Source organism: Anopheles coluzzii, chromosome 3 (assembly GCF_943734685.1).
Source record: "Anopheles coluzzii chromosome 3, AcolN3, whole genome shotgun sequence".
Classification (NCBI taxonomy): domain Eukaryota; kingdom Metazoa; phylum Arthropoda; class Insecta; order Diptera; family Culicidae; genus Anopheles; species Anopheles coluzzii.
In genome coordinates, this window is record NC_064671.1 from 12,632,216 (window position 1) to 12,704,304 (window position 72,089).

The 72,089-nt window shown below is 43.3% G+C and overlaps 1 protein-coding gene across 1 annotated transcript; it reads left to right on the top strand.

Annotated features, from left to right (window-relative positions):
• The first annotated feature begins 881 nt into the window (after window positions 1–881).
• Window positions 882–58,020, top strand: LOC120955928 (T-box protein H15-like). Its single transcript, XM_040377167.2, has 6 exons — window positions 882–1,963; window positions 9,769–9,959; window positions 10,044–10,174; window positions 41,670–41,955; window positions 46,365–46,609; window positions 56,934–58,020. The coding sequence occupies exons 1-6, from the start codon at window positions 1,738–1,740 to the stop codon at window positions 57,544–57,546; spliced, it is 1,692 nt and encodes a 563-aa protein (XP_040233101.2). The 5' UTR covers window positions 882–1,737; the 3' UTR covers window positions 57,547–58,020.
• The last annotated feature ends 14,069 nt before the right edge of the window (window positions 58,021–72,089 follow it).

Below are 72,089 nucleotides of genomic sequence, written 5' to 3' on the forward strand. Positions count from 1 at the left end.
ATTTTATCCTTGTAAATACGAAAGGCAACTGTTAAAAAAATAACAAAAAATGTTCTTGCATAGAAACTAGACATTTTGCAGCTGGTTCCATAACGAAGTATTAGGGTAAAGTTTATTTTGATGTTCATTTCTTTAGACCAGATTTGTGTGCAATCTTTATTTCTGTATTTTTATAAACTGTGATGGTTGAGTATAGAGTGCATGTACTTAAGATATACTTTATTAAAGTATTTTATTGAAAAAAATCAAACAAATGAACCTGACGCGTTTTTGTTTATGTTTAAAATAAACAGAGTTAAACAGCAGCACAAAAGCTGTATAATTCACCCAGAAGCTATACGTCAGTCCAGTAAACTCCTTCGAGAGCAGTACGCGGGAAAAAAAACTATTGATATGATACTGTCAACATGATGCAAAAGCCTCAACCCCTAAAATAAAGCGGAAGAACAACCAGAGACAGTGAGAGACAAACAAGGGTGAAAGCAGTGTGTCTCACCCTCACCCCGTCTCATCGTCTGTTACTCACATTCCAGTGAGCAACCCTCCTGCTTCCAGTGAGGAAAACCTCTGAGCGCCACAGTTTTCCCTCCCCTATTTGCACGCACACAGTCCGGCACTCAGTCGGGCGGAAGAGAGCGAATGAGCACCCCGAAAGAGGGAGAAAACAAAATGGATGACACCCCGCCAGTAGGCGGAGCTGCGTTTCGGGTTTTTCCCCCACCCCTTACATGGCAAACCAGTTTACGTGCTGCATTTTCCCCTACGCTTGCTGCTACTGACGGTGTTGGTGTTGGTGCAGTTTGCGTTGCATTTTCTGCACGCCTGCGTGTCGGTGTTTGCGTGTGTGTGCGTGTGTTCGAGCGCACGGCACCGGATACGAAGCGCGCGCGCCAGTTGGGTTCGAAAGCTCATTCCGAGAACTCGTTGCTGAGCAGCGCGCTGTCCATCATCATCCCACCGGGTACGCACGCGTTGAAACGAGCCGTTGTAGCCGCCTGGGGGGGGCTAGTGCGTTTCCTTGCTCTGAAAGCGATAGCCGCGATAAAAATACGCCCCACCAACCCGAAACCCTCCCACCCACTCACTACCACCACCCCCCACCTTCTCTCCCTCTCTTCATCCTGGTCGCGTGTGAACTCAGGCTGTATGAAACACGGCAGGGACACCGTTTTCGGCAGCATTTCGAAGCTTGCCTTGCCTTCGCGTTAGTGCATGGAGCGACTGAAGTAGTGCAATAGGAAATTATTAATTTAACTGAACGAAAGCAAGTTGTGGTACAGTTTTACCGACAAAGTGTGGTGACCATCGAGTGCGTGCGAAATCTCCCATTCCGGTAGTGAAAGTGCAGCCCAATCTGTGTGTAACACGAGTACATTGCAATTGCCGTCGGTGTTTGAAACGTGTCGAATTTTTCCTCATAATACCAAGCCCACCGAAAACAAAGCCCCCATCGATGAGGCTGTTATAATACGTGCCGTGCCGTCGTCCTCGTCGTCACTCCCCGTAACACCTCCCAAACTGTCCACGGTGACCGGGCGCCCCAGGCTGAGCGACAAAATTGAGAGACACAAACGCAAACGTGACCTCGCGAGCGAGCGGACGGCAAGGGAGGTCAAAAGTGCGGCACGGCGGCGGGGTGAAGGTGGATCGCAAGTGGCCAGCAGTGGACGAGCCCGGGCCCATTCTCCAGCGGCTCGGGAGCAACAGCAGCAGCAGCAGAGGCGCAGCGCCAATCGAATGCTGCTGGACACCCAGGGGACAGCAGGCGGCGATGGACCGGCAGTGGGACCACCGGGTATGGGGTCAGGGACCGTCCCGAGTACAGCTGCTGCTGCTGCGGCGGCAGCGGCCGCTGCGGCAGCCCTGTCCGCGGCCAAGGGTGCGACGGATTTCTCGATAGCGGCGATCATGGCACTGCGGGAGGGCTCCAGCAGGAGCCCTCTGGAAGCAGTTTTCGTAAGTGGCAAGTTTGTTTTCGATTTTTCTACTATCCATTTGTTCGTTTGCTGCCTTACCCGATGTAGCCGTTTAGTGTATAAGGTGGGAAAAAAGGGTAGTGATAGAATTCCGATTTGAGTTGATTAATTTTGCTCATATCGAGTGGAACGGTGATAAAGAGAGGTAAAGACAAAGGGAAGCATGAATCGTATAGGTGAGCGTTTTAAACGTGTTGATAGGTGGTTTAATGATACAAAATGTTTATTTTGTGACAAAAAATTGTCTCAAAGCATTTCATAACACTTAGGTGATCAAAACCGATAAGCTAAGTTTCTTAAACTTAACGTCAGAAAAAACGGATGAATCATTATAAAATTAATAAAATAAAAAAAGCAAATTCAATTTAAATTTAAACGAGTTATCTTATCAAACACGAACTAAATCTAGTAGGATGTCTCTCATTCAAATAGGAATGTAATATTCAAATGTGTTTTAACTGTAACAAATAAGACATTTAAAGTCTATCAAAGAAGTCAGATTCAGACCAATTATTCTGAGTACAATTCGTTATCAAATACAAAAGAAATACAGTTCATTGTTAAACTTGACTTGTTTAATGCCTAAGCAACAAATCATGGCTTCAATATGGCCATTTCTTCTTCCACTAAACGGAACAGAAATAAATAAAAAAATACACAAAAAAGGAAAAAAAAACTCCCATAAATAATCCTAACGATTTCACACTAAGAAGCAAACAACAAGCGGCCGCCATTGAACGATCGCCATTACGGTTAATCGTTCGAGATAAGCCCGTCCGCCTGATAACGGCACACAAACAGCCCCGCATGACAGATGCACAGATCATTTACTTAAGCCCAAAGTCTCAATTATCAAACCGCAACAGTGGAAACGAAATACTAATTACTATCACATCTCTAATTGGCGTTGACGGGAACGTTTTGACATATTGCCGTTCCGTCCTTCCATCCATCGCTCCCACCCAGTTGCAGCTTTGCCAAGCTGATCTAATTTTACAGCTAAATTAGATGCTGCCCGGGAACAACAGTCGGCACAAAACCGTACTCTTGGACTGTTTTTTGTTGTTGTTGTTGAGGCGATCGTTTCCATCCCACCATATTGGTTACGTATAATAAGTGGAATTCAATTAGTTTTCTTGGTGATTTTTTGCAAACTTATATGCACCATAAGTTAATGTATCTGCAATATGTGGGGGGGTGTTTTAGACACCGCACACAGTAGGTGGTCGGGCGTTTGGCGCACTTATAATCAGCACCAAGCTACACAAACTGTCATCGTGCGCGACACGGGACATAAACAGTGTTTGCCGCCCCATGTTGACACGGTGGCACAACCGCGCTCTCCCTGACCGGCTCTGACTGACGTAGGCGCGAGTGGCCGGTGTCCGCGCGAGCAACAACCTGGGGAATTTTAACCGTTACCGTTGCATAATAAAGCACTCCTTGTGTGTGTGTGTGTGGTCGTGGGTTTGTGTATGCGCTTATGTTGCAATGGCCACTTAATTGAATTGCGTCAGGTTTCGCCCTGGCAGACCACCCACCCAACACCACCCGAGGTAGCCCGGTTTTAATCGTGCCGATAATCTATTTAAAATTGATTTATTCCACTAACGGAATTTGCACCAATCGCAGGGATGGGGATGTAGCGCTGGTGGGAGGGACATTCAGTCCGGTCAGGTGCCGGTCGACGGGACGACAGCAGGAACACGGGGCGACAGAGTGATATGCAAACAAACCCGGACAGTAGCCTGTCATAATTCAGGCTGCAATCAGCGGTCTAACCGAAGCGCTAATGCCTCTGCACTTGCGGATTGCCGCAGCAAGCAAGGGACGGCGCCGGGGCGGGACACAAGCGGCACACTCTAATGAACTCAGCGGGTATGAATTGGTGTGCGATCAGTATGGTAGCGGTTTGGGGAGCTGGATCTGTGGTACGGTTTTGGGGCCGTGGGGGTTATTTTTTCGATGGAACGGGTCATGTCCTATGCCGTGAGGTGATTTGAATGACCCTTTCTCCGGTAGTTGAGAAGTGAAGGTTGGAAGTGCTAAAGCGGTAGTGCTTATTTAAAGCAATTAAAATATTTGAGGTATTTAGTATGCCACACAAATCATATGCGGCGGACTGGTTCATTTCGACATTAAAATATCTGAGGTATCAAATGGAACATTTTAACTTTGTTTTAATAAATCTTTTTTTTTAGTATTAAGCTGGAAAACCCTTTCAAGGAGTAGTAACAGTCAGCAGAACGTCGTTAATTCGGTTGTCTTATTTATCTGTGCTGTTCGGAAATGACAGTTCAATAATAAGATAGCATGATGTGTTTTGTTGGAGGTTAAGAACAAACTCCATTATTAGAAAAAAAAATATCATGATAACAACTACTTCGATTTACTACTTATTCAATATATTTTCAATGTAAATTATGAAATCTTATTACGAATAAGTTAGAGTCCTTTGGGTGCATTATCCGATGTACCCGTAAAAAGGACCCTCTAGTCTTCATGAATTCCTTAAGGGATGTCAGTGAAGGCTTGACCGCTTACATCACATTCTCTTAGTCTTTTGCTCTCTCTCCCTTGCTCATAAAAATGTATTCTAATAAATGTGTAACATTGCTTACTTAACTGTAAAGATGCATTAATTCTAACTAACAAAGTATAATGAAGCTGTCTATCCCACAAGGTTGGCTGTTTTCTTTTGTAGCACTCGTAGATTTGACTTGCAAAGTCATGGGTTCAAAGCTAGTCAAAATGTCCTTCTCAGTAAATTCCATCAAAAATAGAAGAGAATAAAGAAAAAAGAGAAGAAATTTCAATGTACGCTCAAACAAAAATGACTTAGGAAAAATAAAAATACTGTACCACGAGAATGCGTGACACAAATATCGCTTCTTTACACATTTCAGATGTTATATTAGAGTGCAAAATAAGATACTTACAGATGTTCAAAATGTTATGAAAGCATTAAAACATGAATATTTAAAAGCGTTGCTTATGAAGTGCTCGATTTTAAGGTAATACTTACTTGGGTCATATATAATGTTTATTAAATTAGAAGGATTGAGTGAATTAGTTTAAATGATTATCATCCTTAATCTTAGAATTATTAAAAGATTTCATTGTTTATTCAAATATTGCAACTAAAAAGAAGAACTAATAACTGATTAACTAGGGCCTGAAATATTAAACGATTTGCTCATTTGTTTGTCAGTAATTTAAATTTATAAATAATTATGACAAACACGATCACCAGCAAAAGGTTAAATGAACGCACCAACTCTATACAGGTGCGAAAAAAACTTCTAATAAAAACCTAACGCATGCGTTCATACACCAACACACTCTCCGCTCTTAATTAACTTTGCCATTTGTTCGCGTGTGTCATGATGGGTTTTGCAGGATTTTATTAGAATTCTCACACCTTCAGCCCACCTTCCCTCCGCAGTGCGCTTCCCAAAAGTCCCAATCAAACAAAAGGTAAAACGAATAAAAAAACGGAACCACCTTCAAGCAGTGGCGGTGTGCTTGATGCGTCTGCATGTTTTCGACCCATTTTCCAGCCCAATGGTGGCGGTGCGAACAATTCGCACTTTACCGCACGGGGCTCCCTCCATCATTATCATTATCGTAAATCGGTGCGCCTCCCGAATGACGAAAGTATTCTCATGCTGCGTTCGCAAGTAATGCTAAATACTTCAAGTAAAGAGACACACACACACAACAAAGGGCCATGTAAAGTCACTCTTATGCTAGATAGAGCGTAGCAAAAACCAGTTAAAATAAACAAAATAAAGCCCTCTTTGCATGAGGGTGAAACTAGGTGAAGAAAATCAAACGACTTCGATTTTCCCCGCTAGCCCAAAAAGAAGGAAAAACCGGAAAAAGGGTTAGTAAAAGTTACAACACAAAGCCACCCCGTTGAAAGCCCCTCCGGGGGGTGCGAGGCCCAAGCAGAGCTCGTGCGTATATCGATGCGTACGATGGTGCGTGAGCGATTGCGTGTGTGGGGAATTTTCGCCGGGTAAAGCAAATCCCACCCATTTCTTTGGGCAAAGGGTTTTTGGACCTAGCCGGAAGTGGCCACCCACCTTTGCTTCTCGCTGCCAGTAACCACCTGTTTTCTGGGACTGGGATTGTGGACCACATTTCAGTGCTCGGCAAGTAATAAAGTGTTGAAAAACTTTACTCACACACAGGAAAGGTAATTTCTCAACACGTTAGAACGTGCTTGCAAAGCGAAAGATTGCAAGTATTTCGACCCAAAATACGCGGTGTTGAAGCATTGTTGGTGCAAAGTGTTACATTGTTTGCTTAGGCCAGAGTGTTGCGTGTGGATAAGTTACGCACCGCAACATGCGTCCCCGTGTACAGTGACCTTGCGCGTGGCGGGTTGATAATTCCTGGCTTGTCAATTAAAAATGAGTTGTGTTGGCGGGTGAACATACACAACAGAAGAAGAAAGAAAGAAAAAAACGCAACCAGACGCTTTAATCGATTTATGAACGTCCGATATGGATCATTGATTGTATAGATTCTGTTTTGTTCGATTGTTTTGTTTTATTTTATTTTCAAGCTCACTCAACAATCGAAATGAGCCACGTAACGAGCGAAAGTGTGATGCACTAAAAGCTCACTCACTCACTCACCCGCCTTCTTTTGCTGCTGTCGCTCCTGCGGGTGATAAATGTTGTCGCTTCGTCGATGTTGGCATTGGGAGTGAAACTCTTCACCGGTATCTAGCCGACACCAATTGTTGCCGATTTACAGTTGATTGGGTTTTATGGGGGAGCTCTTCGGCTGCTTCGGTTACCGGATCCATAAAAATCAAAATGACAGTAAAACATACGTGTTTGTATGGGAATACCCAGAGAGAAATTATCACTTTTAATCGAAAAAACAAAACGGATACACTGATTATATAAACAAGATTCACGCGATATATTGCACTTTCATAAGTTTCGCTCTCTTGCATTCGTTTATTTGTTGGGAAACTGTACATTTCTTGGTACATAGTGCCAAAATAATACATTTTAGATGCAAAATTATTAACCAAATGTAAAAGAAAAAGATTTTACTATATAAGAGGATTGAGAAGATGGGAGCTGGTGGTTGATTTTAATGCTAAAAATCAACCCTTAAGCTTATTCGATTCGGTGTAACGTCTTAACTCCGACATGCCGGCCTATAACATGGTATTGAGGCATATTCAGTACCATGCATCCAGATATTCAAGCTCATCGTCAGCCGTATGAGTTGACAACTGTACTGCCTAACCGCCTCAGAGAGAACCTATTCTATTCGAATTTACTTGAAATAAGGTAACTGAAAAGGAACAAATGTGTTGCAAGGACTTCTGGGATTTGAAGAGACAAGTAAAACCACTAGGCTCGTTTCCATTATTAACCCTAAACACACAACAAGTTGATTAAGCTATTAAAGTCAATCCGTGAAACCTAAAATAATAAAACTATAAATCTTTGTTCTTTAATTAAATTACCACAACAAATTGGCAGAATCGCAACAAACATTCTTTTTCCTTAAGCAATTCTTCTATTTGGCGTAACGTTAAGCAATTGTAGGTGTTAAATCAATCAATTTTGCAGATTAGATCAGAAGCTTATTATAACATTTACTATGTTAATTTAAGAAGAAAAAAAGAAGAACTTATAGGATAAAATAGGACCAATTGTGAGTCATTTGTATCACAAAAATTATGTTCAAGTTAAGGTAACAGCATGTAACTTATGTTAATCAAATTGCTAGAAAATACTTTACTATAAAACAGGCTAAAATTAAATTCACAATATGAAGAGCAAATGTTAGAAATAACTTTTATTAAAAGCCGAACATGGTACAACATTTAATGAGTGGAAAAGATAATGTAAGAACACTTATGTAGAAGGTTATTTAATTTCAACATACAACATTAGGCAACATGAAGTTAGCGATTATGGGAAAAAGTAATCAAATTTCAAATCGGATTAAACCTCTTCATGTGAGGTTGCATCTTTCTTTTTAGTACAATTTGATTTATTCTCCTATTGGAAAGGTAAAACGATTGATTAAATCAATTAATTAAACAAATTATATCAAAAAACATGATTGTTATACGCCATCATAGCTAAAAGGGACACATTTTTTTAAGATTTGTGATACTTCAACTTTGATTTAATACTGTAATTGTCCTTCTCATTGGATTATTTCCATTAAAAAAACAAAAAACAAACTTTTGCATAGTGATGTTAATCTTTCATCATTTTAACCACTGTATCTGTTTGATATTATTCGTTAGCTTCCTTTTCATCACAATCCTACATCTTTTTCTGTAGATGATACCACCATTCCCCTTGATTAAATGCTTGCCTAATCTAATAGAAACTTGTACCTACTGTAATTATTTACCATATAAATTAATGAGCTAAACCTGTACCATTACAAATAAAGGAACTATAAATCTCATAAAACATGCTCCTCGCCAACGCTTTATTGCTCAACAGCAAACAGCTGATCGTCAACGCCATCATCATCACACGCATCGTCAAAACCCGGTGGGCCATTCTTTTCCATGTTGCAACGCAGAACATTGTATTTTATTGTGCCGAAGAAAGGGTTACCATCCATGTGGGGCTCTCTTGTTTTATTCAATTACGAGATGACATGGAGCTTTTGGCAATAACCGACCAAAACAACAACAACAAAAAGTAGCTGCTGTTATCATCGTCAGCAAATGGGTCGACAAAAACAAAAAACAAAAATCTCTCCTCAAGCATGAAACGTTTGCATAAATATTTTACTCAAAACATACAACGCCACACACACATATTCATACACACTGGCTCCATGGGAGGGGGGATGCTGGCAGCGGGAATGGTTGAATGGGTGGCGATGAATATTTTGAGGCAGCAAAAAGGGAACCAAACCGGTTCGGCAGTGTGGCAGAAGGAAGAGTGAAACTTTCAGCTTGTTAAGCGCATGTTGATTTTGTTTATGCTTTGGCATTTTTCTGCCTCCCCCCCCTCCCGTCTGTATGCACATATTCTTAGCCCGATGTTTGCTAAATGTCTCTATTGTTAGCTGGGTACCAACCGTACCGGTCCTTCAAACGGAGCAGGCGAAAAAGTAGGTGGGAAAATTAATATCAAAAGCTGCATTTATAACAACTACAACAACAAAAAAGCAGGGGGTAATGATGGCAATGAGATCAAACCACAGGACCCGCCCCACAGTGGGTGGGAAGGGGGGAGGGATTCACCCAATTGTTGGTGGGGAAATTCAAACGCCCAAAACCGCAAACGCTCGGCCCGTGGTGGGCTGTACTTTGTTTTTTATTGTTTCACGCCTAATTTAATGTATTTCATTTCCACGGTGAGCGTTTCAATTGCATATGGCCGTTTCGGTAGGGGGAGAGGAGAAGAGTTTGGCAGAGCTGGGTGTATCCTTTCCAACCTCCCGCAGACCTCCTGTTTCACCAGTGCCGAAGCGTAATTGGAATTAATTTATGCGTATTAATGTTTGATTTATTAAACAAGCCGTAATCGCGGTGTTAATGGAATATTTAATTAGCTCCAGACATAGAACACTACCACCATCCCACCCATCCGACCCTGGAACCCTTTGGAGTGCCGCTAGTGCGCAGTTGCGCTGTGCGTAACCGATGCATGAACGTACGCTTTGTGATAATTTAAAATAATGTGCTTTAATAATTTGTGTAATGTTTTAATCCATGGTGTTCACGTTTTTTTAATGTTTTTTCTCTCTATATCTCTATATCTCTTTCTCTCTCTGTGAACAGGTTCACAAAACTCATCCGTGGATCGACTCTCCGAGGTGGACGATGAGGTAGACGTGGATGTGGAGGAGTGCAGCGATTCCGAGGAACCCAAATCCTCGGACAGTGGCCGGGTGACCCACTCGCGCACAACCGAAACTCCCAACAGTGTGTCCGTGTCGGATGAGGAGCGGCTTTCACCGGAACCGGCACAAGTAAGTCAAACGATTTGCTTGTCTTTAAACCGCCGAGTTCTATTGCTTACCTTTATTTCGTCTTTTCCCAACCCACCCGGACAGAAGCGACCAACCATCGTCGGGTCCTGCAATTCGGACGACTTGCGGCCGGTCCAGTGTCACCTGGAAACGAAGGAGCTGTGGGACAAGTTCAACGAGCTCGGCACGGAAATGATCATCACCAAGACGGGAAGGTAGGCGAAAATGATAGCTTTTTTTAGTTGTTGTTGTTGTTGGCAGTATCACCGAGTCACCGAGACACAGATCGTTATCTGTGTCGCCGGGGGAAAAGGAAGTGTCAGAATTAGGAGTCATTTTCCGGGTGGGATTACGGGCAATAAATCATTCTGCTCAATTTTGACTTCACCTTTTTTTTAAGTTCTGTAGCTCTCCCGAGTCCAGCTGGAAATCAACTCAGAAATGCATTTTTGGGGTGTTTTTCCGGTCGAAAACACATTTAGTCGCGGGAGGAAACGGGAGGAAAGAATGAAGGTGGAATCGGAAGTGAGCCCAAGACCCTTAAGCCTCTGTAAAAAGCTACAGCTATGAATTGGTCATTAGACAGCATTATTAGGAGTGGGAATTAGCTGCATAATGCCGATGGTCGGATTATGTCGCGGAGCGTGTGCTGCAGATGGTTGTTGAGCTCCGGTCTTGCAAGTCCGGTCCCAGGTATACTATCATCTGACGTGTGTGTGAGTGCACACTCCCGCGCAGATCACGGATGCGATTACAGTAATTATTGAAAGTGGTACGAGGTGTAATTTAGACTTTTGACGAATTAATACACTTCTTGGGAGGTTTTAAGAGTGGATGATGTGGAATTGAATGATAGTAAAGACGACAAACATCTACGATGCAAGCAAAGATGTGTGATGAATTCATGGTTTACGAATTGCTTTTTTCAGTATATCGTGTTCTTAAAGCATGAATGCTGTTGTGTATAACATTTTGAGATATGTTGAAAGCAGTATAAGAAACTTCTTTTAAATAATCCTCATGTAATATGATATTAAATATGCTCCGAAAGTCTGATAATTGGTTTTTAGCATTCACTTTTTGAGCAAGTTAGATAAGATTAAGTATATGCTTTACATTTGCGATGCGTTTGTGTTCCAATTCAACAAGCTCTTAGATCGAAAGAATCAAACAGCAGTGAACCTCTGCTACAAGTTCTCAAAACATTTTTGTTTCTTGTATTAGATTCAATTCATGTATTAGATTCAAAAATGGCATTTATGTTTACTTTACTTGACTAGAGTTGATTTATATCTATGACAATATAATACTTGTAATTGTACCAGTTGATTGATAAAATAATGTATTTTTTAGTTACATGTTTGCATTTTAGTGGATCAAGACATTTAATGTTCCTCACTGTACCTTATGTAAAAAAGGCACTATTTTGTAGGAACAAGAGAAATGATTACACTTAGAGCTATTGCTAATCTTGCTCACAATCTCAAGAATAGATGCCGTTAAGTGGTTAAAAACCCGAGAGCATTATGTTATGCGTAAGTTTTATAAACCGTTGGAATTATATTGAAGACACCGGATCACTTAACACTGATCTGTGTTGATAATTTATCTGTAATTTAAGCCCTTTTAGTAAATACATACAAAAAGTGTAACTATAACGGATTTATCTCCAAAAAAGTGGTAGAAATATTTCGCAAATTCTCAAATTTATTTATCTTCCAATCGATGTAATCCACCTATTTTGATGCCTACGTTGTTCTTTATTGAATTAAACTATAAAGTAGTCTGGCTTTGGAATACGCTTCTCTGATACTATGCACACAAACAAAAACGCAACGAAACACCATTCAAACTCTGCTGTCGCTCGTATGCTTTCGTTGCTAATTTATTGCCAAAATGATAGCAGCTGCATCGCGGCTAGCCCAAAAGAGGTCCCGAGCGCAGCCCCCAAAAGCCGGAAGACTAATGACTGACAATTGTCTGGCGTTGGGGTTTGCTGGCCGCGCCCCACGGACGGGGCAATTTGTTTTCAATTTGAAAATTTAATGCCTTGTTTTTCAGCTTGATTTTCAATTACACAAACGGCGACCACGGCGTCCCGTGCCTCTTTAATAGACCGATCCGCTCCCTGGGAATGGTTCCAGATGGTGCGGGCCACCAGTTACACTGCCATCCGTGATGAGTGTGTGGGAGAGGTTCATTCGCGTTGCATTGGCAACCCGGTACCGTTCCGTATTGGATGATTTAGCTCCCGGTTCGTTTTGTGTCTTTTTCGATGGATGGCGCTGCATCGAAAATGGTTCACATAAACACACACCCACACATACTCCAATGAAAGTCAATGAAGCGGTTTCTCCCCCTCGGGTTTTGTGTTTGAGTTGCATTCGTTTTTTTCCTGGTTGTTTTAGTACCACGAAAGAAAAATGACACCACCAAAACAAGGCAATGAGAATTTCCTTCAATTATCCCAACCAAAAAAAAAGAAAGGGAAGCGAGCAAAAAGGGAAAATAGACAAAAATGTCACCAGTTTTCGAAACGCAGCTCCTGTCAACTGGCAGTGCTCGATGTGTGCTCTTGTTACTGAGGGATGGGGAGTGTGCTCACCCGTTGGAAACCGTCCAATCCAATATGTCGTTTGTCAGTTTGAATAACTCAATAAGGAACCAACAGAAAACAACTACAACGGGGAAAGAACCCATCATTGGGGTTGACTGAATGGTGGCCGAATGTGTCTGTGTGCGAGTGTTACTCCTACGTACTTGGAAAGGAAGATCATTCATCATCGAATGTAACGCGAGGAAATGTAACGCAAGGGATGGAAGTCCTACCCGAAAAAGCATGGCATTATTTCGCCTTTCCCTCTGTCTTCCCCGGGTCTGTGTGATACATTGTTTCAAACTGACACAACATTCGGCCGCCCGCACCGTGCGCCGTAGTTGATTGGATGGAATAGAAAATGGAGGGTGGCGGCTCTAGATGCAGGAGATAAAGGGCCCGGCCCCGTCACCGTCTAACACATCGGACGTGATAATTTATGAAAAAAGGAAGCCTAAGCCTCGCAACACACACATAACACACGCGTGGAGACACTGGATGGAAAATGGGGAAGCTCCTGTTTGCCAGGCTCGATTGAATTTCTTCGTTGCGTTCCGTCGCCAATGATTGGAGCTGCCTTGATTTGAGTGACATTAATGCTTAATGAGAATCGCACCACCACCACCACCGGCAGCAATGATTGCGATTACAACGAAGCGTTTTACGGTTTTCAATTTACGGCATCAACGCGAACGCGCCCGTGCAATTACTGCCCAAACGGAACGGGCTCTCGATAAAGGTGAGGTGTGCAATTAAACTGCCAGAGCCCTTTCGATTAAGCTGCCTGCCCATGTAAAGGCCTTCTTTCGATTGGCCTTCTGACCCATAAATTGTTCGCTCGAAAAGTAAAACTGCAGCACGGTTGCAGCTAGCTAATCAATAGACAGCTTTACAGCTGCTCGACTTCTTCCTAATAAAACTGAATTATTAATTCACACACACAGACGCGGAAGAGACGCGCGAAGGTGAAACTTACACCGATGAAACAAACAAGTCCACACTGGCAGCACCATACGGTTCCATTCTCAGACCTGTCGACATGTTAACGTGGTGCAAGGGGCATTAAACGTCAAACGGCTTTGGAGTTGGAGCAAAACTAAAAAAAAGAACTGGAGCTCACCCCCTCTGCAAAGCAGTAACCATTCATCAGTCCAACGACACTAAAAACAGCTAAAAGAAGCCTAGTGGGTACAATAACAATAAACTCTCCACCCGACTCCGGCGCTGGTGTGCCCACCCGTGGTGCACTTTTAGGCTCGGGGTCCTTAATTAGGCAAAAGGTGTTTATAATCGAACGCGCGAGAACCCGGGTTGGGAGGCTAGTGCCGCCCGCTCGCCCGTTGCTGCTGCCGCTGCTACATGTCCACGGTGCAACTGGGACGGATTTGGCTCTTTTTTTTTTAATTTACGCCCTGCCAGTCCGTGATTGTTTCACTCGCTTCGCGTCTCGTCCCTCCCAACGGGTCACACGAGGGACACTTTCTTAACCATACACCGGTCGGGTCCTGGTGGTGCAATAAAAAATTAATAAGATTACATTTATAACGCGTTTGCGTCGCCTCTTGGGAGCCCAACAGCCGTAGGTGAGGAAGTAGGAAGGCGCGCTCTATGGTTTTGTCACCTGAAATTGCTGATAAGCTTTACGGATTTTTATGAGCGCTGGGTAGTAAATTTAAATTTAATTAAACCCATCCACCCATCTCACATACCCGCCCCTTGCTGGCTGGCTGGCTGGCAGACAATCGTAACGAGGCTGCCATTTAAAAACACGTGTTCTTTCCTGATTATGTGTATTTTTTTTTCTTCTCTTCTTCGCGCGGTCTGATATCTCTCGTACTCTCTGCGCTGCATGCTCCATTAGCCACCGAACGAAAGCATGCGATTGCGTAGCCGATCGGGCGATCGCGGGATTAGGTTTTATCGAATAATTTATGGCTCTAACAAGAATTAAAATCAAAACCTGTCCGCGTTTGACCGTAGGTAAGCGCATTTAAATTAGTCAACAGAAAAAGATGATGAAGAAGAAGAAGAAGAAAACCAGGGATAATTCGATTTTTCGATACAGGCACAGGTATTTCCTTCCTTTTTTATCATCCAATCAGCTACCTTTGGTGGCTTTGCATGTGGGGATGGTGATTGTTTTGTTTTGTTTGTTTTTTTTTACTTTTACCCTTGTTTGATTAGAGTAAGGTGTGATGTTAGCGATAATAGAGTTTTAATAGGTGTGACTCATCAACTGCACGCTGGTAATCTATTACAGCAATGAATAGATAGTTGTTTAAAGCGGGAACTGTGGTACATTTTTATGTTGCTTTGATGTATTGGGTAAACAAGTTAATTTAATGCCCGTCGATGGTAAAATAATTGAGATTGATCAAGGGAAGAGAACCTTTAGAAACAAACAAAAGCATTGACATTTTAATTAGTACATTGAAGTACAAAAATAAATTACCTCGAATATAGTTTGGCTTTGGAGAGCATTATAGTTTCGTTAATGGTACATACAGTACATAATATTGGAAGCTTTTACGATATAAGTAGCATTTTTATATAATTTATAATTTTATATAATTTTGACACTTGGTGGCTGAAATGTTGTCAACACTCCACATACAAAATCGTACCCAAAACAAGCCTCAGTATTTCATCCTAATAAGTAAGTAAACGGTCGCCAGACATGGATACAATCCGGATGATGAATACTGTTCCACTGGCAGGCTGAAATTTCAGCTCGTTGAATGGAAAAAGAAAAGGGTTTATTATTATTGTTGTGTTCTAATGATGTTGTTGATGTAATGGCAAGTAAATTATGTATTCACTGTTAATATCGCTAAGATAAGAACGATCGGCCTTCCAGACTGAATGATATGATAAGAAATAATATTATGGTTTTATAGTGGTCATGTCTGAGATTATTTAACTTAAGCTGTTAATGTTAATGTTAATGTTAGTAGTAAATGTCCCTGGAATGATCAGAACGTCAAGGCTCACGCAAATAATTCAGGAATCTAAATCAAAATGAATAATGGTTCTACGTGCTAAGCAGGTGTTAGACAGTTGATTTGTATTTTGATTATTTTGATAATTATTTGAAATCAATTCAACGTTAAAATGAGTCGTTATTATATTATGTTTAGGAAAAATATATTAAAGAAGGGGGGGCGGTCCCGTGGTACAGTCGTCAACTCGAACGACTCAATATCATGCCCGTCATGGGTTCAAGCCCAGAATGGACCGCCCCCCCGTAGCAAGGATTGACTATCCGGCTACGTGGTAATGAATTAAGTCTCGAAAGCCTGTATAGGCCGGCATGTCCACGTAGGACGTAACGCCAAATAGAAGAAGAAGGAGAAGATATTAAAGAATAATGGTTCTCAATCGATGTACATATATTTTATTCTCTCCCGAAATTGGAAAATCTGGGTCAAACTATTGTTTTATTGTATTAATAAATCATTTATATGTTTATATGTTTTCAATATTATCGGTAGGAAAGGATAAATAACAAAAAGCATGCTTAAATTTATTCACATTCACCAAACAGAATGTCAAAAACTGACACATTTACCAAGCCTTATCTTGTATAACAAACTGAAACACTACACTCCAGGTTTGTGCAAAATGCCACACACTCTGATGAAAGCTGCGCATAATCGAATTTTATCACTATTCAATATTAATCGATATTTCAACGATCCCGCAGCAGCGTTCGGCCTCCCATGCCGATGCCCTCGATAATCAATCGCAAACGCGCCTGGCCACATTTAATACCGCACGGCGCACCGGTCGGTTCGAAAGCTAGCGCTGCTGTCTAGCTTCCTAATGCCGATGCCGAATCCGACACCGATCCCCTCCCCCTGAGCCTTCCTCCCCAGGTATCGGTTGGACACAATTTTTTATGACTCCCTCGCGAATTCCACACACGCTCGTCCCGCCAGGTTCGCCAAAAATCCATCGTACCATCGTGCTCCTCCCGAGCGCGCACACGCCGAGGACAGCGAGGACACAAAAAGGTGCTGCGCATAGCGAACCGGGAGCTTGATTTATGGCCCAATGGACACACGGGCCCATTATCTTGTGTGCGGTGCTGGTGCCACCAACAGACACCAACGCCAAAAGAAGGTGTCTTCTGTTTTCGCCACCACTTCCACCATGCCACGCACGCACGCTTGTATAGATAAAACATACAAGTCGTCGCAGCGTATGGGCATAACTCCTGGCAGGTTGTAGGCCGGCGGGACCGGAGGGAACTGGGTGCGCGCGCTTTTATCGTGGTTTAATTAATTGAGATTAGTTTACTGTCGCCGAAAATGAATCCGATCCACGATAAGCTTCCAAAACGATAGCTCTACAATGTCCAATCGCACGTTCGCCCGATTGGACATTGGACAATGGCACAAAGAGAAAGGAGGGAGTAGCAGCCGGCGGACAGCCACGGTTTCCGTTGTCTACGTTTTTGGAACCACGGGTCCGATTACACCTCGACGAGCAGTTTGCTCCGCCCGGGGAGTTGAGCCAAACGTTCGCATCGGTCCAGTGGGAGATGTTGGGAAGCCGGAAAAATTATGCTGATTGAATTGTTGGTCCATAAAATGAGCAGCTGGTTGAGCGGATTTTCGGTTGTCTAATGGCGTGTTGCTGGCGCCCACGTCGTCGATTGCACTGCCGTGTGCAGAAAAGCGCTACGGCTTGCGTGAATGGAGAGATTAGCGTTGCATGCGAAACCAACGCGTGAAGGCAAGAATAAGACATTATCCTTTAAATGAAGCCATTTTGGTAGGCTTTATCCTGCGCTGGGGGCTGAGCTGGCGATAGCAGCCGATCGACGAGTCGATCGTAAATTAATTCAATTGCAATAGGCTTACTGGGCTGATTGTGGCAGCTTGTGTGTGTGTGTGGTTGTGGTTTCCTGCTAACGAACGGACAACCGCACACGATCATGGTTGAAGCGAGAGAAAGGATCAGAAACACTCACACACATTCGGCTTAAGGTTTTAAAATGATACAAGAAAAAACCATGCAAACATAACGCAGTCTGGGAATGCTCTTTTGACGCTCAAAGTCTGGTTATGAGGTAGTTTTTATGCAAACGACGCCCCAACTCGAGCTGTGCAGCAACAGCAGCTGCCAATGCAGAAGGCAATTTGACGATGGATTTAAGAGTCTGATTGCTTTACAATCGACTTTGCTGCGATCGATCTCGGGATCGGTTGAAGTTGCAGAAGCAAGCCGTGATCTTGCGACATTCAATCCATTTTGTAACGTCTCGTGCCATTTCCTGTGCTTGATGGTTCATTTGCAGTGAGGAAGGCCTTTTTGAGACATATTAGCAGCAGTTTATTGTTTTATTGGAGAGAAGCTTGGCGTGGCAGAGTGATGGAATATTGGGAATTAAATTTAGCGAACAAATAAAAGAAGGCTTAGAGACCAATATGAGGCGATCAGTATTAAACTTTGTTAGCTCTGGCCACTACAAAAAAAAACTTGAAGTATATTTAGAGCTGAATTAAAATAACAAGGAAATCTTTATAATATTCCAAGAAGCTCTGCTGACCTGATGCCTCTTTTCATAAAGCATCTCCACCAAATCCCAACCTAGCATACCACACATCAATCTTCTTCCAAGCTGTAGACAGCTTAATTAACACCCTCTTTGTGTGGCCTTCAGAAACAGTGAAACGCCTTCAAGAATGAAGATTTCGGAGCCTCGAGCACGCTCTGTCCCGTGCACCGAGGATCAATTCTGATACCGCTGACCCTGAAAGGGCTGGCTACTCATCAATTACTGCGTGGCATCGCAATCTCAACGATTCCAAGATCGGAAAGCCCATCCCCGTCTGTTTGTGGCCCTTAAGTCCATCTTCTTGCGTGCTTTTTTTCGGTACATCATCACACATTAGTCTAGTCGTTCCAAACTCCGAACAAAAGCGATGACTATTGGATAATCGTTTCCAATAAGCTGTCGATGAAGGTGTGAAAAATCGTACCCACTAATCGTTAGTGTCACCGAAGACCGAAGGCAACAGGAGAACGGACGATCCGATTTATTCCCCTTTGCTGCTGCCCATCTCACTGGGCCGAGACTGCCAGGGAAATCCACCTGTCGATGGCGTTCAGCTTTTGGAGGGCCAGTGTGTGTTTTGTGGAAAGATATTTTGTTACGCGCACGCTAAGCTGCTGCTGATCGTGCTTTGCTTGCTCACCCGATGACAAAAGCATAAATTATGCAAATACAGCCCACCGATCGATCGATCGATCGCTCGCGTGTATTGAATGGCTGCCCGTGGAAGGTGTCAAGGTGTTTTGTTTTGTTTCCCGTGCGACTTGCGAGCGAACAACCGAATTCACCAATCAACCCCGGTAACCGAATCGGCCACAAGCGAAAACGCTCGATGCTCATTATCTGATTAATTTGTAAATTCATTAATTTTCCCATATCTACCCGTGCCGATCGATCGCCGCGCTAGCCAGCCCTGTGGTCTCTGCCCGGGTTGACTCGTTTCCATCGGTTGGGATTGGGAAAGGATTGATCACTTAGGGGTGAGGGGAGCGGCTCTACGTCGATGAAAGCTGATACCTCCCTCGGTTTTCCCAGGGCAACAGAACGGAACGGGTGTGAGGGAGGGCGAAGAAAAATCGTCTTTTGAACGAGTGTTGACAAAGTGTTGATCGAGTAACGATCGAATACATAAGCTCGTTCCCGCCCCTCTCTCTCTCTCACCAGCCATCTGCACCAGTGTCGTAGGAAGTGGATTAAGCCAGGGAACCTGTTCGTCATAAATTACGACCCCGTTGTCAACGTAGCTATGCAACGTGTCAGCATGCAGTGCGGTGAGGGTCGCCGGTTTAGAGATGTGTATTGTTGCCTTTCCTAGTTGACACCCGCTGGCTCAGCCGACGGGTCGGTTACAATCCTGCCCAGCGTTTGGACGTCCTTTGGCCTTTGGTGGAACAATACGGGTGCCTGTGTGCTAAGGAGCTAAGATGGGCTGCATTGCGCACGGTAGGTGGTGGCCGTGGACGTTGCGAACGGTTAAGAACCAGTTGTCATTGTGCCGGCTGTTGATGGTGGTATGATACTGGTATTAAGAAGTGCCTTTCGATCGTTAAGAATAGGATTGTTGGCTGTGGTAATGAATGTCTAATAGCAGCTATTCTTGTCCAAGTACCCGAGAGTCGTTCTCCGATAGGCTGCAATGATTCTTTTAAAGGAATTGTATTTAACTTGTTATTGAGTACTTAAGAGATTGTGTCTTAAGATACCGGTTTGCAGTTGTTTGCTTACAAGCCTTACTACTTTATTGAGGGAAAAACTCAATTTCCACACATAACTGTTAAGCGAATTCGATACAAGTTTGCACAAGTTGATGATTACAATTATGTCCAACAAAATTTTTTTTAAATTAAATTATCATCTGCAAGCGTATTAAATTGTACTGAACTGAGCAATAATTAAAAACAACACGGAATGATGTTATAGAGTCATTATTGCATCCATCCAATTAATTGGGAGCAACTCTCTTACTTCCTGATTTGTACAATGATTTTACCCGACCGTACCTGACATTATGGTGGATGAGTTACTAAATACTACAGAAAATAAAGTTATAAAGTCCCTGTTTTAAACTATTTTCTACAACACATTAAAAACAAGATATGTAGAATTATACTTTGGCTAATTGTTGAAAACTGTTGTAATGTTCCAAAAAACTGCCAGCTAAGGCGATGTTTTTGTGTGTGGACATAGGATAAAAAGGGAGAAAACAGCGCAAAATAGGACAATTGCGATAAAACCACCCAAGAGCGAAGATAACGGAGATTAAAGAAATAAACTAATTTTTTGGTGCACCCTCAGTGCTTACCTAACAAATTCACCTTGTTCTCTCATCTTTTGGTTAGAGCGCCAGTTTCTAACACTAATCGTTTCTTAAAGATGCCCATACTGTAGAAACGATCGTTGAAGAGATCCACGCCTAAAAAGCAGCAGAATGAAGGTAATAAATGTTTCTCAAAATACATCTATACCAGTCTAAAATCACAAATTGCAACCTTTCTTATAGTTGATAGGCTTCGCAAGGGAAATGAGATCTTAAAAGGCAAACAATGTTGATGGTGGAACCATGACAAATCTAAAGGAATTGGTTAGCGATGTATTTTAACACAGTCTTTCAAAATTCCTGTTTTTTTATAAATAAAGACACACTTACTAAATTTCTTGCGTTTAGCTATGATAGTGTATTTCAACATTTGCAGTGTAATTGAATGTACTGTCAAAATTATGGAGTATTCAATGCAAATTTGGTTTAATTTCTTGCCATTAAAGACTGTTCTTTGTGCTTTATTAACGTAACGTAATGGTTAAGAGTCCTTTACATAGAACTTTGGAAATCACGAAAAACATGAATGTAAATACTTTTCAAAATAATGAATCTCAACTTGTAAGCAATAGCTTATTTCTTTGTAGTCGTTCCAATAGGAGTAACACATCAATCTTTTAATTTTCTTAATTATTTCTACAATATTGTTTGGACCACCTTACCTTAGCGCCAGACTTTCCCCAGCACCCTTTTGCACAACAGTTACCTCTTTTTCCGGTGACCACGAAAACAAAAACCTGCCCAAACCATGTCCCGACCCAGCTAGCCAGCCAGTCGGAGCTGCGGCAATGGGCACAATTAGAGCATTATCGTTATTTATCGCACATAATCACCTTTCGGGGATAGAATTGTCAACGGCAAAAAGTTGCCAACCGTGCTCGAATGCGCACAACCCTTTCCCTTTCCTCGCGCCAGTTGACAAGTGTGCGTGTGTGTGTGTTTTTAATGTTACTGTTAGCCGGGCCTGTACCAACGGCCTTTGTTCGCAACCCGTCAACGCCGTCCATGAGCAAATAAATTACGAAAATTCAACACCCTACACCGTCCTCGATCGTCGTCTTTTTTCTTTCTCTGTATTCTATACAAGTTGTCCGGTTGTTGCTGTTTGCTGATGAACTCTATTGCCACGGCTGGCGTGTTGATTAGGCTTCCCAGCTTTCTCCCGTGTGCAGCCCTCCAGCGCTAAGGGACCAGTGACATGAAATGTGGTGGAAAATTATGTGAAAAGAGTGAATGAAATACAAGGGCGTACAGAAAAAAGAAAACAAGACAACGTATTCAAAAACTTGTCACCAACTGGGGCGGGTGTGCTGTACAGTGAACAAAGTTGTGTGAATGTTTCAGTGTTTTTTTTTGTTGCTCCGTACGATTGCCAGGTGATTTAGATTTTTAGTCCAGACAGAGCGCGAACCTGACCCATTTGCCCAGCTGGAACGGGGAAGGGCATGCAAGGGATGAATATGAAAATTTTCCAACATCATGCGAATCGATCATTAGCAGCTATTCACTCAAATGCGGGCAACAGTGTTGGGGCGTTGGGCTCGAAAGTCTTGTGCAGAGCGCCACGCAGGACAATGTCTGTATTTAGGGGTGCTACAACTGCTTGAAGACAATACCGGCATGTGTCGTGTGACCATCTTGAGCACGGGCGCAAAAGACACTTCTACGAAAGGCAAAACAAAACGCCCCAAAAAAAACGTTAATGTTACGAAGTCAACACGTCCCAACGCACCCGGTCCCGAGACCACCGGCTGCGAGCAGCTTGTTGATTCGGTGTGTCGTTTCGAGGTCGGCGTAGGTCCGACAAGGTTGCAGCACCTTTGGGCAACGGGGTCAAATTAAGTCATTTACAAGACACGACCTGAAACTGGAGCGCAAATCGCCAGCCAGCCACGTGGTGCGTGGTGCGTGGTGGTGTTAAACACCTTCCGAAAATGACGAGTAGCGCCCCGTCGAACGCAAAATCGCAATCAGCAGAAGCGGACCGAGCTACACCGCCGAACTACACGCGCTAACCTTTCGCACTTACAAACAACAGCAGAACGTTTCGAACTTCTGCAGCGAAACAATATCATACCCAAAAAATAAAAAATAAAACTCTTCATTGTGGCCTTTTTGGTGCTGTTCGTTCTTTGCTGGAAGTTCCCTACCGGTGGGTCACTGCCGCAAACGCACGACACACCAGCACGGATAAGATTAATCACCGCCGCGAGTGGCGAGGTTTATTCTCATCATAAATAAACATCTACTTAAATCCTTTTTCTTAGCGCGACCCAAACCGCGCCAAACCATTTGTTTGGGCGCAAGGATCGACTGTCCTGCGTATGCGCTTGGTGGTATGGGGTGCCCAGCGCGGTCCATGCGAGGGACTTCTATGGACCTGGTAAAGAATAATGACTATTTTGACGTTTCAATATAGACACACAAATATAAGAATAACGATGCTCATTTGTTACGCTCCTTCCACCACGCGCTGGCCCGGTGGTGGAAGTTCTTCTGTTTGGACGCATAAGCGCATTGTTGTCCAGCCAACAAACTCTACACGGGAGGTTTCCAGCACCCAGCCAACTACCTTTCTATTGATGGAGGTGGAAAATGAGCTGGAATTGGAAGTACAAAGCTGGAAATGATGCAGAACGTGATAAGCTTTACCGTTTGTTGATGGAAGTAGATTTTATTATGATAAAGAAATCGTTAACCATTTCATGAAGTTACATTATAAGTTCTATATTTTTTATTGAAGACTTTAATCTAGGTAATATTCCTTTGTTGATGTATTTGAAAAAAAATTTGTTATTTTACTATGCTGTTTAAAAGAACTTAATTTGGCGTATTAAAATAATGTAATATTAATTGAAATCAAAGTAAAAATTATTCCATTGCATTTGCCTTTTGTTAGAACTAATCCACTTATGTTTCAGTACTTAATTAGTTTTTTGGAGATGGTACTCAATAAGAACTCTTCATATGGTTAATTAATGTCGAATCATTAAACATACTGAATCTAACTTAAAAATGCATGTTTGAAAAATTCTAAAATAATCTAAAATACTCATGAATGTCTTGATGAAACGTAACTAACATTCACAATAATTAAAAATACAAATAATTAGAATTCAACATGCAAAAAGAACATTGGAGCTTTGCTATCATCAAACATTGGTTTCCATTGTAATTCTAGTTGTACTTTAACTCATATTGTAAACCTTTTTATTCCTACAAGCAGTTAAACACACATGCTATAAGTAACAATCAATCACATATTGTCAACGGTTTAATGTTTAAAATGATAAGATCCCTCCAGACCTTGGTCACAATCATGATTGTTATGCTAAAACGAAGCCCTATCTATTTCCCTTACCAAAGTAATGCCTCATAAACGTTTCAGCCAATGTATGTGATCTCTTTATCTCTGTACTCAATTTGAAATAAAAATGTAAACATAAAAAAATCAACAATCAAACCCCTCTAGGGTGGTCGATCGCGTGATATCATCGGCGACAATCGATCGTCGGTACCATCGCGCACGAAACAGGGGGGACAAAATGCACCGAGTAAACGGCCGACAGTAGTAGCGGGTGTATAATCGTATTATCCTGCATTTTTGGGCCGTTTTCAATTAATTATTGTTTGGAATGTTAATTTCCAGCATTCCAGCATTCGGCGCGTTCGAGTCTCCGGTGATGTGTTCGAGGGAAACTGGTGTGTAGCTAATGACGTGTAGAAGAAGTTGCTTGGTAGATTCCTTTTCGTTTCCCCGTATTCCCACATGCACCGCCAAAGCCCCGGGGACACGAGAGCATGGCACTACGTAAGCGTCGAGAGCTTGAGAGATGAGAGTGAACAAGAGAGAAGAATGGCAAGCGCAACGGCGCAACGGTGTTCCGGCGATGGCCATTTGTAGCATTATTTTTATGGGCAGCAACAAACACCTTGGTGCGCACAGCAGGACCAGACCAATGGACGCCCGCTGAGGTCCTAGTGTCCGGTCCGAGGGACACCGAGGGATAAATATTGTCACCTCGGTTTGACACCCGCCGGGAAGGGTTGTATGTGTGTGTGTGCGTATGTTTCTGTATGCGACGGGAAACGATGTGGCAGCAAACTGCATGTCCGTAGGTGTGAATGTGCTCGGGAAGAATCTTACTCCATTGCTGTCCCGTCTGGCAGCACTGGCAGCCCCGTCGACGGTGAAATCGAGCTCAATAAACAAATATGAAAAGTTGCATTCGAGCGAGCCAAGGGGGGAAAAAATGTACACGAATTTATCACGCTTGTTTGCGCTGCGTCTCCCGGACCAGACACCACACACAGTAAGCCTCTTCGCTTCCCGGTGGGCATCTTCACGCATGTACGGCGACACGAGGTGAGGGCATTTCGTGCCAAAAAGTGTTGAAAGACGGATGCGGCCACCCACGGGTCCACGGGGCTTTCTCGGAGCCTGGGCGAGGGCACGACCTCCGGGGACCACCGGTACGAGCGGTGCGCGGAAACGGTTTCGATTTGGTCTCACACTTTTAAAGAGTTGTTTTGAAAAATTAGCTAAAATTAGAGGTCAAAATTATGGGTTCCCGCGTACGGGGGTTTTCGATTTGTTCGCTCTTCCCTACCCTTGTTCCGAATACCTCAGCGGCCTAGAACGGGAACTTTAATTTCTTTTCGAACGTAGCGATAGTCCGCCAGAGCAAAACCATGCCGTGGGCTTTGCCGGTTCATTGGCGATGACTGACAGCGGTATCGCGCCAATCAGAGGGTGTTCCTGGAATGGGTCAGCCTTTGCGGTACTGAAACCATCACTCAAATCCGTTCCGATGCCTCAGGCTTTTTTTGCCGGGAGACGACGAAGCAAGTGGACGAATCTAACCAAAACTACGAGGCAGAAAAAAGCGGTGATTAGTAGTCGTTTCGTTTTGACGACTTTTTGAAGTGTTAGAAATGGGGTCCCTTCGAGGGATGGGATTCGATTGGAAAAATGGCCACGGCAGTTATTATCATCAATTTCCGCTCCCGACGCAAGCGGTGCCGTTGCGTGATTCCTGCGAACGCCAGTTAAGACATTTTGATCATTAGCGGGATAATAATATAATTTTAGACGGGCACTGTTGCTTCCTTGATGGGTTGCCTGGTGTCTATGATAGGAGGTGTTTATTTCTTTGAGGTGAGATTGAGCTGCGAGCCTGTTTTGTTGGGTGGTCACCAAGGTCGCACTTGACGCACGGCGTCTTTTGACACGTTAGGTGACGACGATGTGTTAGCTTTTCAACAACTGCGTGAAAGGTTTCGGGTGTTCCTCTGCAATGTTTGTGCGTGCGTGAGAGGATTAAATTTAGAAACATGGTGGGTGGCTTCGACTATCTATAGAGCTTGCTTTAGAAGATATATCAACCATTTACTGCCACTTTATGTTGGCAATGACATATTAGAAGGTGTACATGTACACCACATAATAGACTTTAAAGAATGTATTTGAAATGTTCTAACACTGATCTATTTAAACAAACTGGTAGCACCACATCGCGATAACTCGTGGAGGTAAATGATCCTTTTGAACTCCTTCTGTCGTAACCTACTACAACATATCGCATTAAATAAGTTAGCTCTTAATCAATAAAACCATTTCCCTGATAAAACCTTTACAACGACTGCAACATATTGTAAACACATGTCAAGCGATAGGCATATCTGAACCTTTTTTTACTTATCTCCCTGGAAGCGTTTGATTGGCCGGAAACACTCGGCCGAAAACAACGTAATGCGTCATTAAGTTCCTTTACATTGCGATCCTTTTCATAGTAGTCGACCCAACTACACATCTCATGATACCTTCGCGTAACAAACCATTCCTTCGGTTCGGGTTTACAAAGTCGTCCATCATTTGGGTGCGGCCGGCGATAGTTGACTGCCGTACAGGACACCACGGCACCGAGCCGGCCGTAATAGCTTCATCAGTGCGACCACGCGTACAGTAATTCATTACGAAGCGCCCCTCAATAGTTTCTTCGTCAGCTATTCCGGTACAACATTCTTTCCATTCCGCGGTTCAGTTGAGAATGGGAAGGGAAAAAAGACGTCCTTCACGGGACGCACTAGTGGGCCGCTGGGAAAACGGAGATCGTTGCAGGCGCTCGTTCGGTCAACACCTTGAAGCGTACCTCGTACCTCGGAGCACCGCCCGATGCGCATTCCTTAAGGTCGTAATTAATTTACAATGCGCCTATCACACTATCATCAACCGCGGAAAACGCACGTTTGCAACCGACACACGATCGCGCACAGGCGCAACGATCATCCCGCTGCACACCGTGCACCACCGTCATCATCAGCAGCACGGACGTAGCGCCGATTATCGTACGCACACACATTTTTTTCGTTTTTATGCGTGTTTTCGGTTTTTATGACCGCGTGGACGTTATTAACCGGGGAAGGTAAAAGAAAGAGAGCGAGTTTTTTGGACGTGCATTTTCTTCCCCTGTTTTGAAGCTTCTACGCTCGGCCCCGGAGCAGTTTAACATGGTTTGAAGTTGTAAAAATTTGTTTCATTTCAATTTTTATATACTGCACACCGTGCAGTGTCTGCTTCAGTTGGTGGAACGTTGGAAGTAGGGAAGACTTAAAAACAGATCGTTATCGACGTACCTTAATAAATGTAAATGCGGCGTACGGAAGGAATTTGAAGTGGTGCACCAAAAAAGGGGAAAAAGAGCCGAAGGACAGTCCAGACCCTTGCTAGGGTGCGTGTGGACGAGTTTTTTTTTTGGGGTATAGGCCGTTGTGTTTACCATAATCATGGGTAGGCACGATGAAGCATGTATGTAGCATCGTTTTTTTCGACACCTTTCGACTGACTCAGTAATCTCTTTTGGCGTTTGGGAGCTGAAGGGGGTAGTCAACGAAGCCATTCGGATAATTCGACACAGGACAGGTGAGCTTTGTATGAAGTGACCCGATGCATGTGAATGAACGAGTGGACACTTTGGATCATGTTGACGGTTTAGCTGGTCGTATCACTCACGAAGAAAAGATTGTTGGGAATAAGTTTGCCTCTCTGATTGATGTTATGAGTTGCAAAATGATTGGACAAGACCTGATATGAAATAAGAAATTCAAGTAATAAAAACACATATATGTAAGCAGTAATTGCCAAAAACGGACTCCACACAGTAAAAATACATTAGATTAATGTCCTAGGCCTTTGATGCTGTAGTTGGAACAGGCGGTTAAACGATTATGGCAATTAATCAATCTATTATTTATGATAACTAATTTTCAATTTCCTCATCGCATCATGTTACTGAGATCGGTACGATCCTTACAAGCTATTGTGCATAAACACTCAGCTGCACTCGAATGCACCCGGTCAGGGACTGAATGGTGTGCTAAAAATTTGACGCATAGCGTGCCTCAAGTTCGTTTTTGCCACTCGATAAAGTTTTGGTCGATATAGATGTATCGTTTTTCTGGAGGATGGGTAAAGAAAAGGAACCTTTTGCTTACTTAATCAACACATTTTCGATTTGTTATTTCGGATGTTTTTGAAACAATACGCTAGTATGATTGTAGTGACTTCTAAAGCCCCTTCAAACTCTAATGCAATCAATTGAGTCAAAAATGATGATTTTCTTAAACTAACGACATCAAACCGCTCCGTCACCGCCTCCGCTACATGCCTGCAGCGTTCTAAGACTAGTTTTTAATTTTCCGCACCATAAACACCCACCGACACTGTCTCGCCGAAGCAAACGGGCACCACTTTGGTTACCGACAGATGGTGCTCAATTTTCCAACCTCGCCTCGAAATGGGTGGGCCCACCGATTGGGATCACTTTTCACGGTCCAGTGTCGTCGGAATTAACTCGTCATTACAGCCATTGCTACTGGACTGGGTGCTGCGGTCGTTTCTTGATTGAATAGCAAAAGGGTACGGGGGTGTGTGTCTGGCGGGTAATTTTTCATCTCGCGATTACAATCGAAACCAAGCGGGATAGATTTTTAATGTGGCCCGTGTGGTCGATGATTGTATCCTGCCCGGCAATTGATTCCGTGTACCCTCATCGGCAAGGTGCAAAGCTGAAAAGCTGTGGCAAATTATCCGTTGTGATGTTGCGATATTGTGCTTAGCGATAGCCGGGAAGCATTCGATTGCTTCCCCTCTAAACGGCACAGCCGACACTACCCCTCCACTGCTGGGCAATCGCACCACGCTCAAACGGGTCGCGATCGAATTGTTCCCGTTTTGATGGCAGGAAAATCGGTTCGGTTGAAAATCAATGATTACGGTTTAATCATAATCATTTGGAATGGATTGAAAACGCTCGGGCCCCGTCTCCGAAAGGGCCCTGAAAGGCAAAACCGGCGACCGGGGGGAGCAGTATGCAATAATCGTTTATTCGTCGATAAAGCACAACGCGTTTTCGCAACGCTTGGGACGAGGCAGATAATTAGCCGGATATTGCAATGTGTTAAATCAAGGGAACGGACCGAGCCGGAGTTTGGTAGCAAAGGGAAGAGAAGTGTGTGTGTGTGCGTGATGGGGCATGAAACTGGAACGGTTTTAGGAATGCTTTAGCATTACGGGTTTGCTCGAATTCGTTTGAGAGGATCCATTCCAAGTGTTTTTAATAGAAGCAACTTACTTTAAACATACTTTTAAAACTAAATAAATGTACTTTTGCAACACATTGAAACAATTTGATTGTAAAACATCATTGAAAATGTATTCAATGTCAACCCATTCAAGTTACACAAGACACAAATAAATAACCTAAGAACTTTGTTGAGTAGTTGAAAAAAGTAACATTAATAGACGCAGGGAAAATATTTCAATGCTTTAGAATGAAGACAGAAATTCACAAAATATAGTATAAAAAACAATTTACCCAATCATGAATGGAAATTATTCCACATCGAACATGCACTACCGATCGTTTAGCAATGTTGCATGTTGCTGCCAAGGGGAAAATCAATTGACACCGAACGCAAACGCACTCTACGTACCTCGACAGCCCGGCAGCACCGGGGCGCGCATTAGCGCTCGCTTAGTTGCTTATGCATACGAATAATTGAAAATTACCGAGCCAATTTACGTCGAGCGTTTTGCGGGGATGCCTGCTGCTGCTGCTGCTGCATGTTTCAAAATCCTCTCCACGCGACCACGGAACCGCGAACCTCGGACGAAGGTATTTTCGTTCGTCATTGCAACACAGAGCCCTGACCGAGAGCCCCGCCGAAGAGTACGGAGCACGCAAAGGGGTTTGAGTGACGGAAGATCGCGTCCATCAAGAATCGGAAGCGTTAGTGTGTGTGTGTGTGTTGAGGCGCTCCGTAAAAACCAAAGAACGAAACGGAGAAACGGAGAAGATAAAGATCAGCTCACTTTGCGCTACCATATCCGGCCCCGCGAATGCACCCGTCCATCCGTCCCGATAGGGTGTGTGCTTGGCTAATTTAACAACCTGCGAATCGGGGTACCTTCAAACTGCAATCGGTACGATCGTGGCCGCTGCACTTGCGCCGCCAAATCATCATTGGTGGTTGGTCGTTGTTTTTTGTCGAAACCCAACTCCTTCGTAAAAGGTAAACAGTGCCACAGCTTTCCGGCGGCGATCAGTACCGATGTGCAACACTGTTTTTAAGCAACATCTTACAAAAGATCGTTTTGTTACGTGCTGTTGCCCGTTCGGACTCCCCCAAAAAAGGGAATTTTCGACTGAAACTATTGCGCAACAGCAACAAAAGGGTGGAGGAAGAACTCAATAAAGAAACCAACCTTCCGCCAAGAAGGGAAATTGAAATTAGCATAATTAGCTTCCTGTTGCCGGCGTGTTAGGCGCGTCATTTGGTCGTATTAGACGGATCCGGACCGCGGCGGTTTTGCACCCTCACAGTAAGGGTTTTGCAAACGTCTAAAGCAGAATGACGATTATGGGCGATCTTCAAACGAAGCCGCAGGTCAAAAGGTTAAATGCAACCACGGAAAGCGTGTGCCTTCTGCACAGCGAACGAAGGAGCCCTTCGCTGTGTGGTTCTTCCAAAATTCTGCCAAATTAAGCTTATTTCTGGGGGTCACTGCGCAAGGGTCATCGCTAAATTATAGCCGGGCGATGTAATTAGGCTGACAAATGAGTGAATGGACCAGAACATGGCGAGTAGGAGGGATTAAAGAAGTCACGAAAATTATTTGATTTTACTTGTGAAAATTCTTACGGCCTGTTCTGCCGGTGGAGCATTGAGCTAGAAATGAAACAGGAGAGTTTGCAAGTTCAATGGACGAGTGTGTTTAGAGGTGAAACAACATACAAACTCACAGATACTTATAGTGATAGTTCCTGTGTAGGGATTTGTTCCCCTACCCGTAACGCCAATGCCAGCGAAGCGGCACATGAAAAATGTCAGCTGGCCGATGATTCGTGAGCATTAGCGGATGTCATCCGGCCGAATTTCGGGCTGTTTCGGGTTGGCGGATGGTGAGTGGATTGAAAATTCATACCGCCACGGCTGGGGACAACGGACAGTTAGCAGGCTCATGATTAAAATATGAGCTAGAGCCACATAAATCATCGGACAGGCAGCCATCGCCGCCGCAATGGTTCATGATTGGCCGAGAAATGAATGTGCCTGGCCAGATTAACGGGGCTGTTGATTTGAAATTCAACAGTGGCTTTCAGTGGAGGGAGATAGGTTTCTTTGTTCAAAACTGTGAGTTTGCTTGGAATTCATCGGCTCTGCTGTATAAATAATACCCTCCTCATGGTAAGAAAATTTTGAAGTAACGAGGCGTTGTTGAGTTGGTGAAGCAGATCCCAAACATCTAAAAAAACAAACTCCGTTGACATTTACCGACTGTCATAGCGTGTCAACGCGCGTTTTGGGGGAGTTTCTACCGCCACACAATGAACTTGTTAGGATGTTTTATGTGCGCCACTACTGAAATGCATCACCGTCCACCATTGCATTCGCATTGGTAATGGCTGTAAAACTCTCACAACTGTAGCCGCGCGGTAAGATTCAGTTTAAGCTTGAGACCAACAAAATGGAAGAAGTCGAGGTTACAACAATGTGTGGACCGACTCCCAAACGCGGCCGAGGTAAGTTCATCAAATTTGGGGTGTCTGGGGAAATAAAAGACAAATAAAAAGCACTCCAAAACATGGTTGCTACTAGTGCTGTGGGTATTAATTTGCGGTTTGTCAGTTTTCAGAGATGATTCCCAGAGTGGACTGAGAAAGAAGCTGTTGCTGGCACTGGGTGATTTTTAATTGGAAGTCTTTGCCGCCGTCTTGGTTGGGTAGAGCAGAGGTTTTTGGTCAGCTTTGCGATGAGATGAGCAATTGACTTACAAATTAGTTGCCACCCCTCGTTGCTGGATCGTTGCTCCGGGTGCGGGCTGTCAAGACCCAATCAAAAACCGCCGTTCCTCTGGTGCGTTTCACTACGCCTGCTCCGTAACCAACTACGTGAATTGTTACACTAACCCACCCTTAGCCACTTCAATTGCACGTGATCTTAACGCGATAGCGCGCGCGCACACTGGGTTTGCTTTGTTACGGAAATACACGTCTGGCGAGCGGGATTGTGTTGATGAGGTATCGTAGCAGCACCGTCGCTGATGAGTGTCGCCCACTAATTAACGTGTTAATTGATTGTTTCAATTGAATTGTGCACTGGGCGGGCAATGGCGGAAAGCCGAGCCGGTGTTTATTGCCAGGCCGGGTGAAGCTTTGGAGTAGGTTTTCAGTGCTTTCGGCCGGCACATGAACGTGCAAATGTTGTCAAATTAACGGGCGGATGGAGATGCACAAGGGGACACAAAATGAAACGTGAGGTTGTACAGTTTCGGTCGAAATGTTGTGTCGAAAACTCTTATTGGAAAGAAAATGTCACACAGCACAGCGAAAAACGTGCTTACAGTTTACACCTCGCCAAGCATTTTATCAAACAACCAGCCGCAATTAAAATAAAATGTGTCTAAGATAAGTAACAGCACAACAAACTCAGCACAGCGCAGAAACAAACTAAGTGTGGCAGAATCAGGTCAGAATGCATTCTACACATAATTATCATCATCATTACGTGTAATCAACCTCACAGCGACAATCGCTCACGCCAACGTTTCTGCCCCGTTTCTGTCTCTCTCCCATGGGAAATGGAAGGCTTCCCGCTGCAGGGCAAGTGCAAGTGCAGTTTGCAACGAACAACAAAACAAAAACCAAGCAACCCATTGCCCCATGCCTTCGCTTTTCACACACTCACACAAGCACAACCATCATCAACAGCGCAGGGGAGCTAAGGTGATAATTTTTATTCGATTAGCCGTGCCGGCACTCCGGGCACCACCTTGCCACTCCTCGTGTGTTCTCACCAACCACTGCGACAAAGAGCATGCAATTGTGTTTGTGCTACACGTTTGGGTGCTTTCTTTCGCCCTCCGCAGGTTTGCAATTTACACCTTTTCCTTTGTCAACCGTGTGCGCTTTATTATCAAAACTTTGCCCAAGTGCCTAATCATAAGTGAGCAAAATGGCCTGAATAGGGTTGTATCGTCGAGTGGAGGAATTGTAATTGTATATTTGTGAGTATGTGTGTTTTGTAATGGATGAAGGTAGATCAATGTAGACTGCACACTCGTGGAACATGAACTGCTGTACGTGGAGGGAATAGAAAGGTTTACTGATTAACCCTTAAAACGCATGTTAAAAAGAGGTTGCTTAAGCTTTGATTAGGGATCGTGTGAAAAATGATTAATTTGTTTATAACTTAAAGGCCGGTGGACACTGTCCGTACTCACTAGTGTAATTTCGATTTTCACTAGCGTACCTGGCGGCGGCTGGTAGAAGCTTTTTTAGGTATTCGAGGGAATGGTCATGCCGAATCTCAAAATTGAGTAGTTTTTTGATCTTTTTTGTCATGAAAATGGATGCGATGCGTACTAAATAAGTGCATCTACTTTTTACAAAACTTTTTTCATCGGAATTAATTAAAAAATATTGAAAAATATTTTTATATTGTTATTAATAATATACATATTTACTGAAGCGGCTCCAAATTGTTTAGTAAAATGCTTCAGTTAGCCGCCGCCAGATGGGCTAGTGAAAATCGAAATTACACTAGCGAGTACGGACAGTGTCCCCCGGCCTTAAGATCTCAAGACAAACACAAACACTCATCATATTTGTAACTACAGAACTGAACTTTTTGTTGTTGTTATTAATAGGCTATATGTCAGGCGGTTTCACTTTTAACAAAAGAATCATATTGTTGTTTCCTAAAATTGTTGGAGTAACAGTCGTTGCCACTGAGTTTTGGCTCTAAAGTATCTATTTTTGATTCAAATGCACCTATTTTTGTTCGCAAGTCAACATTTTTTTACTGTTGTGGATTTATCATTATAAATTTACAATGTTTTTGAACGGATTTATGACAACTGCAATTTGACATAACAAAAACATTACATAAAACCGCCTTATAAGAATATTATATTGTTGGGGAATAAAGCAAATGGAATTTTATAAATTAAAAATACATTGTTTACAATCAAAATGATATGCCATTTTTTAACAATTTTTTCTAAAATTGGCATAAACATTGTTACTGTTGAAATTACATCAAATTCAATTATAATATCTGAATTATATTTGAATCGATCAGTTAGAATTAATTTAAAAACTTAAATTTTTGTTTGGAATTCTTCTGTAATGTAGTAACTGAAAATTTAAATTATTTTGAAAATCAATTGTCTAAAACTTGAAAACAATTTTTTACATAAGTTAAATTAAGAAGCATTTTATTTAAAATATATAAAATATTTTTAATTTTTATTTTTATACTTAAACGGTTACACGCAATTATTTAATTCTTGCACAAATGTCTGTTGTGCATTGAAGAGTTAGTAGCATTTTCGTTGGAAATATTGTTGCACCACTACAACCACTGTTACCCGGCTGCACATTAATTGAGCCCATTTCCTTCGCCAATTTTTCCGCCCTAGCCTTTCCACCATCCACCATCCAACCGTGCTTCGGAAGGTTCTCTCTGCCGTCATCCCCATAAGGGTTTCCTTCATTTCCCTGCACTGACGTACACAGCTCACACTCAACACTCGTGCGCGTGTAGTAGAACGCAATGAGTCGTTTGTGTCTGTGTCTGTGTGTGTGTGTTTGTGTAGTTCGGCCCTTGCGCTGAACCCGGGGTGTTGGTGGAAATTAACACTGCAAATCATTATCGCGATCGGAAAGCTGTGAACAAGCGGCAAAACATGCTTCTGCATCGCCTCACCACCACCAGCGCGAGGTGTTACAGGCCTTTACCCTGCACTGCTGCCCCCGGTGGGGAAGGGGGGAGTGGGGCGGTAGAATAAGTTGCTGCATAAGAGGTTTGCAGGCAGAAACGGAGTGCGAGAGGGGAGGATGTATTGGGTGAGAAAAAAAAGCATAACTACCTGCACCTGAAGTATGCGTGGCCAGCAACTACAATAACCGTTGGAAAGGCATAAACTCACATACACACACACGCACAGGCAGTAAGTTCTGAAAAAACGGGCTTGCGTTGCATTGGTGTGTGCAACACGCCAACTCGATTGCACTTCCTGTGCACCGGTACCCCCACTTTTGGAAACGGGTGATGGTGGAAAAGGTGATGATAATGATGATGATGATGATGGTTGCAATGATGGTGATGACGATGCACACTCGTGCACTTGAGCGTCATATTACCCGGTGAGCCCGGTGTGGAATTATTTCGCGATCACTAGTTCCGCACCTTCTAATCTGCGGTCCTCTTGTTTTTTGCCCGGCCCGTTTTCCCTTCCACAGCGCTCCTTTTACTGTTGGTGACCTTCCGGCCCCGTTGCAAGAAGCAGCCGGGTGATCCTTGGACGTGGCACCGACCAATTGCTGCTACAAGTTGAAAGAAGTAATTATTTTGATTAAGTTCTTCGCAAATGATGCATACGAATACGCTGTTCAGCGTGACAGTAAAGGGTTGGTAGGGGCGGGTTAGGAGAGAGAGAGGAAGGGGGTGGTATACTTTGATTGATGACATAACTCTTCGGGCACTTGACACCGGCCTCCGCGGTTCGGGGTGAAAATGTGTCAATTGCTAGATAATTGATGCGCATAATGTCGACCTGTGTTTTTTTCCGTCTGCATTATTTTGCTGAGGACAAATACTGAATAGCGAATCGAAGAAAATGAACGACACTTAATGAAGATGAAGCACTATGTGTTGGGTTTTGCTGTGCGTTCTTAAACGAGATGAGTTAGTAAATCAGTGTCTATCCTGGCCATACCAAAGACTAATCCTTTTAAGATGATCAAAAACACTTATTAATGTTTGCTTGTGTAACATGATTGACATAATTCGGTCTGTGTGTTGTTAAATGTTGATATAGGTTGCCTTTTAATAAACTAACAAAAATGTTTGATTAGACTATGAACTTCATTTGAGCAAAACGATTAATAATTATAAATATTATAATTTCAATAAAAACTTGCGGTAAGTATTTTGTCAAGTTGATGTATTTTTTTTTTGAAAATTTCAATGATATAAGTGGAATTTAATCGAGATAATAAATTAAAATTCTATGAAATAATCACTTGTAATATACATTAGAAGCTGTTGTTTAATATTTTTTTTGCTTCAAAATTTATACTTTTTTCAAATTAATGTAAATGTTTAAAATGTTAATTTGCTTCCATAGTGTTGAGTAATGCTTAACTTGTAGCAGAATTGTTCGGTTTTCTGACTACATCAAATAATTAACCCAACATTGCAAGCATCGTTAAACAGAGTAAACAATCTAATGAACACAGCCATTGAAAATGAACATCTAAATTTAATAAAAGCACTCCATAGACGTTTCGAAAATGAAGCTATTAAAGGGGGGGCGAGCGCTCTCTGCTACGAAACTGTTATTCGCAGCAAATAAACAACCTTCGATTGGCTCTCCATACCTCTCCAGATGAATGATGATCGAACCAAACGAAATATTATGCTTCCCAGCCGGCCATCTGAATGCGGCCAGCTTTTGGAGCGTCTCCTTACCCAAGGCCAAGCCGTTGATTAAGCTAATGTGATAATTTTTCGTTTGCCCATCTAATTTATCACCAGCAGCCACGTGGACGCACAGGGCACACAGTCCACTCGGGGCACCCGTTTGTTCGCTTTAATTTTATGCATTCGCTCCCCAAGTTGGGAAGCTCTTGAGGCTAAAGAAGGAGAGAGAAAAAGGGAGAGAGAAGTAGCTTTGCTTCATTAGGAATATTTTTATCACTTGTCCAATAAATAATAAAAGTTTTACCCCGGCGCGAACAGTTGCCTGTCCCGACGGTACGGCCGACTCCGACTCACTCACAAACACGTGTAAAAGCACGCACACACACACACACTCACAAGAACAATGATCAATTATTCAGCGGGCAGGTGACATTGATTATGCTTGCAACAAAGGTCCCAGCAGTAGCAATATAAACCAGCCCAGGCAGCCGGCAGCAAAGCGTTTCGGGATCGGCGCACGGTGACACGATGACGCTGGTCGCTTAATTAAGTGACACCCGGCCTCTGCGAAGGTTTTGCGCTGCTCTTCTTTTCTATTTGCTCTTTTCCGCCTCGCCGACCCCGGTTGTTTTGGTTCCCGATCCGTGTTCTCATCGTTTGATCTTATTTTATGCAATGCTTGACGCGCAATGACACCTCCCCCCCCCCGCTTTGCGACCCTTCCTGGGATGACATTTTTGCGCAACACACGGGCCACAGGGCAGGATGAAAAGGCCTCGCGACAGCTTGTCAGTCATTTGTCTGGTTACGCGTCAAAACCTCGTGTTCGCCTCGGTAGTGCAGCATCGGGGTGTGAAGATCGGGACCCGGTCCAGGTCGGCCTGTCGCGGTCTGTGTCACTCCGGTGACACTCCCGGCAGCGGCTGTCAGTGGGTTGTGCAAATTGTGTGTCGTGAAAACATTTGTGCGCTCGTGCGAGAAACGGGAGTGAGGGCGAGGGGGGGAAGCGGGCGATGATTGTTGGTATTGTTGGTGGCCGTGGCCGTCGGAAAAATCACATTTTGACACGTTCAACAATAAGTTTAATTGATGCCGGATGATAGGAATGATGTTTGTGTGACGAGGAAGGCTTGCGGAATTGCGGCGAACGTTTGCTGGGTTTGTGTGAAATGAGGAGGAGTTGAGCGCACGGGGAGCAAACATTTGTTTCATTTGTGGTAAAAGTTAATTCAATGAACAGTGGGTGCAATTATGTTGGAGTGAAGAGCGATTAAATTACATTGTAATGCACGTTAAAGCAGGGAAGTGTCCTGGTGAGGCGTGAAGCGTTCAAATTTACAAGGGACAGGTTCTTCAGCTATCTCTTGTAAGAAACCGTTGGTGAATTGCAATAAGAACATTTTTAGACAATTTTGTTTTTTCATAATTTGATAACATTTAATCGTTATACCTAGAACAAGACGACACTCAACAAGACTTCCTTAATTTTATGCTCAAATTTCACGTTTTTCACAAGCAACGCTGCTCTTCTCTATTCCTATCCGCATAATAACTGTACTGAATCGTGTATCCAATTGCTACAGCGAGTTGCTACAGCGAGCGAGAGTCCTTCCTCGCTGACAACAATCGGCTGACAAATCTGGACAAATTTTATGGCGTCATGCTATCTAATGCTCGACACATTTACAAACGCACTCCGCACGATGCAATCACGCAATCAGAAACGCTTCCCATGTGTTTCTCTCCTTACCGAAAAAGGACACTCCAGCAACACACACACAGAGGTTTGTCGCCTTTGTCCGTATGTCCGGAAATTACGATCAACCCAAAAATTCGTTCCGGGTTTTCCGAGTGTTGGGAGGACATTACACAGCAGTGTGACCGCAAGGCGCTGGGTGGGGCACAAAATTTATGACCCAGTGTACGATAATTTCGTCCAATAATCATAACCCAGCTAATCTACGTAGTAAAATCTTTATCGCTCAATACACTGGGTGTTACGAGTGTGTGTGTGTGTTAGGTCATGTTTGTGATTAGTACAGGAAGCTAAAGTAGCAAAACACGACGATTGTGTGTGTCGTTTCGAGCCGCGGTGTATTCCAAAAATCTGAACCGATTTCTGAGTTAGCCAGTTTTGGGGAGGAGGGTGGGAATTTCGGAGGTGACACCCCTTTCAATTTACGCGAGGGAGTGAAGGTTGTGCAGTTGTGCACCGGGTGTCCACACCCACCCGTACGAGGGGTCTCCGAGCGAGGACATAAATTTAATTGAATAAAATGGCCCCCACCGGACCGAACGGTGCCGGAAAGACCGACCGGAGAGGAAGGGTGAACGGTCACTGGAGCGCTAATATCTCAATCTGAACCAAAGAATGACTTAAATTCCGTACCAGGACGACACAAAGCACCGTCGTCCTGCGTTGTGTGTTGTGTAGCAAACGGGAGAATTTATGAGCTTCCAGCGATGGTGGGTTTAGATAAGCGGGCCAAATGTGCTCACTCGTTGCTGGTGGCTGGTATTGGATTGAGTTTGGAATAAAGGGCGGTATTAGTAAATGAATTGTTAGCTAATATAAATGCAGGTTGTGTAGCAAATGCTTAATGATTGTAATTAAATTTGGTTTATTATTGGAATGCATGGTGTGGATATACACATTTAGTCACATGCTTTGTAGATTTCGTGCGACAAAATACATTTATTTAATTTGAAAATTAAATGTAATGAAATTAATTCGAAATACATTATCAAAAATCCAAATTTGAGTTTCCTTTTTGCTACCTCTAAACGCTGCTTATGTGAACAGATACAAATATTAATAAACGTACCCCCTGTGTTGGCCTGTCCCGTAGTACAGTCGTCCACTCGTAAGACTTAACAACATGCCCGTCATGGGTTCAAGCCCCAAATGCACCGTGCCGCCATACGTAGGACTTTGACTATCCTGCTATGGGGGGATCAATAATTACATTGAGAGCCAAGCCCAGAAGTACAGGCAGGCCTTGACTGGCAACGGTTGTTGAGAAACAAAGAAGAAGAAGAAGAATTAACGTACAGGAGGCGGTTCTCGATATACACGGTTAAATGCGGACCCGAAATGGCTACTGAATAGCGCGTATCTCGAATTTCCGCGTATGTCGAATCTTGTGATTTCCAGCCAAAATATCACTAATTTTCGAGTAATTTTGCAAGTTGGGGGCACTTGTAGCCACTTATTTCATTATTTTACTCGATTTTAGCTGAATTTAACAATTCTAAACCTTTTGAAATGGGTTTAAACATTCGATCAAAAGGAAAATTATTTGACATCTGACAATTGATGGGCCAAATCGGTACAATTTGCTCAAAGAACTGTCAAATTTAGAAAACCACGTATCTCCGAATCCACGCTAAAGAGATACCGTGCATCTCGGGGACTGCTTGTAGATGCATGTAAATGATTTATTAAATTAACTCACGTGAAGAATTAGTATAACTATGTTTACTCAACACACGCTTGTATATCTTTCGAGGTGAAGAAATGTTAAATCACAAAGAATTCAATTTGTATGACTTTTCGAGTTTGACGTGTCTTGGCAAACTAGAATTAGAATCTTTTCCGTTGGTCTTATCAAAGAGGTGTAGATTTCCGTGTTTTAGCAGACACATTAAAACCTGCCGTTTAAAAATAGTATGGCTTGATTTAGGTGATTATGGGGTCCATTGAAAGTATTTGTTTTATGACAATGAGTAGAAGTGGTAAAGAACCAAACATATCGACTATAATAATATTCTGAAAAGTCCTGAATGTATTTTTGAGAGCTTAAGGGCTTTTTGTAACAATACACAACAAGATTCTCCCAACTGGAAAGATAGTATCGATCGAGTTGTTGTCAAATTCATAACTCTGTAACAGCTCCTTGAAAAAACAAAAGAAAAAAACCTTCAAAACGTAACGGCCACTCATCGTTATTGGTGTCCCCTATATTATCGCTCCTATCTGCAGACGTACACACACTTTGACACACCCTAGATGCACCCGGTTTTGTTTTCCGCAGACACGTTGCACACTGCTGACGTGTGCGTTAACGTGCGCAAAGAAGATGTGCATCGCGGATAGGCAGCGCGGTAGTTGTGCATCGGTCGCTCCCCGTGTCGTGAGCCGTTCGAGATGCAACGTGTCGATGGCGTAGATCGGGGAGTTCGGTTTTATTTTGCAACGGGTGCAAAGTGAAAAACAAAAGCCCCGAGCGCGCCCTATCGCCCAACCATCACAGGCTCACAGGAAAAAGGGCTCACAAATTAGCAATTATGAATTATGTTGCTTATCTGCAATTATCACGCTTTAGTAAAAGCTAAGAAGGAGGCGAAAAAAAAATGTACGATGAACGAGCAGCCAACAACATCACAACAAACATGAAATGTTTGCCCGCGCCTTGTAGCCGGGCAGACCTGTCAGGTGTGTCTATTCGCTGGAGGGCACACGCACACAAACACACAGAAAGACAGCGGCCAAAGCTGCCCGAAGGATGGAAGCAAGGGGGAAAAGGTGCTAGATAAAACTTGAGAAGCAAAAGAAGCAATATTCTTCGTTCGTCGCTGCAAAATATGGATGGTTGGATAGGCCGTCATGTCGAGCCTGTTACTACCCATTTCGAGCTTTGCGGGTGGCCACCGTTGATGGCGAGTGGGGCGAGGTTGCGTGTCCCTAGCGTGTACACGGGAAGGGTTGTTAATTTTCAATGTTTTCGACATTCGAGCAGGGAGTTTAGGCTTTCGGGGATCGTGTCGTTGCCGTTGCCTGCATCGAATGGACTGTTGACAGGTTCGTTCGTGGCTGGAACCGGATCAGGCGACATTGGAATTCAATGTATGTAAGATGTGATAGGTAAGGAATTTCTACAATCAATTTCGCTGGTTCAGAGTTTAGCAGAATGTACCAACTGATCTGCTGGCATCTCGACAAGCATACAGTAGCCCGCTACGCTGGGTATAGAAATATTGAGCGTACTTCAGCAATTAATGTTTGCTCGCAGCTTCCAATCTAGTCCATCGAGCGCATACCCTATTGACAGGCTAAGTGTTGCAGCTGAAACCACAACTCAAACGCACTGCTGAAGGTGCTGCTGCGGTCTCAGACGGCACGCAATCGCTTCGATCGGGCAGCAGAAACAACCTGCGCACCATGGGTGGGCAGCAGGACACCTCACCGCACTCGCACACCGTACTAACCACATGTTTTCTTCATCTGCCGTCTCATCCCGTCCACAGGCGCATGTTCCCGACCGTACGCGTCTCCTTCTCCGGTCCGCTGCGCCAGGTTACGCCGGCCGATCGGTATGTCGTGCTGCTGGATGTGGTCCCGGTTGACAACCGGCGCTACCGTTACGCGTACCACCGTTCGGCCTGGCTGGTGGCAGGGAAGGCCGATCCACCGCCGCCCGCCCGGCTCTACGCCCACCCGGACACCCCGCTCGGGGCCGATGCCCTGCGGAAACAGGTTATCTCGTTCGAAAAAGTGAAACTAACCAACAATGAAATGGACAAGAATGGTCAGGTAAGTCAGATCGGTTTGGCACCCCTCCCCCCCCCCCCCCCCCCACCAAAAATCATAAAAACGACCCCGTTAAAGCAAACATTGTCCAGCACACCAGAACAAGGGAATTCTTACCGCGCACGTCATGCGCACGCGTAATTTGATACGATCTTATAAATCACGACCACTAGGAGCAGCAGCAGCAGCAGCTTTTGGAGCTCTCCTTTGGAAAGAAAACCTCCACTGCAGGCAAATCCAATCGCTGATGACGAAAGGGCTGGTAGGCAGAGGAAAAGGTTGATTAATTTGGAATCATTAGCCAGTCGACAGGCAAAACATAACCTTCAGAATTCCATCGAACTGAACCTGGCGTGTGTTACGGTGAGGGTTTTGTCTTCTTTTTTGCCCTTTGTTTTGGGAGATGGAGATAGACGGGTAGAACCCGACCCCAAGCCACCGTTGGACTTCCCGAGTGCGCGACGAGTGAACGAAAACAAATTATTTACACGATTTTTGTCTGTCAAATTATTTCAAACTGACTTAATTCTTGTCGTTAGCGCTGAGATACGGCCTGACGCTCCGGAACCCCAGCTGGAGCCGCAGCGGTTAAGACGTGTCAGTGGAGTCAGCTTCTTATGTTACAGCTTCTTTTGTGTTTTTGGCGTTTTGCGGGTGGGACGAGCGAAGTGACAAGTGACTGGTTTTCCTACTCTCTTTCGGAGAGAATGAGAGAGAATGAGCAAGATCACCCAGCTTTGATGAGTTGTTGAGCTCCCGGTTTCTTATTTTGGGAGGGTACATTGATCGCTGGAAGTGAAAAATCGTCCTACCAGTTCCCGCGGGAGCATCGCTACAGATACGGAGCTTCTGGGAAAACAAATCATTCCAAACCTTTTCCGAGAATGAATGGGAGCATTCCGGGGTTTGTATGGAGGGAGGATGACTCCAATCTCCCAACAGTGCGTGGCGACAGTGCTGGCGAAGGTCGTGGCGCCAGCCGATCTTTCACGTCCCGTTTCCCCGTGAAACGATACGAGTGAGTTCATCTGTTCTTTGTTTTGACAGATGACAAGTGCATCGTGACACGTATCATTAATTATGAAGTGCACTGGCGCACACTGTCAGCTGGAGCAGAAGAAAGGGCAAGGCTGCAAGGAATTCTTAAATCTGGGTGCAAAGGGAAGAAGTTGATGCTCCCAATGTCTCTAGCTCTTATTAACACACTTTCGCTGGAGGATTTCACTGGAAAACGTAACGATCTACCGCGAGAGAAAATCGAGTTGTTGTCCCGGGTAAGAAGTGAAAGAAAACGCATAGAAATGTCATTTATAATCATGCTCATTAGGAGCGGGAAGTATCAATCGTCGTAGGTCATAATTTATTGGTACCGTTTCGATAGACTCCGTTAGAAGAGAGCAAAGCATTTCACTAGAGAAGTAACCAGCAAATGCAGCATCCCTGATCGTTCAATCGAACAAAAAATCCCTTCAGTCAAGATTCTCCATACAATGTTTCAAAAGTCTCCTTCTTCTTCGCCAGTTTTCGTATGCAAAACAGCCTGCCAGGCTGTTGTTAATTTGCAGTAGCCTTGCCGAAGCATAGGCAGCCTCCAGCAGCCACCCAGCGCGGTGTTATTATTTATTGAAACGAGTTGGCTATAAAATGGATAGAATTTCTCGCACGCTTATTTATTCGCTGAAATTTTAACACAGCTGAGCGGGCCCAATCTCCGGACCTTCCAGTTGAGCTTGTGCCAGAGAAATCAACGGCAAAGACCACGTCTACCACCACCACCACCGCGGCCAAAAAGGTGAGAAGCGTAAATGGTGATTTGATGAAACCGATATCGATCTTTTTTCGAACGACGACGCTGGACGACGTTCGGAGAAAGGCCCGCATCGTATCGAAAGTGGTTGTGCCGAACGTTGAGACGAGGTGGCGAGCGGAGAAAATAAATATCAATAATAAAGATATAAATATCTAAGACATCGATACAGTGTGGCGAGGTATCATCGTTCATGTTTCGAATTTATGACAACTCTCCCTTTGGCTGAGCTAGGCCCTGCCTCACCCTTTGTCTGGGGTCTGGCTTCATTCGTGTTCGGTCATTCGGCTTGCACTGGAGTTCAGAATGGTCCCCTGGGTGCGATGCGGGCAATGCTGCAAACTAGCCAGCGGTAGAAACACATGTATGTGTGGCAATGGTACACGCGTCTAGGTTACGTTAGGTGGATGGTGAGATTAAAAAAGAATTACGTACCCGTGGACCCGGGACCTGGGGACAACAAATGTGAGGATATAAGCGAGCTAATCTAAAACAATCTTTCTCCCTAGGGAGAGAGTATCATCCATTATTCGCCATTGGGTTCGACTGCGAAGGGTCGAGCGGTGTATCTAGGTTTGAGGGTGCTAGAAATTGTGATGCAACATACATTTGCTTCAACTCTAGCAAAGGCTTTTATCTACCCAAATGTGTTAAACATTGTTATTGCTTTATGAAATACATTTTACATTAAAATACTTATATTGTTGCCTCATTAGCTTGACATGCGTTGTTTGCTTTCAAAACCACAGTTTTGTATAGAATAGTACGTCATTACCTAACACCCTGTTGTACATTTGCATTAAACGATGTTGCCAGTCCTGCCCCGAAGCGACTCGTCCGACATTACAAGGGGGAGGATCATAACGTTAATTCGAATGGCTCGAGGGCGATTGATTCTAGCTGAGCAACAACTGCTGGGGTAGGAATTGTTCCAGATGTAGTTGGATAGGGGAAGATCTGTCCGAAGCCACAAACCAACAGACAAGCAGGCAAACAAACAAACAAACAAACAAGCTGTTACATCCAGATCAGTAGTAGGAAACCACCAGTCTCGTTAGGATAGCCAATACAAATACTGCATCTCTGCGTGTATCTGTTGGCATGTTTTATTAACCCTCGAGGGTGGTTTCACGCCTAATCGTCGATTCGGAGGGTGTGTAGAGAACGAAAGAACAGGACCTCTGTTCGTCGTGTTTGAACCGGGGATGTAAGTGGGAACAAAGTGGATATACAAGAGTAGCGACACCCTGATAGGAAGAGAATCGAAAAGGAAACTACACCATACACCTAGGGTGGTGTACTGGTTCAGCAGTGTGATTGTAGCTAATGGAGTGTTTTTATGGTGGGACTGGGTGTACGCATAAATGTGAGCCATAGATGTAGGGATAATGGCTAAAATGGCTGCTTGTTCAGTCGGCTTACAACATATGACTTATGCTGGTTATTCTGTAGCGAGAGAATATAATGTATGAAAACTTCGATAGAAAAGCGTCATTTTCAGGGCTCATTTTGTGTCTATTTCAGTGTGTTTCAAAATGTGCGTTTTTTTATAAAGTGTGCAATAATAGAATTTAGAATTTTTTTAAGCGTGCGACAATTGGATTTTTGAATACGTTTGAAAATCAGTTTTTTTTGTCATTATTATTTTTATGTCATTATGTCATTATGTCCCTAAAATAAAATATACATACTATTTTTGAAACAATATTAATGTATGCTACATACACATAACAAGAATATTGTGACTTTATCCGTCGCAAACATATGGAAAAAACATTGGTTGTTCCCTTAAGTGTGCAACAATTGAAAAAATACCCTATAGTATTTATTTACCTCATGTATTTATTTATTTATTTATTTATAGATGTACATTATTCCTGAATTACAATTTAGTATTTTACATCGGTACCGGATGATTTTTATTGCACTTGGCATTGTGGATACTGTTTACTGATTTTAAATGTATATGACGTATTGATGGAGGAAAAATTACAAAAAAAACACCCTATACGGAGTACTGTAAACGATTTTGCCTAGTAAAATAGAATTGGATTTTTTGGAAACAAAAAAAATCATCAGCAGATCAGCAAATAAGCAATCTGAGGAACTGCCTCGAGGTCATAAGGGTTTCTCGAAAAAATACCCTTCCCCACACAATTAAATATTCATATTGATATTTCTGATGTTGTGAGTTTCTTAATCAAGCTTCATGCTAGATACTTCTGGAAGTTTTAGATTAGTGAGACTGCTTAGAAACTCATGAATTTTTTTGTCTCAAAATTATTTTCATTTTAATAAAATAATAATATATTTTATGTCCTAAAATGGTTTCAATGATATGAGTAAATTGACAGTTTGAAAAAGACTTTGCGTTTTATTATTGCATCATTTGTTCCGAGTAATTTTTGCTTTATTACAAATAACAAATCGCAGAGCAAATGAAAGTCCTTTTATTCAATAAACAAATTCCATACATATGAAATAGAGAAACTGATCAATCGAATATGCTCTTTTCAATGCTCTTTAGACATTCCGATTCCCTAGTAGACATAATGTTCATACAATCGATCACTAACGTCTCGCCTGCTTGCTCTGTCCTTTACAGATTGTCCTCAACTCAATGCACCGCTACCAGCCCCGGATTCATCTCGCGAGGCTAGGGCCGGGCCAAAACATACCCATCACACCAAAGGAGCTGTCCGAGGTCGATCACAAGACGTACGTCTTCCCGGAGACGATCTTTACCGCGGTCACCGCGTACCAGAACCAGCTCATAACGAAGCTTAAAATTGACTCGAATCCATTCGCCAAGGGTTTCCGTGATTCGTCCCGCTTGACTGATTTCGATCGGTAAGTTTTTTTCCTCTTCTTTGTTTTGTTTGTTAAATTGCTCCACTACCTCACGCGTAAAAAAGACCGTTTCTTCAGAGGTTTTTTTTTGGTGCACCCATTTCAAGAGCTTCAGTCGATGTAACGCTTCGGCCCGGCGTTGAAACACATGGGCGGTATGTCAAACGGAAGATTTAAATCGTACGCGCTGGTTCCGTCTCACCGAAAAGGGAACACGGCACGGTGTAAGCGGCTCTTAACGGGACCGGTGGGGCGGTGTGCTGTTCCGTCATCGGCCAACCCATAATTTTCCTATCGATGGTCATAATTCTATCCGGCACGATGTGTGGTGCACCACCACGGTACACGATCATCGGCAAAAATCAATCGAATTCGCCCCAACGAGTTCGTCTGCCAACGAGTTTCGCATCACTTGTCGCTAATTGGCACACAACGCGGAATCGCACCACTCAACGCATTTCAACGGTGTGTAACATTGGCTTAACACAGACGCAAACATTGGGGTAAAATCGTTACATTTCAAGTGCTGTTCGAGCCGGCGTTGAGACATGATAAAATTAATTTTCTTGCATCCGTTTGATCTCTCGAAAGCAAAAAAAGTGGGGGGGGGGGGGGGGGAAACACCCTCACGCGAACAATCGACCAGCAGACCAGATGCTCTCCGATGTACAAGCGGTGCACGTCTGGTGCAGCTTTGGTGCAATGATGTAGCTCATTAGATGGTGCAGGTTCATAAAAAAAACCGTAGCGCCGTCCAAGTCGCAGCAAGACATACATCATAAAACGGGAAAAAGCCAAACCAGCATAAAAAAAAACACTGACACAGTCTTAAGGGAAGGTAAAACATCTAAAACCCTACAAACAAATCATCAAGTCAAATGCCGCCGTTCATCATTATCATCCTCGCGATTGCGAGCGCATTGCTTTGCTTTGTGATGCCGTGTTTACCATGATGGATGGATGCACCTCCCACTTTTCTATGGTGCAATCTCACCCACCGGCGCGTGGGATCGTGCGCGGTCGGCGATTAAATGCGTTTTCTTTCGTTGCTGCGCGTTCGGTTTGATTGCGAACGTTGAGCATTGAGATGAAAATCGTGCCCCGTGAGATACGGTGATCTTTTCAACACCAAAGTGACATACGAAACAAAGACATAAAGGTGGCAAAGCACTGGTTCAAAGATATTACCATTACCATCCCAGCGCAGCAGTAAAAGAGGTGGTCCGATCTGCTTGCAAAGATCACTTCAACATTAATAAATTTAAAAAATGGAGTCGTGAGAATGTGCCTTGCATTGTAGAGTGCGTGTTGCATTTTCCAGTAATTATCGCATCGTTTTGTACTGTTCGTTCTGTGCTGTTGTACTTATGTTTTACGCCCCTTTTGCTGCAATGTTTGTTTTATCATTGGCTGGTCTTTTTTTATATTATTTTATGTGATCTTCTAGAATGTAATAGCAATGCTTCTATATGTGTTTCATGTTTTGATGTTGCGCATTTGAAATATAAAGTTTTATTTTATGCAATATTTCCTTAAGAGGAATTTTATATTATTTTATCTATTTTTACTTAAATAAAATTCTTCTTCCACATTTAGTTCTTATTTTTCTTCTTCTTTTCTAAAAAGTCTACTTTTATTCTAAGCAGACATTTAGCTCATTTCTAAGAATGTCCTTTTTGTATAAACTGGAAATTATTTGGTAATATACATTGATATTTTTTTATTAGAAAAAGTAGTAGCGTGCAAGTAAAATTTATAAAAAGCTTTTATTTTAACAGTATCTTGTATAAATGCTATGATAATTTATCTATTTATGATAGCCTCAATTGGTGTTCATATTTTCTTTTTTTTTTATTTGTATTTTTTTTGCATGAATAATTTAGCAGGAAGCGTAAATTTTATTACAATTGTTCTGCTTTACATGCATACAACTTGAATTAATCGAAGGGTTTCATAATTCGTAGTCCATATATGTCAGATGTCAAAAGGTTTTTATCTTCTGCTTCTATAAGTAAATAAACTGAAAATTTTAATTCAAATAATTTAAAATAATTGATTGCTTTATAAATACTTTATTCAAAAATTAAAAAAAGGAAACGAAAGGTAAATTTAGATAAAAATATTTAGAAAACTGTTTATTTATAAACTTAAACTGGAGTAGGTCGATGGTTTCAGTAATCGATGTAACCTTTTGGATAAGGATCTTGTGTAGTCTTTATCCTAAAGAGAGTGTTTATCTTTTAATTGATCTTTTAATGACATCAAAGCAAGGAATCCTTTATTTGGCCGAAATGATCGTTTAGGTCGTTCTTTCCAACAAGTACAATTATTGAAAGATATGTTTAACAATTAAAAACTATTCAAACATGCCTGAAAATGAATTATGATACTACCCATCTTTATGCAAGTATTCATTGCGTATCACAACTCACAACAGAACGACAGCAGTTGACGACATAAATATTGTTAATTTAATAAGATCTCATTTCCATCATTACTTACGGACATTACTATTTGCTGCTGCTGTTCTTCCCTTTGCCCATTCATCATCCCTTCACTTGCCCACGACAGCACACAAGCGCATCCCACACCGCCTCAGACGACTATGTTTCATACTTTTGCAAACACTTCCCATCCGTACACATCCATTCGTCTCTAAGCTGCTGATTTGTTGCACTAATGGAACATTCGATCCACAAAACAGACGGACACAAAACACAACAGCCCCCCCCCCCCCCCCCTTCAAACGGGACCGTGGCACAGCAGGGCAGGGGAGGCAAGAACGCAACATTAATATTCGCGCGCGCCCGTTCGTTGGTTCGCTTCTGCTTTGTTGCCCTGTAGCTGCCTGGTCTGTAATTAGGCCCGAAAAGCCGCCAACATCGCGGAATCACTTCTCGTTCCGTTGCTCAGTAGTTTTCTCGGTCTTTTCTGGGGCTTTTTTTTTGTTTTTGTTGCTGCACCCATCCCAGTTTCGACTGGTTGAATTTTCATGTTTTCGCGCATAAAACAACAAAAAAGAGGGAACACAAATACATCTAAGCGCGACTACAATAACCATAAATATAGACCCACCAGAAAACGAGTCCGCTCTGGCCACACATTCGATAGCGGGACCCTCGTTCAGTAATGGGACGATTGGACGCACAATTTTCTTTCCACTGCTAGCCCTCTCTCTTTCTCTGTCTCGTTTTCTCTAGGAACATCGCGAGAAAGGATGTATGGTTCAATTTTCCACCGCCTGGTAGACCGGCGCATGAGTGCAAGTTTGTTGCTCAAAGCGTTGAAGCATTGCTTCCTTCCTGCCGCTCAATTTTGCATCGAGTTTTCCGTTTCTTTTCTCAATTTTCCCACTCAATCGATAGCACGTTCTTTTTTTTTCTTCATCCCGTTGCAGGGGCATGTCTTGCGAAACAAGAGAGCAAAAACTCATCGATTCTTCTCAAGCACTGCGCAAAGAAAATGCGAACATTGATTAATGGCAGGTTTGGGTGGCACACTGTTGGGGTGAAGCAGAGCCGGGGTAGTAGCGGACAAAAAAAAATCTTTTGCCCATACCGACATCCGGTCGAGCGCTTTCCGCAATAAAACTCAACGATCCGGGCTGGGGGCTCGTTCCAGCGCTTGTACCCCGGGTTGACTCCTCTAGCGTTAAAACAATTATTTTGCAATGAACAGTTTCACCCGTTATCGGAAACCTCCCGCCGCCGACGGGGGCCCCGTGCTTGGTGAGAAATTTCAATCAAGTGTCTTTGGCGGACCGTTGTTGCTGCGTCGTCTTCCGCCAGCAACACCTTCGCCTTGTGCGTTTCTTTGTCACGATCGATCGACGAAACCGACACCGGGCGGTTGGAAAAATAGATGGGAAATGCCGACACGCTGCTGATGCCGCTGGAGCATGATTTATTGGGCCAATTAGTGTTATTGATTGCTTTCTGATTGTTTTCCATTTTTCCGTTAAACGAGGTTTGGGTTTTCAGTTTTTTTGTGTGTGCCTGGCTTGTTTGCTTGGAGGCTTGGTTTGGTGGTTGTGTAAGATATGTTGTTGCTTAGAATCAGTTCTCAAGGGAAATTAGTTTCGTCTACCAGTGGGCGGTATTGGGAAATGGGTATCAAAGGCTAAAAATAGAAAATTATTATAAAGTTTTCTCCGAGAAGCTTTTTTGTTGTGGTGCCTTGTCAATTTGCTAGATTACTACTCATCTCGATGAATATAAGTGGCAAATTTCATTAGACCTTACAGGAATTTCAATAATAAATGTTATGCTACAGTCTGAAATACGCGAATTTAGCAATATATAACAGCAAAAAACGTTTGAAAAGTTTTTTTTATAAATTCTTTGAACTAAACTGAAGTTAAAATGCTAAAAAGTAAAGAGCCTGAGTACTAAGAAACCACTGGAAAAACATTTCCCCAAGATAGAGCTGTTTAGTAACAGCTTCAAGTAGCATAATTATTTTGACAGCCCACTCACTGCTCCGTCACGTTGTGTCGGTGGCCAGTTTGTGTCGGCAAGATCAAAAACTCCGAATGTGTCCTTCCCCCTAGTCGTTTCTGTCACGCTGCAACCGTCCGTTGCAACAACAACAACAACAAAAAAACACAAAAACGGTTGAACCAATTTTCTTCAATTTGCATACCGCTGCATTGATTTAACCCACGGCAAGAAGCGGCCCGCTTGTGCAATGCGAAAAACGAGCAATCAGCGGCTTCCGATGATGCACTCGTGTTGAGCTTGACGCGAAGAAGAACAATGTGCCACAGTGCCCGGGCCACAGAGAGCTCAAAGAATCCGCCCGTGAAGTGTTAATTTGAAGAAAAATGGCCCCAGCAGCAGGTTTTGGGTTGGGACCGGCTTTCGCCTGTTGCAGTGCACCATCTTCCATCTACCGACCGAGGGAGCGGTTCGCGGTACCACTGGTTTGCGTAATTAACGCGTAATTTGAATAAATTGTGAACTAAAGCAGCTTGGACCGAGCGAAAGAATTGAAGAAAACGGAAAATGCTAAGAAAAGTCTCGAATTCGACACCGAGTTTTTTTTGCTGCTTGCTCTGTGAGTGGCGATCGATTGATCGTTGGAGCTCAGTGCTCAGTGTTCACCCGTGATCCGGGCCACCACTTTACAATGTCGGTTCGCGCGTTGTTGTTGATGCGTTTTGCTACACCTTTCGGGACGCCCTTGGAACGTTGGCATGAATTATGAAAGGCGAAAACCGAAGGAAAAGAGTGCAACGGAGAGCAACGTACCGGCATAAATGATCCAGTCCGGTCATCTTACACCTCTCCCCGTGGGCAGCGGTGGGCACGATAGCGGGATTTGTAGCACCACCTTTTCGATGTTTTCGACGCAAACCGAACGTTGTAGCGGCTCCCGCGTGTGTGCACTTCCGCTGCACACTGCGCACAAATTATGCACCACGCAACAGTTGTCCCGGTCGTAGTGGTGGTGGTGGTGGCGGTTCAGGCAAGCAAGAACGATGCATACAGACACAGGGAAAAGGTGCAGCAGTGTGCGAGCAACCGTAGGCACTCTGCTACTGAGCAGGGGACTGGGTGCTGGGTGTGCGGTGTGGTGGTTTGGGTTTTAATTCAACTAAAATTAACCTCAACATGAACCACTATTAAACTTTCACTAGATGATGACGTTAGAACGGGCTGTGGAATCGGATTTTTTTTCACGGCTCTCCTGCCGGCTTGCACCACGGTGAAAGGTGCAATGATGTAATTGTGGTTGTTCTGCATGCGTTACTGCAAGGATAATGATCAACAGGGGGTTTATCATGTTTTGAGCCTAATTTTTACTTTTTGTTATATTCCTTGCTGTATGAGAGCTTACATTTTGTACTACTTCACACAAAAGTGCACAATAAGTAATGTGATTGCTTTACGGTCGATCAACACGAAGTCGTATTTTAAATCAAATGCTCTAATATAATGGCTCTGCTTTGCACGAATAATTTCAATAGTGGCATTTCATGTTCTGGATCCAGAAGTTATATCGTTTGGTAATAAAACATTGTGAAGTATTTCAATTGTAAACAGTCTAAACAATTACTCAAGGATCTGTTCAAAATCTATAACAAAATTTGAACATGACCTGGATGAGTTGACTTGATTTTTCTGATTAGAATTTTTATATATCCTTAAATATTCCTCACTTTTCTATTTAAATTAAACTTAACTTTAATCAATGTTACACTTAACTACGTAACTGTTAAAATTTAAATAAAATTAATAACAATCGTAAGGTAACAGAGGATTGCAAATATTTGGTTCTTTTAAATTTTGTTCATTTTCTCAATAAAAATGCCACAGTTTTGTCCACCCTTATATCCCGGCCGAGCCCACTGTTGATGAAAATTGCCGCCAAAAGGAAGGACCTCCTTTTTCGCACCTTAATTTCATTAAATTTTCACCTCTTTTCGCACAAACGCGCCGCCGCCACCGTTGCACGCTGGGCACGCTGCAACCATCTCGATTGCATTGTTTTGGGCCGTAAATGTACTCGCAACACGCTCCTCCTCAGCCAGTGGCCCTTCACCACGATCACTACAGCTCCGTCAGTCCGTCCATCGCCCCAGTGAGTGACCAATCTACCCGTTGAACCAAAACCCCCGCCCGAAAAATAATACGCCCCGAACGTGGTGAAGTTCATCCTTTCCAAATGTGATGATTACAGGGCGGCACAGGGCAACTATCAGGGACCGCGTTCGGGGCTCCAACCGGCCCAGTGTGGGTACTTAAATGGTTGTTAAAAGTGGTGCGTAATTATTCTGACACTTTAGGCGGCCCGGGCAGAGCCGGCCAACATGGCCTGCAGTCTCCCAGTCTCCCAGGGGGGGGGGGGGGGGGCCGCGGGAAGAGCACAATGCCCTGCACGCCACGCACCCGCGGTAATATAGCGTGCCCCCACGAAGGACGCTGGAGATGAGTGACGAAAACAAAAACAAAAAAAGACACGGGTGAAACAGAAACATAATTATTATGTTGTCCGTGCACCATCATACATCATCAGCGCGCCACACCGTGTGGTAATGATTGATAAAAATGCAAGCGCGTTTCGCGTTACGGCGCGTCATCTTGCGCGTCACACCGTTGCCAAAAAAAAAAAAAACAAAAACAAAATATATGCTGCTGTAACCCGAGCTCGCCACGAAACGCACGCTGATGAATGCTCATTTTCAGCAGCTTCTGCAGGATGTGAGGCCCACCGGTTGCTGGGTGCTGGCGGGGCAACTGCTGGGCGATGGTGATGTGAAGTGCGAAGTGGTAATTTATTCGAAATTGATGAATTTTAATGCAAAACTCGTTTCTCGTTGCGCGTTGGAAAACTCGTTGCCGCGGTTGGAAGCTGCGGAATGGGTATGGCGGGCGGCGAAAGGGCGGATGGAAAAGTGAATGCAATTTGGCAATGCAGCACTGACCAGAAAGGATCTCTAACCCGGTAATTTTGTTGCTCGGGACTCGGCAGAAATGATCGCAGGACGTGCGTTAGCGAATGCATGCTTCGGGAAGTTGTGAGTTTTGAAGGGCTCCTATCGATCCGTTGATGTCGAACCAGACGCAGTGGCGCGTCGGTTTGCGTTTGGATGAGGGACAATGGGAGCGGTCGGATGGCGCGTTTGGGCTTTTGACTTGCTCGCGTTAACAGTTCTTTTCACGAGTGTATCGCAGGAAAATTGTGGCATTTTGTAATGGGAGATTAATAACGACTTTCAGTGTCGAAAAGCATTAGCTTACCTTCCCTCAAATCGGGCTGATACGGACAGTTTAATTTATGCGGTAAGTCAATCCCGGGCACTTACGATTTTGTGTGCAATTGAAGCTAAAACGCCAGCTGTTTCTTTATAAAATTGTTCAAGAAATCATTTTTCTCATCTAAATTATTCATTAGAAATGTTTCAAAATGAACTGACATGAAGCACTGTTGAATTGCATACAAAATAAATAAATAACAAAAATGATTTAATCAATTTACTTAACTAATATAAAGTGTACGGAATTGAATGCTCGTGTTAAACAATATACACATTCTTGGTTTTGGTATGTAGCTCTTGTCATTCTTTTCTTATTTTTGCATACGTGCATAAGGATAAGGTAATGAAAAACATCGATAAGGTTTTGTGACAAAAGATGGTCTATAAATTTGTAGAGAAATCCGTGAAGTTAAGAATGGTTTTAAATTGCAAGAGTCCGAAATGGACTGACCGATATTGTATGCTATATAATGTGTAATAGAAGCATTTATAATTGTATTCAAGCATGTACAATCTTAATCTCAATAAGACAAAATTAAGTTATTGTATTAGATTTTTGATTTTATAATATTTTCAAATAAAGAAAAAAAATTAATTTTACGCAATCTTTTCGGGATATATAGTTTTTAATCTTATTTGCTTTATTCGCTTGTTGCAAGCATTTGATGATAACAATAATTTTACTTATTTATTTGTATCGTTATTTAATGCATTTGTCTGGTGGGTTGCTGTTGCAAACCTGAAGCACTTCGGATAGTTTTTATAGTAAAAGTTGATTTTTTTCTTTTAAAGTTTTCAGCTCTATTCTTTGTGATGTTTATTGTGAAAGTTGAAAGCGATTGAATATTTTCATCAATTGAATCTAGATTTTTGTTAGAATAACTTGTCTGTGTTCGGTATTAAGGTTTAACAAATTGTACTTAACATAAGCGTTGTAAGAATCAAGCAACCCATACATCCAATTAATTCACAACTTATACAAAGGCACAGCTAGAATAGTTAACAACTCGTATTTCTGTATGATTAGAACAGTTTTTTCTTGGAAAACTTTGTTGTTCAGAAGGAATGCCCCGGACGTATTGCTTGTATAATAAACCTGTATTATTCACAGAAATATTTAAATAATACTGCCATTTGTATCATCATGATTCTCTCACACAAATGTTTTCAAATGATATAAACATAATTTAGATAATTGTTGCATTTTCCGAAACTTAACGAATGAAAAAATACCGGTTTTAAATGAAAAGCCAGGAGGGCTGTTTTAGCCAGCACAAAAAGTGTTGGAACTATTTAAAAATTTTCAGACATTATAAAAAAACACTTTTGAACCTGCAAAACTGGCTCCAAATCCTTCCACAAGCCATAAATGCGTGGAAGGTTGCCCGCGGGCACCCTCCAATCATCCGTTCGGCGATGATGATAATGATGAAGCTGATGGTTAGGTGTGAAGTTGTCTGCTGCACGCAAACTCCACACGGACGAACGTGATTGGAAGCTTCTAACGAACATTTTCAAACCATTTTTTTTTTTTTTTTGATGTAGATGCTGTCTATTGTTGTTGTTTTGGGCACAAAATTAAACACTGAAATAATGAGCACGTGCAGAGAGCACCTTCGAAATGGAAACTTCGAACTCCAGTTTTTGCTATATTTGTGTGTACCTTTGGTTTTAAAAGGAGAGCTTAGTCGTTTGACGGTGTTTTTGGAGCTGTCTCGTTGCTCAATCCTCGCCGTTCATTAGCTACGCACGGGCGTTGCCAAAACCAAAAGCCGTCGTGCAATGCGAGACAATCAGGCGACGAGTTGATTCCTTTCGTGTGCACACCAACAAACCAACACTCCCAACACATCCTTCACACGCACAGAGGGAGAGAGCAAGAAACACAAAAACACACCAACGATGCAACGAATCGACGATGCTTGAGGCGTTGACGCAGATCGCATGCAATGCAGACTCACATTCCCGGGAAATGGGCCACTCTTTCCCTCTCGCTCACTGGCTGGAATTCGCTGGCCTCTTCAGGAGCATCCTCCTGAGCACCGGCATGCACCTCAATTACACATGCCCCCCCCCTTTGCATCGTGGAAAAGGAGCTGAAAAGTACAATTTCATCAAAGGCTCGCCGAGCCGCCCTGTAATTTACGCCACAGTCGGGGTTTGCCGGCTGCGGGGCCGGTGCTGATTCGACGGTTCGACCATTCGCCGAAAGGCTATTCCCTAAGGGCGCACTTCAGCTCCCCGCGGTACACGACAGCATCCTGTGGCTGTGCAGCAGCGTGGCTAAATTGTAACTCGAAGCCTTTCCAAGTTTCCGCACGATGTTTTTTTTATGTGTGTGCGTGAGTGTGTTGTTTTTATTAGTGCACGGAATAGTATCCGGCCGTTTCGTCAGGACCTTGGACTCTTTCTCATTCATTCCCGTCTTCATTTTATTACCAGTAATTGCCTCAAATCCAATGATTAACAGCTCACCTCATTACCATTCGATAATTGCTTTCATCACTCACACTAACCTTTTACCATGTTTTCTCTTCTCCCCTTTCTCCCCCTCTCTTCCTCCAGCGACCCAATGGATGCCCTACTTTTCGAGCAGCATATGCGATCCCCGCTGCGCCTGTTTCCCGATCCGCTGATGGCACAGTTCACGTCCGGCCCCAGTCCTGCCGACTTTCAGGATGCATCTTCCGCCGCCCTGCTGGAGAAAGCACGCCAGCATCTGCAGATGTGGGGCCGCTCGCCCTACAGCGAACTGCTGCTGCCCCAGATGTACCAGCGGCCGCAAGCGCTTGGTGCGCTCAACCTGGGCGTTTGGCAGAACTCGGCCAGCTGGCCCGCTAGTCCACAGCTACCTGGCGGGTTTCTGCCCAATGCAGCGGCTGCCGCAGCGGCCGTTGCAGCAGCAGCTAGTGCTAGCGGTGGCCCTCGGCATACTACACCACCACCGCCGCCGCCTCCACCAGCAACAGCACTGAGACCTTCCGGCGGCACGATCCTATCCCCATCGACACCGCTAACGCCGACAAGCTCCTCCGGCACGCCTTCGCCGGATCCGCGGGCCAAACACTTCACCCGCTTCACACCATACCAAATACCGCAGGCTCAGCATCGATCGTCACCGGCACCGCCGCCTTCCTCTCTTCCACCGGCCGGCTCGCCGGGCAGCTCTTCCAACTGATCAGAAGCGAGCAGAAGCTCCCCATCAGCCCCAGCTTAGTCATGAGATTTCGTTCCAAGTTCAGTATCATCAGTATTAGACGAACGATGCACGGCGAATGCATCGAGATGAGAAAGACTTCCACGCAGGAGAAGCAAAACTATTTAATTTATTTATGCAGATTTGTTGTGTAGCTTCCCGTTTTGGGGCTTTCCGTTACTTAATCACTTACGAAACGTGTGTATAAAGGCGAATGATTGGAACTACTTGTAAGCAGTCAATGTTGCAATATGGTAAGAAGTTGCTCGTGAGGTAAGCACTTGTATAGTCAAATAAGCGAAAGGAATGCATTGGGAAGAGTGCTACACCTTTTGTATCTCTTCTCGAGGAAAACTCCTGAATAAGCATGAGCAAATCAACGAATAATCACCAAAATTGTTATACCAAGTAAAACTTACCCATTAAATAAAGGAGTTTCTTTTCAGTTTCATGTCAGAGTAGAGATGTTTTCATTCGCGTATAAAGCTTGTTCAAGATGATGACCTAATGTCCTTATACAATCTGTTGTTGGCCCTGGCAGCCCAAATCAAGCAACTGATCATTTGCTGATGATAAAATTCTTCCTTAATCCTAACAAATGGAACCAAGATCCAAGCTCATACCACAACACAATGTACGCACCACCATTCGGAGTTCAGACGTTGGCTGTGATCGTATCGGAGCATCTTAATTTATTTCCCCAGTTTAACCCCTCACACGCACACAGACTCCTAGCACGGGCTTGAAAGCGTTGTCCACACCAGCTAATCGTGTAGCATCTGCTGCAATCGAACGTGCAAATCTTGCTTGCTACTGTACAATGTTTCTTGCCGCTGACCTACTAGCACCTTCTAACGGCCCCCTTTGGCCTCTCCCTTTCGTATGGTCTACGGTGTAAAGAAAGCGGATATTGCTGCTGTCCAAAAAATGCCATTCCAGAGGAAATTGACGGCGCAACGGGCAGTGTGCAACTGCATCGTTCGAATCTTTCGGATGATAAATGATGCACCCGTTTCCCTCAGGACTTCCAACACACTTTCAGCCGTGCAGTGTGCAAATGTGGACAGTTGAAACCTGATACCTTCAACAAACCCGGAGCATTACTGAAAATGGCTCCAGCAGTGGAGCGAATCGCGCATCAGGAAGCTGTGAATGGGCTTTTTTGTGGTTGTGTGGATAAAATGTGTCAAACTTTAAACGACGTTACCACGAACGAATGCGTGTACGGGAGACGCTGCAAATGTCGACTTGCTGCAATCAGATCACAAGTGGCCACGCTCAGAGTGGGAGTGTTTGCTGGCTTAGCCATCGGAGCAACCGGAACAACAAAAAATATTTCAAAAAAAAATCTCCAAAAATTCGTGATGATTGATGACAAACAATTAATCAACGGAGCGCGAACGAACTAGCGAGCGACTTTTTATTTGGGACAATCTTAAATCAGAAGAGCTAAGCGAGAAAAAGAGAGTGAGAAAGGGCAAAGGAATGGACCACTTTATCCATTGACGCTTTCTTGACACGGTGGAAAGGTGAAAAAGAAGCGCTCGTTATCCATCCGGCTTTTGTTCGGGCTGGAATTGGACGGCGGGTTTTTGGGGTTCCGCGAACACAGCCCTGCAAACCCTGCCAGAATAGATGGGTGAGCTTACCCACGACACGGGTTTCGTTGTCCTGCTGCTTCGTGCCATTCGATGACAGGGAGCTGATAATTTCATCAAACTTCAACAGTTCAATCCTCGGCTTTGATCATCGATCCCGCTCGATCGCTGCGATCGAAGGGTGCGCTTTTGTTGCCCGCCACAAGAGATGACGCGTACCGGATAACGCTCCGGTCTAGATGTTGAGTGAAATCGGATGAATGATTGGTTCGAGTGACAATTGAAACATTGTGAAGCATAAATGGTAAATACAACACAAAAAACCCTCCGCGAATGCTTGGTTGAGTCTATTCTTTATGGCAAAAGGTTACAGGTATTGTTGACTTTCGGTGCGGAGTTTTGGTGGATTTTCTAGGTTTCAAATTGAAAAGAAGCATAAAAATGTCATCCCGAACGTGAGGTGTACCTTTATTCCAAACTGACCATTTTGTTTGTGGGAGCATTTCGATAACTGATTTTAAATCAGTTTAATAATTTCTCTTACCAGATCTTCATCATCATACAAGTTCGCTTTACCATTCATCGCATCGCAATTGTGCCCAGCTGCGAGCAGCTCAAGCGAGTGCGTTAATGGGCTCTCGTAACGAAAGTGTTAATGGCCACTTCCAGGCCGCTAACGATCAGTGAACACCAAACGATACGCTATCCGAAAGCTCCCATGCGAATGCGGAGCCCCAGCCGACCGGTCGGTCGAAACGAAACGTCCTAACGAACGCACCAGAGTAAAGTAGATGAAATTGTTTTAATATTCTGTTCACCAACTTTGATACAGTTTTCATTGGCAAACCCCCTTTCTTCAACCCCCTTCGGGAGCTTCAACGATGAAGCATTCGTAAAGCTAGCATGGCATGGTTGGTTGTTTGTTGTAGCGCGGGCTGTTCTAAGATCCGTGGATGGCCTCTGATCGCGGGAAAGTTAGCGACGCGAGGCGAAATATCGTAAAATGCAATAATTTATACCGGCTAATTTGTAGCAACGCACCGGCAAGAACGGCTGGGAACGATAGGGAAGGGTTGCAATATCAGCCATCATCGGTCGGTATCTGCGTCCAATTTAACCGAACAATGCCGCCACCCCAACTGGATTGAGGGTTGGTTCAATTTGATTGTGTTGTAGGTCGAAAGGCCTTTTCTGTTGGGGTTTAGTTTTATGTTAGTTTTTTTGTGATCTTGTCAATATAAGTTGCTTTTAAGAAGGTGGGTGTTTTAAAGATCAGAAAAATATTTTATAATTTAAACTCACTTGCTTCTTAAATAATCGATGGCTTTATTCAATCTTTAACCAATAGCTGGAATATATTTCTCTATACGCTGCGCAGATCCTGGTTAAGCTTCAGGACAGAACATAATCAGCAACTATTCTAGAACTGGAAAGGCTTCAGTATCAGTTAGAGGACTGCCTATTGCAGGACTGGATTGGGAACAGTACCAGTGTCGGTATCGGTTCAATACTTATTTCAAGTGTTTTTTGTTTGTTTGCTTAACCATGAGGAAATATCAATACTGCTTAATTCCAGGTGTATTACAGACTGTAGATTAAGTTTCTCTTGGTGTGCATCTTGAACTAAATAGGCACCTGTGCATTGCGTTGTAAAGCCATATAACCCGGTACTAAAAACCCAGTTATCAACAAAATGGAGACACTTTTTCACTGATTCCTTGATTCACTGCCAACAGAAGAAAAATAGATACTTTTTACCAGAATCAATGAAGAGACCAAATCTGAACAATTATAAAATGTATATAAGAAAGAGAAGGAATACGAGAGCGGAAAGGATTGAGGGAAGGCGCAGAATACTCCAACACTAGAGAACAATGCTCGACACAACCGTATCACGACAACCGCAAAACCAACCGAGGGGGTGGAGGAGGTGGACCGAATGAGGGAGAACGTTGACAAAGACTTCTTTCTGTTCTGACGGTGTTGCTTTATTGAGTTCTGATCAACGACTGACTGCTCCGCCCAAGTTCTCTTCTTTATAACATTATTCCGATTCGCATCAGGCAATACCATTTTGCCACTATTCTTACATGTATAAAATACCTAATAAATCCCTTTATCATAATTTATGTCGATCATAGCATTCTTCTATTTTAATTTTTGTAATTAATTATTTGAAATACACCAATTGCTTTTTTAACACGCTCTGGTAATTCAATGGATGGGAGGACATACTTTACGACTATGCACTATTAAATCTCAGAAATTTTTATAGGTTGACATTGTCGCGCAGAACGTTGGACCAAAACTAAGAATCAAAAAGTCATTTGAAATAAACTATTAAAATGTTTAAAAAAAACATAAATATGATAACATAAACTAACTTTGAACTGTGACATAACGTAGTCTGTAAAAGACAACAACTAAGATTTCATGTTTGAAAATGTAGGTGAATAAGTCCAGTAACGCTTGTAGCATAATTGGTTGCAACTGATCTATTAAGCACGCATTAAATACGGAATTTTCATTATTTTGTAGTATGAAATCAATGTACCGAGAACTGTTCACGTGTGTATGTCCTTTGTGTAAAAATATAACTAAATATTCAGAATAAACATCACCTGAACAAAACACAGCCAAAACACAGCCAACAAACACAAAAATTGAAAAATAAAATAATCAAAAGTACTTTATCTGCATATTCTAACCCAGTGCAATCCCTTAGCAATAACACACCCTTTTGCTAGGCTTTGCGAATCAAGCCCATTTTCTAGCAATAAAGGCAAATGCTTTTATCCTGTCCCTAACCGGTGCTTCCGAATCTCCCGCTCCCGCTGTCTCGCTTAATTCATTTCAAGCAGCACCGCGAAGTCAAGCATACGTTTCCGTACTTTGACTTCTGCCTCCGCGTAAACCGTAGGGAATTTGCATTGAAAGAGTGAGCAGAGGATGAGCGATTAATTCACCCTGAAACACACACAAACGCACAGATATACAATCGGTGTGCGCTCGCGAGAAAGACAGAAAGGACGAAGAACGCGGTGCCAGCGGACACCCCATGGGTGGAACCTTTCCGAGCGAACATCCACAACCTAACACCATCGGGTGGTGCCATAAATCGATTCGCTGTTTATTTTGTATAATTTAAATATCTCTCCATTCACGGGGCCCGGGGAGCGCTGCGTTGCAGCACACACGTCGCGACTGGCGATGAGAAGCTGGCCGTAATGGCTTCTTTTTGTTCGTCCGTTGCCCCAGCACCCGTTGGAGTGGCTCAAACCCGGGGCAGCCGGTTCGTGCGTTTCAGCAACGGGGAGGCCACCCGTCGTGCGCGCTCAAACGGGGAAGCGATTCACCAAAATCATCATAAACATCCCAAAGTCACAGCTCGGGCTTCGGGACACTGGTCGTGGAGTCACATTCGCTTGGCCGGAGAGCTTGTCCGGAGAGGCCCCCATACGGCGACGCGGGCATGTGTGTGCATTCTGATAGAAGCCTACGACGCTTATTATTCAGATGGTTTGTGATCGTTTCCTTTTTTTTGTTCATTGCGCGCTGCTCAGTATCAGGTGACGCTGGATCGTCCACTCTGATATCTGCATGACCACCTACATGCGTGTCCAAGCGAGAGAAAGGCGATCGAAAAAATGCACACGACGGAACTTCTCCTGCTGTGTTGAATGTAAGACCAAGGGAAGGGGGTAGAACCTTACTGCGGGGTAAGAAGAAATCAGGGGAAACTTTTCAATAAGCCAAAGATAATTCTACAAAATCAAAAGCTTTTTACGGAAGGTAATTTAATGCTCAAGTTGATCAATGTTTCTTTCAATTAGCAGAAAGGGGTTACGTGGCCTTAAGCAAGAAGTGTTACCTGCTCTTCAGCTCACACATCAACTTTTGGGCTTTTTTGGAACAGGCTAGTATGTTACATTTTGTTGTAATGAATCGGGTATCTCGCCCACGACGTCACATTTCTTAAGAATCTTTTCAAAAAGGGGAAAAAACAGTGTTCTTTAAATACAAGCCCAACCCTGACAGCTGATTGACAAAACAATAAAACAGCAAAGCCACACGCAAAGCGCATCGGCGGCGCTTCGGCCAGGCATCCAGAGCATAATTGCATTCGATTGAGTAAGATAAAAGGGAGGCCTGTTTAATCGCAGTGCGACTTGGCAGGGTGTGCGCTTTCGCATCAGAGCCGTCCGCGTTGCTCGGTCTCGGTGGCCAGTCTAGTGCGTCTGTAACGCTTCATGAGTGTGATGGTGTGAATTCCACCTGTATGACTGTGGTGCCGATCAGATGGACGGGTCTGTGACATGACAAATGAGCGTTATTCACGCTCATTTACACGTAATTATTCACCCGCCCTCGCCCCAGCTGCTTGCACCGAAAGGCCAGTTCACTCCAAATGCAAACGATGAACTGCATGTTGCATTGCGTGCGTATGAGGTGGATTTGCTATAAGATTTTGAGTAAAACTTTTAATTAGAGTTTGGCGCAATGTTAGGATCAATCGCTTCTGCTGGACACTTCCAAGTAGACGTCAATAACTTAAATCAATTAAATATGCAAAGAAGCGATGTATTTGTTTGTAAGGGCGAAGTATTTCTCATTTTTTTTTAATAAAGCATTTTAATAATTATAAAATCCCTCTTGTGTAAAACTGAAAATAAAACTAATAGAGCTTGCGGTTCATCACATGCAAACTCACGATTGAAATTCGTTTCATTTTTTGCATCTGTTGCATCGTTTGCATATGTTGGGAGCAGTGATTGCGGTGACTAGCAGAAAAAAGCGTAACTTAGCGAGAAGCAGATGTTTACATTAATTAGATGTAGTGATAATACAATACTTTAAGCACTAGGTGTGATCATAAGAAGCCGCTCGAGTTGAGCAAAGGCGTCAATGCAACATTGTAACATCTCTATTATTCTATTCAATTCCCTTGTATGCAACTTCATTCTTCACACCATTTCACACGCTTTTAGCCTCCCGGTATTAATAGAAACGTTATACTTGAAAAGTTGTCGATAATTTTGCATACAAACGCTTGTAGAAATCAAAATTGAGTACACATTATTGTCCTATTGCAAAATACAGTCTAAAGTATAGGTATTTCCCTGTAGTAGTATGGCATGTATTACTCAATATTTTAAATTTGAGAGTTCTTTGAGCAAATTTCATCAATTAACGCAAAAAACGCTCTTGCGGTTGAATTTCAAAAATGATTTTAAAAAGGTACAAAATTGTAATCTTCAGTTGGAATCAGATCAAATAACTAAATTAGTGGCTAAAACCTACCACTTCAAGCAAAAGTATGCGAAAATTAACTATAATTTGATTGAAAACCTCGTAATTCGACAAAGGCAAATATTCGAGATACGTGATTGCCGTCGGTTGGTATTAATAGCGTATATTGGGGAACAGGAATACAGGTATTTGGTAAGATCTTGACCTAACATCTTAGAGTATATGAATTTAATTTTATTTATTTTTTATTGTTTTTCATACGATACAGCACAGTTAATATTGTAACTGTGGAGTAAATGTACCCTTAGTGATGATTGGACCAATCGTGATTGTAGTGTGCTAAACTACATTCTTTATGAAGTGTTAGAATCAATTTAGTAAATTATGACTGTATGAAATGTTCTGTAATTTTTAATAAAAGATTTATATGTTACATGGTACCTTTCCAGTATATGTCGACCGATATTATAACAGTATTACTCACGGTTCGAGCCTATCAAACCATGAGTACTTTAGTAAATTCGTTGTTTCTAGTGCTATAAATGATTGAGTTTGGAAAAAATTAACGAAATTAAATAAATAAATAAATACATTTAATTTCCTGACACTTTAAACTCACCACAATACACCTTTTGCACTATAAATTCCACTAATTGTACATGTACCCTATGTACTTCACATTTTAGTTAATTTAATCAATAAATTTAAACATTTATTACATTAATTAGGGATTGAATTTTTGAATTATTTACTTTGATTCACGATGGCTAGTGTTGTACAAAACTGGAGCGAAATAATCTATTTTTCAATATCAATCAATCGTTTCCTTTACGATACAATTTTCTTACCAAACCGAAAAATCCCACCCATCGCTCAATAGATTACACCGTGGTAGATTAAGAACAGATTTACCACTAATTACTCACCGGGAACAACCAGCGTAGCACGCGCGACCCCTTTTTCCAAACAAAAATGACATCTCTCTTCGGCAGAGTATTATGTCACCCTTCTGACCCGGCTGCTTGACACACCACGGCCCTCCTGTGCCAACAGCTCATCACCAGCTAACCATCACCATCATCGAGTGAGGCGAAAACTCCCATCCCACCGCTTTCCCGGGAGTTTCACCGGGACGCAAGGGGTGTCCCAATTACATAAATTACACTTGTTCCCTGCTCTCCATTTTCCGCCGAAATATCCTCCTCCATTCTTATGGCACCGTATGGCACACGGAGTCAAGTGCGATTTTATTAACTCCTCTCCTGTCGCTCTCTCCCTCTCTCACTCGCTCCCTCTCCTGACCCTACGCTTACCAAGTCAACACACATTTGGTGCAGCCCCCGTGGTAAGGGTGTCGATCTAATGCAAACAGGATGCTGTGGTAAATAAAAGGACAACCCGGCAGGCGCACGAACTCAAACACCCCAGCGCCATTATCATGCTGCTGTGCAATTTGTGAAACCGACACTGATAACAATCTACCAGTGCTCAATCTCAAACGCGTGTCGGAAGGCAAGGAAGGGGAAGTGCGTCTCCGTTGTGTGTGTGTGTCTCAATTTGTCTCCCGATGGTAGCTGTTTTTGCCCGGCGCCGGGAACATCTCTCCAGGGGGTACCAAATCCCAGCGGAAACGGAAAAACCGTATTGTGCAACTTCACATCCCTCCCAGGACACGGTTGTAGCGATGTATATATATGTGTGTGTGTGTGTGTGTGTGTGTGTGTACTCCCAATAATGTTGTTTTTATTATCAAGAGTGAACTTTTCCGGTCCTGGTTTTGCACCCGTCTGTCTGCATGACCTTACGGCATTGGGCCCTTGCTGTGTGTCGTTTGAGATAAAAATGACCAAAGAAATGAAATTAGTCTCGTGCCCGCACGCAGCGAACTTTAGAGTTCTCTCCCGGGCGGGTGACTATGGGAATACGCACTTGATTCAATTGTCCAAATCCCCTTCGGAATCTTCGGCAGGGATGGTAATAGCACTCGGTCTAGAGTATACCAGTGTCACTTGTTCAATAGTCATCCTCAGCCAAAAGGGGTTACGGGAAAAGGGCCCAAGCCAAGCTTGTAAAAACAATCCACAAGAGCTCGTGTTTTTGCTCGTCCCACCAACCCCAGTTCCAGGCAAATGGGAATCGAAATAAGTGTGATTTTGTTTAATTTTATTACCACTCGGAGGAAATAAATTGAATATACGGAGCTCTTTTGGACAAGGATCCTTGTGCATGCCGTTACCAATGGGTCGAATGCACTGGGTGCTACCCTGTATCCCTGCGTTCGAGTCTTTCAATTGTCCAGGGAAATGGATGGACATTTTGATTGCGGAAATAGTTGCAGTTTCCTATCACTCCTGGGAGTGGGCCTGCACTGGTGTCGGTCCAAGCCCAGCAAAACAAGTGAAAAAGGCTGTTCTACAAAGACTGAGGTACTGCCGCAGTGGATGCAATTGCTGTCGGAAAAATACCGACCTAAAGGTAAAAGCTGCTATGCGCATACAGTCTTTCCCTTGCTCTCTCTTTGAGAAAAAGAAACACAAGCCCTAGAATATCGGAAATTTATTATCAATTATTGGCTCACTGATAATCCACAATGTGTTTGCTAATTTTATTGCCATTGTTCAGTACGAATGCTTCAGAGTGTGTGGTACTCGTGTACGCACTGCACATAACGACGATTTTCCGAAGGATTATTGCCATGATTTAGATGCACAAGGATATGAGTTGCTGTAGTGCAGCTCAAGAAGGCCTATAAATTTTCATTTAAGCACGCATATGAGTTGAATTAACCAGGTAAGATCTGTAGAACACATATACATCCAGCAATCAATTCTAGTTACTGTAAAAAAGAACTCTCGAATTTTAATTGCCGGACAACAGCTTTGTAGTAGAATTGTCTATTAATGACCCTTTTAAGCTATCATTACATACACACGTGAATACAAAACCCTTCCATCATCTCAAAACCCGTTTTTTTTAAGTTCGCTTAGCTCATCTCCGAATGCCACCCGCTTTGAAGTCACAGGTTTGATTGACGGATTGATTTCATAATTTTTAGGGTCAACTGTAGGAACGACTCCGAGATCCTTCCTATTTCTTTGTTACCCTTCGCCTACTGCCACACGCAGGAGAAAGTAGAACACGAAAAGGAACAACCTTCCCGGCGAATGGTTTTATGGATGTCACTTTTGATGATAGATTACCGAAGAAAGTGACCTGTGTGTTGTGGATGAAAACACCTGAACAACAGGACGAATTCCCATGATTCAGGACGTTTGGTTTTGAAAATCAATTGAACGCTCCAGGTGATGAGCTTCACGCTTTTCCATACCCAAACGTACGGAGGGTGCTCGGTGAAGCGGTGCGGATGATCCGATTTTTTCTCACGACTCCCGTATCATCCCGTATCGGATCTCGGGTTCTGTGTAACACATGTCGCAACAGCAGCACCACCAACAGCAACTCGAACGAAAGTCAGCGCGAAAAGATAAAGAAGAAAGGTTTGAACGCACGATATTGATGAAGGTTAGGGTTCGGAAGTGATAAAAGTGTGATGACGAAGATGTAAAACACGGACTGCATCGCAGCGAAAGGTTATGGGCCTCCGTTTCCTTGAAGCATAAAATCTCTCCGGGGGATGCAGAGAAATGCGACGTGAGTGTGTGTGTGTGTGCGTTTTGGCCGTTGGCTGCGTAAGACGCGCCAAGAACCAAGAACGGGCTAGCGAGCGGAAATTACCCACTAATTAAAAATTATCGCCACGCTTAATGACAGCGACCGACAAGATTTACGATCGCGTAAGTGTTCCTTTTCAAGGAAACGAACGGCTATCGGTAAGCGATTCTTCTCATCGTCCGTCTTCGCGCAATGGTTTTAGCAAATTTTCTTGAAACATTTTTGCAAACACTGCGCCGCGATGAACACGGTGCAGTTTATGTTTTATGCTTCTCACGCTCGGTCCGCTTCCGTGTCTTTCCGGTCCGTGCAAACGGCAAACGTGTGACGATTGTTCTTGGTGAGTGAGTCGACAATGTAATACAATGAGGATGACACTGCAACAGACTGCAACCGCTTCGATCGCGTCCAGCTGCAAATGAGTGTGTGTGTGTGTAATAGATGGTGCACCACATATGACGACGGTTTTTCGAGCCTCGGAACGGGATGTCGGGCGTTGTAATGGGGAGACAATTCATAAACATCAGTTTGTGTCTTTGGGTTGCAGGAAATTAAGAGATAGAACGTGTCAGTATGCTAAAAGACGTTTAAGAGCAATGAAACAATCAATTGCAACGGACAATTTAAACGACACATGTGTTAATGCTGCTCAAAGTATATGGGAATGGTTGCAATCTGTTTTGGTTTCAATCATGGTTTTTGTAAACTAAAGTTTGCAACATTTGCGAATATAAATTTAAGGTTGTTCTCAATTTTATAATCTCCACCCTGTAGGAACTGTTATATGTAGACCGATCCATTAGATCTTTATAATAATAAATTACAGCTATGTATTTCACATTCATTTCGAAGAATTCTGACGATTTCTGGCACATTTAGGAAAAGTCATCGAGAAATACTGTGCTGTTAGTAAATGCATCATGATTATTATAATATTTTTTTGGTTTTTATCGTTCTCAATGATGTCATCGACTAAGAAATCCATCTTCACTTGAAGACTTGAATTTTGATCGACTCCTTTACTAGTACAGGAAGCCGTCAGGCTTAGTTTACATTAAGGTTTGTTCTGTTGGAGAGATACAGTTATCGTACCTCATAAAACGATCATTAGTAAATAATTAAATAAGGGTATTTATAATTCCGATTGAATAGTTCCAAGGGTAACTATATTCTTGTTAGTAAACATGCATTTTTTGTCTAACTAGAGTTTATTGTATAGTTTTTAAAAGAATTTTTCAAGCTTGGGAATTTCAATCACTTTTCTTATAACTTGCAAAAAAGCACAACATATTATTAAAGTTATCATTGAATAGAAACAATACTTTCAAATCGAGTTTAAACAGGTTCAAACCAATTTTTTCAGATTCACTATCACAGAAAAATCCACTCGATCTTTCCCCAACTTATCTCAAAATCTTCTATTTCTACTTTTATTTTGACAAAATTTTAACAAAAGCAATCCTTAAATCAAATTTAATAATTGTGTTTTTCTACTAATGGTGTATGAAATTTCTGAGAAATTGAAAATCCAAAGTCTTGTATAATGGGGTAGACCCATTAGATGTGTTCAAATATTGAAACTGCTGAACGCCCTACTTATCTGGGCCAAATAATTCGATGAACGGTTTTACTGCACCTATTTTGAGTTAGATTGAATCTTAATCTACTTATAACCTCGCAACCATTACTTATTAACCAACGCCAGGCTCAATCTTGTTTGTGAGTTTATGTGAACGATTAGCGAACATCTTTATCCACCCATTAAACCCAATCGCCTTCCCTTACAATCGAATTTTCCTTTGAGGTGCGGCATTAGTACACGTCATATTAAATATAACCACTGGTTGGTGGTGGTCATCGATGCAACGGTACTTCCCGAACCAATAAACTATTCACTTTATCCCGACCGTAAAGTAATCGCAATCCAATAAGAAAAACTTTGGCTTTCCGAAAGAAACCACAGCCCCCTACAACGACCGTCACTTCCTATTTTGGCGTCAACTGCACCAGTGTGTGCTCAGCGCCGTGCAGTAATCAGGTTGAGGAGGAAATCTTTCCACTGCTTATTTGTAACCGTGTGCGTTGAGTTTCCTTATCGAAGGAAATTTAATGAAAAAGCGATCGTAAAAACTTTCATTGCAAGAAAATCGAATTCAAACAAAAGTCTCGTTAGCTCTCGTCGGCAGACCCTCGGCAGAACAATTGTGCAAAATGGTGGAGAAAGGACCGCTTACAAACACTCCCACACACACACTCACATACACAAAAAACCAATCGACAAGGATTGTGAGTGAGAAGCAAAACAAAAAAAAGTGCCAACGTTTCTCCCCCTTCACAAATTGAAAGCGAAAAGCCGAAGCGTCGGTGTAGGGAAAAAATCTACGCGAACAATTTCGCACACAGTGCAACGGCCGAAACTGCCGATGCGTTAGGGAGGCAAAAGGAGGCAAAACCGGGCAATTTGGAATGAAATTTTACGAGCCCACCCAAAGAAGCCCGCCCGCCCAGAAACGTTCGCAATGCGAGCTTGATTTGATTATTTGGCATGCGAACGGTCGCCGGTGCCCTTTTCGCGGCACTGATGGCAGAAAACTCATCGGAAAATCCTCCAACGTAGCAGGTGCAGCCGGCTGCGGACGAAGGGAAGCATGGTATGGCAAATAACAATCGACCACAAATCGATGAACGGAAAGCGATAAATTATATCATTCTTATTGCGAGCAGCATTTTCCACCTCCTTGGTGGACGGTGACGGTGGTGGAAAGGCAGCTTTCCTCCCTGTTTGGCGTGTGCACTTGAGTGCGTGTGTGTGTGTGGCAGGAGGGAATCGTAATTTTCCTCCTAGGCGAGTCTCGTTTTATTGAGCACACACATAATCTCGCGAGGATTATTGAAATCGCAATTTTATCGAAGCTGTGCGCTCGCTGGAAAAAAGGGAAAAATTAATTATGGGAAAATGGGAAACATTCTCGTGAGAAATTCGCATACGAAGGCTTGATCGGTTGAATGGATTGGTGGGAAAATTGTTCAATAAAGGGATAAGACACAATTCTTTCTTGGAATGCTTAAATATCCTTGCATTTGATAGTAAGAAGCTACTTAAACCGTTATATATTACGATGTTGGAAAACGCTTTGCTTCATCGAAACTTGATGAAACGCTATCACTTGAAGAGCCTGAACTGAAACCACGTGTGGCATAAACTCGACCAGCCACGTAGATCGCTTCAGCAGGCAGAACACTCCTGAGCGCTCACCTTAGGCCTCAGCCCCGCCCCCCCGCACAGACCAAACGGCCATCCATTTTTACCCGTTCATTTTCACGCTGCTTGCCGGCACGTTATTGGAACATTTTCGGATGATAAAATTTTATCGTCCTCTTCCGAGCGTCGTTTGGCACACCTCGGCAAAGGACGGCCATGGGACGAGGAGAGGTCGCTACTAAAAATGCCGATGCGAAAAACGAACCGCCGGCTGCTGGTCCTTGCGCTGAGTAGCCGCGGCTCGATCCGGCCACCGTTCGATCCGGTGCAGCCGTAGAGGTGTCGAGCATAAACGTGTGTGTGTGTGAGCATGAATTTATGATTCTCACACGTTGCGCAGCACACGACTCGAGCACCAGGCCTGCATCAAAGGCTCGGCGACGAAAAGACGAGGTTCGGTCGTTTCGAAATCCGCGCGCTGCTAATTTTCGGTAGTGTTGAGGGTTATTTATACACGTTTGCGTTAGCGCGGTTTGCTTGTTGTTGAGTGGATTGGAACGAGGACGAAGGATTGGAAGGAGCGGTGCACGAGTTGGAGTGGATCTGCGCCACATTTGACACATTTTATGCCACCACATAAATCGACACGGTGGAGTGCGAAAAGAGCGCATAAATTATTTACTCAAACACGCTCACACACATTCACGCAGAGAGAGAGAGAGAGCGATAGACGATCTTGTACAATCGTTAGCCGTGTCTCATAAGTGGTCCGTGGGCTTGTTTGCGGTGGATGGTACGGCCAA

Bases quoted from the DNA above. Each gene is read 5' to 3' on its own strand.
- LOC120955928 (XM_040377167.2), top strand. From the start codon at position 1,738: ATGCTGCTGGACACCCAGGGGACAGCAGGCGGCGATGGACCGGCAGTG. The intron at 10,175-41,669 runs GTAGGCGAAAAT...TCCCGTCCACAG, and splicing joins ATCATCACCAAGACGGGAAG to GCGCATGTTCCCGACCGTAC. The intron at 46,610-56,933 runs GTAAGTTTTTTT...CTCTTCCTCCAG, and splicing joins CGCTTGACTGATTTCGATCG to CGACCCAATGGATGCCCTAC.